Here is a 61,691-nt window from a genome sequence, read left to right on the forward strand (position 1 = left end):
ACAGTATTTTCTGCAGTATATGCATAGTATAAGTTGCTCTGAATAAGGGTGTCTGCTAAATGTAAAATAATTTACTCTGTAAATATAAATATGAGTACGTGTGGTGTCACGTATTTAACGTAATGGAGGTTAGGACGGATGCAAGTGCAGATAAGAGCATTTAATAAAGAGAGGCAGGCAGACAAATCCAAATTATCAGACAATAGTGTGGTCAAAAACAGGCAATGGGTCAGGCGATCAGCAAACAGGCATAAACGAGGCAAGGTGAGAATCGAGAATGAGAAACCTGAAACAAAACGAGGAACAGAGTTCAAACGTTTGGTACGGTGATAACACTCGATACTTCGTAAAGTCATTGTGTTCAAACAGTCTCTTTATACTGTGGATGTGAGTGCTGTGAATTTGATGCAGGTGTGCGTGATTAGAATAAATGTGAGTGTTTGTGGGACTTGCAGTCCATGGTGGCCATGTTTTCAGGCCGCAGTGCAGGATGGGAAATGTAGTCACTGGTTTGCTGTGATGACATGTGGTAGAAAGAACATAATAAAATGTATGAAAACTGTAACAGTTGGGAGATAATTAGTAAAACATCAGGAACAGGTCAGCACATAATGTAATAAAGTAGTGTTAAGATATCAGAAAATACATGTGTATGTGACAGAACAAAGTAAGGAAGGAACCAGATAATCCTGAATATCCAGTATGCAAGGACTGCAGCAGCAATTACAGTTTGCAATCAAAATGATTCAACCCCCCATTGCAAATCAGGTTTATTGTCAAAATTTACAGACTTTCAGCTGTTTGCAATGAACAAATCAAACAAAAGCAATTGAAATAGTGGTTTCCCCAAATTCAACTGAAAATGCAACTTATAATGATTTCTGCAGTTTCAAAATTAGTCAACCCCCTGAATAGAATCCCTCACAACAGCACGAATATGCAAAACAAGTGTTGTCTCAAGCACACCTGATACAATTAATCAAGGGCTTCATTAGTTGCATCAGGTGTGCTTGAGCTAGAACACATGAAATACCTGGGCAGGGCAGAAAAAGGAAGCTATAAACGGCGGCAACCAGATTTCTGCGACGGTAGGTTGTAAAAAAAAAAAAAACCCTCGAGTGACCTTTGGAGGTCATCTAATTAAAGACAAATTCCATCTTGTTATTATATCTCATTAATGACCAACGGAAAGATGCTATTGGCTCTGTTTTACAGCACAAAGTCCACCCTGTGAGTGTGTATGGATGTACAAATGAAAGCATTTTCTCTAGTTTCTCTATGTTCCTTTCCTCTGAGGCTGTGTGCAGATTGCTTCGTATTGTCTTAATAATAATAATTCCTTCCATTTATGTAGCACTTTGCTCGGCACTCAAAGCACTTTACTTTGTATTTATCTTTAAAATCGTTTAATTCTCTGTTGCTGAAAAAGCCCCTCTCTTGACATTCAAGTCTGCAGCCATTTTTAGCACATGGCATGTCCTAATCCCAAAAGCGCACTCTTACATGCTTTAACAATCTCACTTATCCTGCAGGGAAATGTAGAGATTGAGACATATTGGCTGAAGGGGAAGCGGGATAAAGACGGGAACGCGCAGGCCGCCTGCCCTCAGTTTGAGGCTCAAACCATCAGCAAGGCTGCCATCTCCGCCGCCGAGCCCCCAGTTGACGAAGAGGAACTGGTATAGCTATATACATATATGATATAATGTATTATACTAAATACATAGTATACTCTATATTTAATATTAACATATTTAATATGCATTAATATGTGAGCCAACATCTGAATTGCAGCATTATTTATTTATTTTTAATTTCGTCAAATTGATAAAATGGCCAAAAATCTAACAAAACATTTTAATACTACATTTTAACCAGCTGTACTGCTACTGTAGCACTATAGAATTTACTTCTATTAATGTTTTCATTTTAGCTTATCCTTAAATATTGGGGTTTTTTGAAATAAGTTTTTTTGTAAAGCACACTTTGTCCCATTTTAACCCTTTACAACCTCCAATCTACTGTCCTCCGTGCTGCCCTCTGAATAGACAGACGGTGGTATGAGAGTTTGTTCATGGTGATTCACTCTTTTCTATTCCACTTTATTTTTCCTTCTGGTCTGTCATGTGATGAGTATCGACTCTTTCTCCAGGTGTTCCCGTCAGTAACAGGTGAGGACGAAGAGGATGTGAAGTCGATCCGCTCTCACCGAATTAAAATGGAAACATCTGGCAACTCTCTGGAGGAGTCTATGGAAGAGGGCCGTGTAGAGGAGCTGTCTGTCAGCAAGGTTGGGCTTGGTTCTTGGTTTCACAACAATCCAAAATAATCCACTTTAAACCATTTGTTAAGAGCAAATAATGATGTGATGTGCTATTTCATGACTATTTCATGTATCCTCAAGACAAGAACATGAAATGTCAATGAACAACATTCATGAATTATGTGTAGCACAAAACTACCACTGTTCATTCATCCTTATCTTCCATATCACGACCCTCTGCCCTCTCACTCCTAGCTTTTTTACCCGATGGTAATTTAATATAGTTTTTTTTTTTCATCTTGCCCAACTGACTGTCTTTCTCCCCTTCAAACTCTTCTCTCTCTTTCTTGGCTTTTCTTTTGACTGTCAACAAAAATTAGAGTGCAATAAAGAAACTTGAGGCTTGAGAATCTACATAAATCTGCATGAATGACCACTAAAACACTTTATAAACATTACATATCTCTCCATGTAACTATTCACCAAGTTTCTATTTGTAATAAACATGTAGGCTAACATAACTTTGCATATAATACTTAGCAAGCTATGATAAATTAAGAAAGGAAAAAAAGATGAATAAGGGGCGTACAGAAATGCATTGAACTTGGATCATTTCAGGTACGTGCATGCAGATTTATCTATATCAAAGTTTCTACTATCGCATCTGTTAAAGTAACTGTTTCTGTTAAAATGTTGGCTCCGTTAAGATTCTGTTAACATACCTGAGGTGGTCTGATTGGTCCTGCGAGGATGCGCTCTCACAGAGAAGCGTTTCCATTGGCTGCAGTCAACATTGAGCAACCACACGCAGAATATCCTCACTATGTGCGGAACTTGCATTTATGTAGGGAACTCGCTTTCGTAGGCTTTCGAGTGGATAAAAGATGCTCATTATTTCCTGAAAAACTGTAGCCAGTTTGAACTGGAGCACCATCCTCCCTTGAAATTCACTCCCCGGAATCAGTCCCCCCCCCACAAACACATACACATGTCCCCGCCAAATTTCCAGCCCTGGTTATAACTAAGATAGCTACAAAAAAAATCATGCTGTTGAAAATGTGGGTGTGTCCTACAACAAGGTATCAACTAAATAATAAATAAATGAATAAATGAACGCATTAAGACTGTGTCTGGACACAACCCTGTCAGTATCTAACTATCAGACACACTACTTTTGAAGTTTCGAAATAATTGGTCAGCTATTCAAATATTCACTTGGGGAAAAAGCTTATGTGATGGAGCTATAAGGGCAGACATCAATTACTTATAGCCATGTAGATATTCATCTCTCTCTCTTTCTATCTGCCCGTCTATCTGTCTCAGTCTCATTATAAAGATGCCTTGCAGGATGGTGGTCTCCAGGACCCTCACATTGAGATGGACTCTCCAGACTTTGATGGCCGAGACTCCATCATGCAGTCTCCGGAAGGTTCCTGTGACTCTCGCTGCTCAGAGAAAAGCACCATGTGTTCCATATCCTGAAACAGACACTAACTCATTCTAACACTGATTTTGGCCTGCATTTATATCAATTTAGTTTAGTGTGTTACTTTCTCAGTAAAGGCACTTAGAATAGATTTATTGGAGTTGCTTTCCAGTGAAGCACTGTATTCTGGAGTTAATGATTTGTAATATACAGTAAATGTCGTAAGTAAATTAAACACATTAATGTAGCACAAATTTTTTCCCTTTGTTTTCCACACAACAACTTTGATTGTCTTAATGTTACACTTTTATGTATAAGAGCTGTAGGATTTTCTTTAGACTATCTGGGATTTTTTTTTTTTTTTTTTTTTTTTTTTTTTTTACTGTTAATAAATTGTTAATTCAAAATGAACTATAACTTAAATCAGAGTTACTCTTACTTATGTTGATGTGTATAAATTGAGCAAAAAGCAGTAGCATACAGTATATGATGAGCCATAACAGAAAATGTCAATGAGAAGTAAATGAAGATGGGACTTGATCGAGATGAAATGACTAAATTTAATTCTTAATGACAAAACATTTTTGACATGTCACACATCTTTGCATTATTGTTGTTTTTGTGCTTCCTTGTTGGTTTGTTAATGAAACATTTACCTGAACTTGATACCCTTAGCGGTCAGAGTCTTCAGCTTAACAAGTAGGCTACTCGGACAGTCTAGCTAGCTAATCCATTCATCAATCCATCCATCTTCTATACCGCTTATCCTACTGGGTCGTGGGGAACCTGGAGCCTATCCCAGGGAGCATGGGGTACACCCTGGACAGGGTGCCAATCCATCGCAGGGCACAATCACACACCCATTCATACACTACGGACCTAGCTGGCTAATGTAAATGTAAATTACAGTTTACATAAGAAAAGCAAAAAACTTGTAACAGACACCTGCGACTAAGAAATAAACCAGATTCATTGCGTGGTGGTGAATGGCAGTTTTCCTTTGCTATATTTGACATTATAGAAGTCCCTCCAGGATTTCACAATGTTGCGAACGCAGAAATTAACACAAAATGAAGCAAACTCTACAATATTCAGAGGAGCTTGCAATATTTCAAAACTACTGCATATTTTCTGCAGATTTGGGCCAAGACGCATCATGTGACATCATCATAACGCACATTCAGCCAAAGCCCTCTTCGATTCACGTGCAAAGAACATGAGTAGAGCTAAAAGGTCTCATTTACCAACAAACATCACTGCAAAAATGATTTTGTGCAACTGCAATTTCAACCAATGAAAGTAGTTTTTGCAAAAAAGCGCACACACCAAGAAAAAAAAAAAAAAAAACCCACAAGTTGCATCACAAATTTTTTTAAATTTAATTTTGAAAGAATTTTGGACAATTTCACAAATCCGTGTAGCTTTCTGCAAAAAAACAAACAAACAAAAAAAAAAGCACAAAAAAAAAAAGTGCCACAGCAATATCAAGCATTTGTGGCTGCAACAATCACAAAAAACAAAAACAAAAAACAAAACCTCCTGTACGGAGTGTTATATGATTATTACAGAGAAATGGACATTACAAGCTACATATTTAAAAGCTTATCTGCAATATAATAAATAACAGTGAGCCAGTGTCTGGTACAGAATGCCTGTGATCAGTGTTTAGAAGAAAATTCACATTATATTATTACAAATATGGCAGAATTCAGGGTTCCCACGGGTCATGGAATTTCTGGAATGTCATGGAAATTTAATTCTATTCCATTCATAGAATTTTATCATTTTGGGGTTGAAGTCAGGGAATATCAGGTAATTTTGTTTGTAAATTTTTCAAACGTATTAGTTAAATGTTTATATATATATATATATATATATATATATATATATATATATATATATATATATATATATATATAAAATACACATCAGTCTTTTCTTTTTTTTTTTTTTTTACAGCGTGCTCATTTGCTGAATGCGACACAGTGTTATGGGTTAAAAATGTGTTTAAAATGGCTTACGGTACCTTGTAGATGAATTGATTTTATTTCCATTAAAGAAATATATTTTGTTTTATTAGGACCATTTTGTTTATGAGGTGTAAAGGCTAGTCATGAGATAAGTACGTGTTCTTTTTAAGCAATGGAAACTAAGTTTTGCACTGAAAATGTCTGTTAACCATGAAATCGAGCTTACAGATTTAATGCGTTAAAATAGTTATTTTTTTTCTGCTCAGTACCCAGTCAATACATTGTACCATTCTTCATACAGTAGGTCATGGAAATTCAAGAATTTGGTCAGGGAAAGTCATGGAATTTTACATTTGACTTGGAGTGGGAACCCTGAGAATTTGTACAACATTGACTAAACACTTGAACAACATTAAGAATCTGTAGAGAAGTTACTGATTCAACAAAACGTATCAAATGTCACATGATAATTTGGCTTGAATAACTTGCCTTGAAGGGGAAAGATAAGTTCCAAGTCCATATAATTTGCTGATGGTTCAAGTTAGTTGCTATGCAGTCTAGAACTTAAATTGCATATTATATTACCTAAGATAGGTGGCATGCTGATTCATGGCCCAGAGGGAGGGAATATTGATCAGTGATAGGATGTGTAGCTCATTTCAGACGGCATTTCCAAGAGAGACGCTGGAGGAAGTGCGTCTGAAGGTGGCGTCCTCTCTGTCCACACTGCCGCTTGTGTTACGCCGGTCCTTAGGCGAGGGCCGCAGTGTACAGTGAAAACAGAAGGCATAGAAAAAGGTCACCAGCAGCAGGATGCACACCATGCAGAAGATGATGGTAATGATGATAATGTTAATGTTAATGTGATCATTGATGGAGGGAAGGCTGGCTGGTGTTATAGTGTTATTTTCCATTTTATCGTCTGAAATGCTGGATCCTGGATAAACTCCACTGAAACAGCTGAAGCAGACGTCTCAGTCAGCTGGCCTGAGGGTGGATGGGGTTGTAGAAAAGACAGCTGTTGATTTTTAGACACGTCTTTGATAGATGCATAAAAAATAATGTGTACAGCTTTAGCCCTATAATCGCCCAGGACGAATGACTATGTTGAGATTACATTCCTCACTACGTTCCTCAATATACCTTCCCTTTGCTTGTAGTGACTGAATAATGTACCATAAGATGAATAACTGAATAGTACTCTGAGAGTTGGGAGATTCATGAGTACCCCTCCAAATTAAAACATAGACATGTATCAGAAATCTGCATCCATATGAGGGTTTGTCTGTCTGTTTGTTTGTATATGTATGTGCGTGTGTGTATGTTTGTGCTGATGTCACAGTCACATTTTGAATAAAGTGTCAATTATGTATAATAGCAATTATGTATATAATCAACGGGCTACTGACGTCATGTTCCATTTTGATCAAAGTGTTGCTGATGTCAGTTACATTCTGATCAAATGTATGCTGATGTTACAGTTGCATCAGTGACCTTTTGATCAAAATGTATCTGTGACATCAGTGTCATTGATGTAACAGATATATTTTGATCAAAGGGTCGCTGATGTCTTAGATATATTTTGATCAAAGGGTCACTGATGTCACAGTTACATTTTGATCAAAGGGTCACTGATGTCACAGTTGCATTTTGATCAAAGGGTCATTGATGTCACAGTTACATTTTGATCAAAGGGTCGCTGATGTCACAGTTACATTTTGATCAAAGGGTCGCTGATGTCTCAGATATATTTTGATCAAAGGATCGCTGATGTCTCAGATATATTTTGATCTAAGGGTCACTGATGTCTCAGATATATCTTGATCTAAGGGTCGCTGATGTCACAGTTACATTTTGATCAAAGGGTCACTGATGTCACAGTTACATTTTGATCAAAGGGTCGCTGATGTCTCAGATAGATTTTGATCAAAGGATCGCTGATGTCTCAGATATATTTTGATCGAAGGGTCACTGATGTCTCAGATATATCTTGATCTAATGGTCGCTGATGTCACAGATACATCTTGATCAAAGGGTCGCTGATGTCACAGATACATCTTGATCAGAGGGTCGCTGATGTCACAGATACATCTTGATCAAAGGGTTGCTGATGTCACAGATACATCTTGAACTACGGATCATTGATGTCACAGTTACATTTTGTTTAATGTGTCACTGATTTCACAATCAGATTTTCATCAAAGGGTTGCTGATGCCATAGTTACATTTTGCTCAAAGGGTTGTTATCATATTTTAGTCAGAGGGTTTCTGAAATCTCAATAAAATTTTGGTCAAAGAGTTTCTGATGTCACAGTTATAATTTGATCAAAACATCGCTGATGTAAAAGCTACATGTTGATCAAAGTGTTGCTGATGTCTCAGTAACACTATGATCACACGGTTGCTGCTGTTTATCTGTCTATCTGACTAGAGGATAAAATAAACTGAATACAATTACTCAATAAACTCATGAACATAGTGGTCTCTGAGCATGCTGTCAGTTTAGTGAACCTCAGTGAATATAGTCATTTAAATAAAAAGACACGCCGTGTGATATTTTTTAGCTTGTTATTCTTAATACTATCTTTAAAAAAAAATGAAAAGAAAGTGATCAATTACCCAGTATTTACTGTATGTAAAAGACAGAGTTACTCACAAAGTGTTCTCCCTGTCACACACCGTGTGGACCTCAGCTCCTGTCCTTGTGTGTCACTGACGATGGCTGCTTGTGTGTGTGTAGAGGAGAGGACAGGAGATGAGAGCACGGTGTTATAGACAAGAAGCTGTCCTCTCTGGGAACGTTATGTTGCCATAGTAATACTCGAACAGAGGCTGACTGTTTGAGGGTTTTCGAAGGAATGATGTGTGTGTGTGTGTGTGTGTAAGAGAGAGAGAGAGAGACAGAGATAGAGCAATATCACCTGCTGGTAACCAGGAAATACAGTCTGGACAGACAGGTTCTCTGTATTTTCACATTAAAATCTACAATTTCATGCTACAAATCACAAACATTATTAAGATGCACTCATTTTTGAGGCCTTTCATAAATATAACAACGTTAAGGAGTTCTGCAACTGTCTGTGCCTTGTGGAATAACACAAATTGAAAGATAAACTAATTCTGCCCTTATACTGTGCTTTATCTGCAGTCTACCATGCAAAAGGACATATTTCATATCAAAGAGGCTACTCTTTCTCAGAATCCACTTATATATTGGTCTGTTATGAAATTTGCATGTGATTTTTGCCGCTGTCTATCAGACACACTGATTTTCTGTCTTATTCTGTGACAAAACTGTTATGTTATGTGGAAAATGGAAAGCGCAATAACCACCACTATTTTATTTCCTCTTTCCATCTTCCATGTTTTTTTTTTTTTTTCCAAGTAAATTCTCAATGTGAATGAGATATTGGACCTGTCTTAGACATCATGTCCGAATGTCCCTGAACGGTACGCATTAAAATGTCACCGAGTTGCATATTTATGTTCAAATATGGACCAGGTTTATTCTGAAGGAAAGGTTTTATTGCTACATATTTTTCCAGTCCAGTGTAGGAAACGCCACGCAGACAAACCCTGGAGGTGTGAGGCCAACATGCTAACCGCTAACCACTAACCACTAACCACCATGCCCTCAAAAGCAAACATATAGGAAACAAAATAAGCTTGAAAAGCTTCATGAGTCAGAAAATGTGGCGAACAAATTAAACAGCTGTCAATATATTAATAATCATTATTAATGGCTGACATTTTCAGGCAATATCACAAAAGCAAGAGTGCTCTTGTACTGAATATCAGCATGGCTATGAAGCGGCCGCAGGTGCCAAGCAACAGTGCTGTTATATTAAATATCAGCACCTCGTGTCCAATCAAATTAGTGGACCAAATCTTATTGTTGTATAAAAAAAGATCACACCTGAACAAACCTCAGCAAGCAGATTCACTTTTCCTGTTCACAATGTTGTTCCAGATCCAATAAATACCATTATGTGAATGCAGAGCACGCACAACCACTGTGACTGTCCAATAACTGCAATAAATCCTGCAAAATGTGGCATCTCTGAAGTTTTTATACAAATTACTACAATCATTCCTGTCACCATTATTACATGCATTCAGCTTAGAAAGAGAAAATCTGAGCCTATAGAAGTTTTAAAGTCTGATGTATACTTCATAGAACATATTTTGACTGCGTATGGGTTCCTGGCCTTGAATATGAGCACTGTTAGCTCTGTAGCACACTCCGGTGTTATAGGCTATTACTGCAGTAATGTACTGTACTTTGTATTTTTCCTATTACACTCGCACCTCCAAGGCCCACCGTATTTACACAGAATCTTTGAACAGATTTTCATTTGCATAGACCTAATTAATATAATAATTTATTTGATCATTTATTCATATTGTAGCCTATGTTCAACATGTTTCAACATTTTAAACCCCACCCAGTTTTTAATTTAGTGTCACTCTTCCAGGAGACCCTTTGAGATCTGAGCTCATTCTGGCTACCAGGAACAACCTCCACATGCAAAAAGCTCATTTACATATTGTTCGCTCACCTACTTTGCATATGACCAAATTCATTCAATTGTGCATTGAAAATCACCTGAACATTGGAGCAAAAAATGTTTTCCTCCTTAGGATAGAAATTAGCAGCTGTCATTTTAGAGCTCAGTAAATTAGAGCCTTACCAGCTGAGTTGGTAGTTAGATAAATCATTGGGCTCAGTCTTCAACTAATTCATACTCTGTGACCAAAGTTCCCAGTAGGCCTAGCAACATTTCTCACACTTTGAATCATTTGGCCAGCGAGAGCACTGTGTCTCCTTCTAATGTTAAAAACACAATATTCTCAGCAATTCTCAACACAAAAGTTTCATTTGAATGCAACCGTATAGATATTCGATCTATTAATATTCCTGATTTGTTTTTTTTTGTACTTCCTTTGTCACTGCACCTTTACACTATTCATAAAAGAAAAAAACAACCTAATTTTAAATGGATATCGGAAAATCATCTCCTAATCCGAGATCTAAAAATTTAGGTGTGAATTTCTGAGGGTTGCCCAAGCACTTAACTGAAACAGACAAAGCAAATGATCTCAACCTTCCACTACACTCTGGAGAAAAGTGAATAATAATGAAACAGTAAATAAAACTGTTATTCATAGCTTTATTGGGATGGAATAACAATACAGAACAAAATCAGAGATCCTCATATAGGTATTACACTGTAAAACCGGATAAGTTCATTTAACTCGAAAAATTTGAGGAAACTAATTACCTCAAAAATTTTAAGTCGATTAATCAATTTCTTTAAGCCAAATACACTTAAATATAACAAGTTTGAGTTAAATTTTTGTCATATTTAAGTGTATTTGGCTTAAAGAAATTGATTCATCGACTTAAAATTTTTGAGGTAATTAGTTTCCTCAAATTTTTCGAGTTAAATGAACTTATCCGGTTTTACAGTGTAGTATAAAATCAGTTATCAATAACAATATACTTAAATTGAGTCAAAGTTATAAAAAGGATAACAAAAAATGTATATGCTGAAAACAAACAAATTATAATTGCAAAAAAAATATTTCGGTTTACTGTGATTTTTCGTATATATGTTACCCAAGTATGCATTTACAGTTACCACATATACCGAACGACAATTTAAACGAGTCAAATATCTGTTAATAGTATTTATATAAATGTACATTTATATGTTAATTATAATAATAATTAATATTAATTAATTAATTAATTAATTAATTAATAATAGTTAATTATTAATAATAATTAATAATTAAGCAATTAATTAGTTAGTTGTTACATTTTTTTAAAATTTGTTTGTTAAATGAAAATGAAAATTAAATGAAAAAAAAATTAATTAAAAACAAATAAATCCATAACATCAGGATTTGTTGCATAGCCATTAAGTAAAGCAAAATTAGAAATTATTTTCAAAGAAAAACAGATCAACAGAAAAACAGTGTCCACAGAGGAAAAATGATTATATCTTGGCCTCACATGCTGTTCTGTAACAAATTAAATAATACCATTCGCACACTCTCTGTCTCTCTCACCAGTAGCTTGTGACGGTCGCAGTGCTGTCATTGCTCTGCATCACCTGTCTCTGTTGCCTCCTGGCCTGCCTTTGAGCTAATCAAAGTCAAACAGATACAGAGTCAAGATTTAAATGCTAGGCTTATTTAAATACTAATTTATTTTAACATGTAAAAGTATGGTCTTTTATGTAGTTGACTGAGGTGGAGCTCACCTTCTCCTCGCTTCAGCATAATCTTCATGGTGATGGCAAACATGAAGATGACGATAATAGCTCCTGCTCCACAGATCAGCAGAACGGTGGTGATGTTATCTTCAGGGCCTCGGAGAAAACGTCACAAATATCCAGATATAAACCAGTCAGCTGTACATGTGAAATGCTGTTGATTGGCTACATGATAGTAGAAAGTGAAGGCGAGTGGACTTGAACACATTGAGCACTACTCGCTCACCCGAAATTCTTCGTCAGTTTAAACTGGATTTCAGTCCAGCAGTCTTCACTTCCCACTACTACACATTCAAAATAACCTAGAGTCTACTTTTTTTTTTTTTTGGTCGAGGTAAGGCATGCTGCTGCATTATACTATTGAATACGTTCCTTTATGATTTGATTTCATGGGAGGATAACCAAATGACAGATAATACATCAAATGTATCCACAAATATATTTTCATGTATAAATCTTACAGCGATGTTTTATCCAACATTGAGAGACCGAGAGAGAGAAAAGCAGGCAACAAAGATACTAAGATCAGGCTTACACAAAGATCCAAAGTTATAATAGAGAAATGAGAAAACAAAACAAATATCCAATTGATAGTTTAATTTTTTTTTTTTTTTAGTATATCAGGGTGACTAGGAACAGGAAATTGTTCAACCATGACTTCCTGTTTCACAGGGGTATAAATATGAGGTAACACATAGGCCAAATTCCCTCAGTCATTCATAACAATGTCACCCAGTCACCCAGATGTACTACATTTTTTTTTTTTATGTCAATGGGAATATACTTCAAATATATTTTGCTCATATGAATTCATAGGGGTGCCAAAAATTGTAGCAAACCTATATTTAATAAAGATTTTTTTTTTTTTGATAAACCTGTGTTGTGTTTGCAATTGTTTGATATCCATGACAGCAGAGTATTTTCATGAATTCTTTGAACAAAAGATCAAAAGTTTAAACAATAAAGATAATTTTTCACAGCCTTCTTGGCTCATATTTACCAACGGTGCCAATATTAGTGGAGGGCACTACATATAGAGGAATGACAATAAAAACCTATTGATGTGACTTGATCAGTGTGGACAAGGTCTACAGCATTAAATGTAAATGTCATTGGTTAAAAGTATGAAGTGTGTCATTCTTTAATAAAGGCCAAATTGTAATCATTGAGAAATCGCAGTGGTTCTAGAGGAATAAAATACTTGGGGACATGCTGTTATTGGTAAATAATCAACTTCAGCGTGGTAACATCAGATATTCCTATAACAACATGCTAAGTGGTGTTTTATTCCATACTTGTCATGATATGATAGTGATTTTTTTAGTGTTATTATTTGTAGTGCTATGTATTACCTTTAAGACTTTCATTTATTTATGAATATGACATTATGAATATGAAATATCTTATATGATGTGTTTCTAGAGACAAACATATTTATACTTACAACTTGTTATGTTGTAAGATGAAGAGGTGACGTTTCCACATGAACTCAGAACAGTACAGGTGAGTGTCACATTTTTTTTGATCTTCTGAACTAAAATGTTCTGCTTGTTGCTGTCTATATTATTCTGGTCCTTCTGCCACTCAAAGCCATAGATCAGGTTCAGAGACAGGTTCGTTTCACAGGTGACATTTACATTAGTGAAACAGCTGGTTGCAGGGGAGAGGTTCGTCACCTGTGCAGTGATGTTACCTGGATCAACAAAATGACAAATGCCCAATATATACAGTTTACTCTCTCTCTCTCTCTCTCTCTCTCTCTCTCTCTCTCTCTCTCTATATATATATATATACACACACACTATATATAAACCAAGATAAATCATGTCTTCCACCCTCAATGTGAAATTACAACCATGATTCCAAAAAAGTTGGGACACTGTGTAAAATGTAAATAAAAACAGAGTGCAATGATTTGAAAATCTCATAAACCCAAATGTTATTCACAATAGAACACAGAAAATATATCAAATGTTTAAACTGTGGAAATGTACCGTTTTACGGAAAAATAAGGTAATTTTGAATTCGATGGCCGCAACACGTCTCAAAAAAGTTGGGACGGGGCAACATAAGGTTGGAAAAGTAAGTGTTCCTGAAAAGAAACAGCTGGAGGGTGTCACATCCCGAGACGTAAGGGAATTGAGTACGGAAGCAGGTGCAGGAAAAGACGTATTTATTAAAAGAGACAAAGGCAGATAAATCCAAATCGTAATCCAAAACGTAGTCAAGACAGGCAAAGGGTCAGGTGATCGGCAAAGAGGCACAAACGGGGCAAAGCAGGAATCAAAGTCGCGGTCACAGAAAACAGGGTGAAGACACAAAACAAGAAACATGAACTATGACTATGAACTGGGAGCGGACAAACCAGCGTGGACTAAATGGACTAATCTAAAGTTTAACCTAACTAAATATATCAAGGAACATAATATGGACCACGTATTTATCTAACTAACTATATCAACTATATCTAATTCTCCACGCCGTGTACTGGGAGGCGCGCGGTATATATATCAAACATTATCAACGTTAAGTGCTGGTGGCTGACACCAATCTACACACACGCTCAAACAACAGCCAATGACAGAATAGGGAGGCGACAGAACAGATCCATTACAAATGCACGTGTCCAAAGTATACAATGTCACAGTTGTCAAAATCCGAAGAGCATGCGCTCGCTGAGCACTCGTGCACGTAGTTCGTGCAAGTGCGCGCCCACTCATCTCTCCGAACGCGTTGCCAGACGGGGAGATCGTGATAGAGGGTAATTGGCAACAGGTCACCCTACACATTTTTAGTTGAATTCAGGTCTGGGCTCTGGCTAGGTCATGCAAAGACATCGATCATTCTTTTGTCGATTTGGATGTACGCTTTGGGTCATTGGCCTGCTGAAAATTCCTTTTTCATCCTTAGCTTACTAGTATTCTATCTATCTATCTATCTATCTATCTATCTATCTGTGTAATAAGTCCAATAAATAGTCCGTCTTTGTTCTTAGTAAAAATTTACTCACAGAACGCCCATATCATCTAGAGTTGAATCATAAACTTTTTAATCAGCATTGAACTAAAAGAAATTCAACTATTTTTGTACTTTTTCCTTGTTAAGAATTTTTGTACAGAGAAAACCACACATTCGTGTCTGTTCTTTAAGCAGCTAAACTGACTGAAAACCAACCATGTGTTTTGTTTTTTTAGAGGAAAAACCCACGCAACAGGTAGCATATTAATCTTTATATGAATTTCCTGAATGAATTATATATCTTTCATTAACATTTCAGCCTATTTTCACTTTATTTAGCACTTTCCTACATTACCCACAATGCCATTTGACTACCTAAACAGAGCAATGCAGCAGCGCTTAGTCCTTTAGTCTGTCCAGCTCTCTCACCTCCTTGTCTGTACACTCTGCTAATAAAGATCAGCTTCCAAAGCTTCAACTTTCATATCCATACCATCAACACCATCATGCTCATCATCTCATAGATCGCTAAATAGCTGAGTTGACTCTCTTCTGTAACCGTGTCGTATAGCTGCTTTGAATTCTGGGACTCCGAGTCCAAGGTTTGTTGTCTCCATTACTTTTACATTGGATCTCTAATTAATATGAATGCTGCTGGAATTGGCAAGTGAGAAAAAAAAACAACCTGTGATAGTAATAACAATGTCCCCATGTGACCTCAGTGTGGCACACAAACGCTAACTGATAACAGGAATAACTGAAATACAACACCAAGCTATAAGTTAGCACCAGAATTGCTAAGCACATCATATTTCAAAACGTATTTAACACGTTTGAGGGTGGAGTTTTCCTTTAACACTTTAACAGCGTTGATATCTAACGGAGAAGAGACTTTGGTGAGTCACATGGTAACAGTTTTGTAATTGCATTTTACATGAGGAAAAATTCTACATAACACATAAACTGTTATATATATATATATATATATATATATATATATATATACACAGTAAAAGAAACAAGTCGAATGAAAGGAGTTATGGATAATAAGTTAAGAAAGACAATCAGTCAATGACTTTACCTGCAGTGGGTGAATGACAAGCAGACATTACATAGTCTACAGAGAGAGAGAAGGATAAGTATAAAACAAAACACTTAGACATTATTAGACATACAGTAAATATGTGAAGTGTGTTATACTCACAAATCAATGAAGCGATGAGGAAACAAGTCAGGCCTGTTGCAACCATCTTTCTGCCAGGGTCATTACTGAAAAGTAAATCACACTGACATCATGTTATTTGGTGTATATGAAATGTTGCAAACAACAACAACAACAAATTTTATTGAACAAAAACTATTGTATTTCTTAGCAAAGGCTTCAGTATATCTAGCATCTTACAAGAACAACAACAAATACTACTACTACTACTACTACTACTACTAATAAAAAATAATAATTATAATAATAATAATAATAATAATAATAATTATTATTATTTGTTGTTGTTATAAGATGCTAGATATACTAAAGTCTTACTAAGAAATACTAAGAAACTAAAAATAATTTTTTACTTAGAAATTATTTTGTTTAATTTTTTTCTCACTCATTATTATTATTATTATTATTATTATTATTATTATTATTATTATTATTATTCTCTCCAAATGTGCTGTCAAGATACGACACCAAAGTTAGGTCAGTATGGAAAATGTTAATAAAAACAAAGAAGAGTGATTTGTAAATGTACTTTGACTCGTATTTAAACGAAAAAAGTATAAAGACAAGGTATTTGATGTTTTGTCTAATCAACTGCATAGTTTTTTGAAGATAAACGTTTATTTTGAGACTGATGCATGCAAAACGTTCCAAAAAAAGTTGGGACAGGGGCAATTTAGTACTAATAGCGATGTGACAAGTTGAAATAAGAAGGTGATGTGAAACAGGTGAGATAATCGTCTGATCATAGTATATAAGGAGCCTCCAAAAACGGCCTAGTCCTTCAAGAGCAAGGATGGGTCGAGGCTCGCCAATCTGCCAACAGATGCGTCAGCGAATAAGCCAACACTTTAAGAACAACATTCCCCAAAGACAAATCGATAGGATTTTGGGCATTTCACCTTCTACAGTGCACAATATAATTAACGTCAAATCACGGTGCGTAAAGAACAAGACTGAAAACCACTTCTGAATGCACGTGATCTCCGATCCCTCAGACGTCACTGTCTTAAAAACCGTCATGACTCTGTAATGGATATCCTGACATGGGCTCGGGAATACTTTGGCAAACCTTTGTCAGTCAACACCATTCGCCGCTGCATCCACAGATACAAGTTAAGGCTTTACTATGCAAAGCAGAAGACATCAACAATGTCCAGAAGCACCGCCGACTTCTCTGGACTCTATCTCATATGAGATGGACAGTAGCACAGTGGAATCCTGTTTTGTGATCCGATGAGTTCAACATTTCAAATAGTTTTTGGAGAAAACAGTTGGCGTGTTCTCCGGGCCAAAGAGGAAAAGGACTATCCAAGCTGTTATCAGCGTCAGGTCCAAAATCCAGTGTCTGTCATAGTATAGGGGCGTGTCAGTGCCCATGGTATGGGTAACTTGCACATCTCTGAGGGCATCATTAATGCAGAAAGATATGTACACATTTTGAAGCAACATATGCTGCCATCCAGATCAGGACAACACCAAACCACATTCTGCCTGGAATACAAGCGCATGATTGCGTAAGCAGAGAGTGCGGGTGCTAGCATGGTCTGCCTGCAGTCCTCTCCTATTGAGAATATGCGACGCATTGCTAAACTTAACCAACTAGTGTCTTCAGCGCCCAAACGCTTAATAAGCATTATTAAAAGGAAAGGTGATGTTACATCGTGATAAACAGTCGACTGTCCCAACTTTGTTGGAGTGTGTTGCAGTCATCCGATTTGAAATGAGTGTATATTTAAAAAAAAAAAAAAAATTAATTCGCAAAGTAATACATCAAATAATGTGTTAATAATGTGTTTTCAATATAGTACAGGGTGAATCGAATTTTCAAAAGACTCTTTTTGTTTGGTTTTATTGCAGTTTCCATACCGTCACAACTTTTACGGAATTGAGGTTATAAATAACGTTTCAAATTCTTTGGAAAGAGCGACGTAACACTGCTATTAATAAAATACATGTAGTCATACAGTCATATACCGTATTAGTCACTTCATCCTAACTCAGACAGCTTAGTTTGGAATTCTACATTTAATTCCTCCATAAACAGTCCATATAACTTCCTGCATTTACTATAAAAGTAAATTCTATGTTTCAGAGAAAAACAACAAAATCTAGCATAGCTATAGATTATCATATAATAATCCATACCTAAGACTCACAAAACCTTAATTTTTTCCCCCAAAAGGAATGGATGAAAATGTACATATATTCTTAACAAAAGCATAATCATCATAATTTGTAAGTAAACTGAGCTGTATTACTGAAATAATGAAATAATACCATATAATAAAAGGCTTGAACCTAAACCGACTTATAAGACGGTATAAGCAACCAAAAAGACAAACTTTAGGAAATGGATGGAAAGAAAAAAGAAGTCTAAATCATTCCATAATCCTACCTTCAGAGGTGGCATACGTTGTGCGTGTAAAACACTGATGTGGGAAGTGATGTAGGAACTGAAGGAGGTGAAACATGCTCTTTATAGCTGGAATGAGTTTGTTTTGGAAATCGATCCTCGGTTCCTGTTTTCAATGCAAATGACAGCAAAGGTATAATACTGTAGGTAAAGCCAGTCCTGCAACAGGAAACACATTTATTGCTTTGCATACCACGATAGTATTATATTCCTCAAGAGAAACACATTCAGGAAGCACAGGGAGTTGTGTAGATTTACTTTATGCATGTGCAGTCGAGATCCACTTCATTCATATAAGAATCATATAAGTGATGTGGCGAGAAGCATGTGGAACTGAATACATTAAATATGATTGATTAGGTAAAGGCCTGACAGTTTAAACTGAATAAAGTCATCCTATAATTTTAAGAACTATGTAAACTAAGTAAAAACGACGCAAATGTAAATGCATTTGTATTTGTGTTTATATTTATATGTTCTCCAGGTAGGCCTACACTTTGGCACTTTTAACCTTCTTGACCCTGTGAGTCTCATCAACATTTTATTCAGAAAACTCGACTTGTTTATGCTTCTTGAAACTGCAACAGGTCTGCCTTATCACGTGAAAAGAAGTGAGGTGATTGAGCTTTTCCTTTAATGTGAATCATTTGAATGACCTTAAAGGATATGAATGGTGAAGATTTTTTCTTATATATTTTTTCTTATTTAAATTATGCTTTTAAATTAATAGAAAATGTATTACTTTTGAGCTTTATTTTTCTTTAGGAAGACTTTTTTTTGGTCATTGTATTGCTTAGTCACTCTTATACTCTATCTATCGATCTATCTATCTATTTATCTGCTTGCTTGTTTTGAATTTTTCATTTTTTTAAACTTGTTTTAATATTTATTTGTAAAAGTTTGCTTCACACTTGGGTTACCATATGCATGTTCACTCTCTGTCCACATGGGGCTTCCTCCTCATTCTCTGGTTCCCTCCAACCTCCCAAAAACAAGTGGACTTACTAAGATTAATTGCCCACAGTGTGTAAAAGACTGTGAGAATGGATCCTCATGATGGACTGACGTCCCATTCATGGTGTATTCCTGCCTCATGCCTCGTGTTTCTGGGACAGATGCCGGATACACCATGACTCTGAGCAGGATGAAGCGATTACTGAAAGTGAGTGAGTGAAATTATGGTTTTATTGTTATGTTAATTTCCAATACTGATTGGGTTACAAATTTCTGTTGTAGAAATGAAACAAAACAGCAAAATGACTTTTTTCTTCCCCTGACATAATGGCATACCTGATATCAGGTACCCTTGTCAAAAAAAAAAATCCCTATAGGAATTTCAATTGACCCTGTAGGATCTTATTTGATTCTGAGAATCTTATTGGAACTCTACTTGTATTTTATTGGAAATAATGTCTTGTTATTGGAAAGTTACTGGAAATTACAGAGGGTGCTTTGGGAGTATTATTAATTTCTATATTTTGGCAATATACACTCCTAAAATATATACATCTTAATTATTAATACTTATAAACTTTTCTGTTAACATCTTAAGCTGTAATTGTTATTACACTTCCCATATAGACCTGAATAGGAACCCAAATGGATCCCATTAAACATCTTGTAGAAGTGGTCCTACAGGATATTTATCCTATAAGATAATTCCTATAGGAATCTTATCTTATCGTCCAAAATATGATGCAAATTCTAAATGTAATCCTGTACAATTTTCTTATTGGAATCCTTTAGGATTTTCTTTTTTTTTGACAAGGGTAAAGACACATGATGGATGTATTTCAGGAGGAAATGCATTTCATTTTTCGCCCTCGATGTGACTGTTCCTGTTGTTGTCCAGCAGAAGGCGCTGTATTTCACAAAAAAAAAAAAAAAAAAAAAACACAAAAGGCGTATACACTATTCAATTTCCTCTCGCTAATTAGACTTTATTAAAGTACCTGCTGCCAGCACAGGTGTGGAAAGTTTCTGACTTCAAGTTGAGGTTAAACACATCAGTAAACATATTCATCATCTAGTTAAACAAATTAAATGAAAGTGTGCACTGTTATTTTGGTCTGGCTCCTCTAACGAGACAACATGGTGGCAATCAGGGGTTTAACACGGGCCGTTGTTTCCAGGTGGACCACGTCGGCATGGATTAAGAAAAAAATCCGAGTGAATTTAACTAAAATGCTTCATAAAGAGCGCAAGGTGAGTTCTCTGGATATAATTTCATGACATCCTTGTTACTTTTAATAAGTAGTGTGAGGGGGGAAAACCCAGCACGACACTGCTGCAGTAGCACAGTTCATTTGAGTTGAAATACCTTCTTCTTCAAGTATTTTCTCTTACATTTATTTCACCATTTTTACCTTAAAGTGACACAGTAAATACGAGATAATCTCTGCAGAGGATGTGTAATGCGAAATCACTGTATTTCCTTGGACAAAGAGTACACACTTCTAGCTGGAAAATCATCATCACTGAGCTGCTTGTGTTTACTCAGACCGCGCATGCGCAGTCATCAGCTCACGTTAAAAACTTCAACAAACAAGTGCCTCCTAAACATTACATTTTACCTTGACTTTGATATAATACAATTAAAACCAGTTTTATGAATTTCCAATTAGAGTAATAGTGATTAGTGTATGTTTAAAATCTTTTCATAAAGCAAAGCAAAACAAAACAAAATGTTAAACCTGCTGAATAAACCCTCCCATTATAAACCATCACAGAAATTCTAATGGTTTTGACTACACATACCGTTACAAACTCAGCAAACCATTACACTTATTGGTCCTTAATGACACAACACATGCCACCAATAGAAGGCAACAAATTACCAGTAGAAACCCACAGGGAGCATTACAGTTTCTGTTAAAACCGATACAATTCCCATTACGACCATTTCCATTTTTTTTTTCTTCAGCAGAGAAAACTAACAAAACAAATTTGTTAAATATCTTTAATTTTAATTAAAAAAATAATAATTAATTAAGCCATCTTCAGTAAGAGATTTATCCTGAACACAAGGTCACAGTGGAACCCGAGTCTATCCCAGGAATGCTGGGTGTGAGGTGGTAATACACTACACGCATTCACAAGTTTATAAGGGCAATTTGGCGTCACAAATCCACCTTGCAGAATGTTTTTCGGTAGGAGGAAACCAAAGAACTCTGAGAAAACCCACACGGACACGTGGGAGAACATGTACTGAAACTACACCCAGACCCCAACTTGAGCCCAAGCTCAAACTGGGAGTTGGTCCGGATAAAAATTTGTTAATGGGGAAACTCCATTACACAATATCGGCACTTCCCTCCACTAACATGATTCACAGGATGTTGCATCATCTGTCTATCAGGGAGATGATAATTCAGTGATGGGCAAATTGATTTAACTTCCATTTGACTATTTTTGATTTTTGAGTGTTCAGTGAATACGCTCTGGGTCCAGTATGACCCTGACCAGGGTGAAGAATAATTTTAATAATTAATTATTAAACCAATATCATGTATTTTTGCTGTATTATTTTTTTGATATAAGCAACTGTAAGTGCTAAAATTAGCAGTGAGAACAACAGTGAAATAATCAGGTATTTCACTAAATTTCAGATAAATAACCTGCTGGAAAAAACAAAAACAAACAACAACCCAAAACCATAGAAACCCTCATAGAATTTTTATTGTATGGTTTTAATGATTATAGTGGGAATTGTATTGGTTTTAATGGAAACTGTAATGGTCCCTGTGGGTCTCTACTGGTAATTTGTTGCCTTCTGTTGGTGGCATGTTATGTCTAGTGGATGCCATTAAGGACTGGTAATGGTTTTAATGATTAGCTGATGGTTTATGATGGTACTTGCAGTGGAAACCATTCGAACTTATGTGATGGTTCATATTTTTTATAATTTTTTAAAAAAAAATTTTCCCCAGCAGGGATTACAGTTTATACCACAATGCTGTTGCATTAAGGAAGCTCCGCATTAAGTGATTTTTATTTTTTTTTAAATAAGTGTGTAATTTTTGATGTGGTGAAGTTTTCCGTGAGGAGACATTTAAAAACAAATAAATAAATATTTGTAAAAGCCAGAAGTAAGGCTGTAACCTTCGGTCACACGACATGGTAACATGATAAGGGAAAAACGCAGCTTATCACGAGAGAGTGGAATAATAACGAGGCTGGGGAGAGAACGACCATTTATAGATGCGACAACAGGAAATGACTTGTTTTGCAGGCGTTAAATGTACAGTGGTGCTTGAAAGTTTGTGAACCCCTTAGAATTTTCTATATATTCCCATATAAATATGGCCTAAAACATCAGATTTTCACACAAGTCTTACAAGTAGATAAAGAGAACCCAATTAAATAAATGAGACAAAAATATTATACTTGGCCACTTATTTATTGAGGAAAATGATCCAATATTATATATCTGTGAGTGGCAAAAGTATGCGAACCTCTAGGGTTGGCAGCTAATTTGAAGGTGAAATTAGAGTCAGGTGTTTTCAATCAATGGGATGACAATCAGGTGTGACTGAGTGCCCTGTTTTATTTAAATAACATGGATCCATCAGAGTCTGATCTTCACAACACATGTTTGTGGAAGTGCATCATGGCACGAACAAAGGAGATTTCTGAGGACCTCAGAAAAAGAGTTGTTGAAGCTGATCAGGCTGGAAAAGGTTACAAAACCATCTCTAAAGAGATTGGACTTCAATAATCCACAGTCAGACAGATTGTGTACTAATGGAGGAAATTCAAGACCATTGTTACCCTCCACAGGAGTGCTCGACCAGCAACAATCATTCCGAGAGCAAGACCTGTATTAGTCCACAAGGTCACAGAGGAACCCAGGGTAACTTCTAAGCAACTAAAGGCCGCTCTCACATTGGCTAATGTTCATGAGTCCACCTTCAGGAGAACACTAATGGTGTGTGTGGCAGGGTTGCAAGGAGAAAACCACTACTCTCCGAAAAGAACATTGCTGCCCAATTGCAGTTTGCTAACAATCACATGGACAAGCCAGAAGGCTACTGGAAAATGTTTTGTGAATGGAGGAGACCAAAATAGAATTTAGTGAAAGTGTTATGTTTGGGGAAAGGAACACACTGCATTCCAGCATAAGAACTTTATCCCATCTGTGAAACATGCTGGTGGTAGTATCATGGTTTGGGCCTGTTTTGCTGCATCTGGGCCAGGATGACTCGCTATCATTGATGGAACAAAGAAATCTGAATTATCCCAGTGAATTCTAAAGGAAAACGTCAGGATTTCTGTCTGTGAACTGAATTTCAAAAGAAAGTGGGTCATGCAGCAAGACAACAAGCCTAAGCACACGAGTCATTCTACTAAAGAATTGTTAAAGAAGAGGGAAGTTAATGTTTTAGAATGGCCAAGTCAAAGTCCTGATCTTAAACCAATAGAAATGTTGTGGAAGGACCTGAAGCAAGCAGTTCATGTGAGGAAACTCCTCCAGAATTGAAGCTGTTCTGTTCTGAGGAATGTTTAGTTGCGGTTATTGCTGCACAAGTGGCTCACACCAGATATTGAAATCAAAAGTTCACATACTTTTGCCACTCGCAGATATGAAATATTGGATCATTTTCCTCAATAAATAAATAAATGACCAAGTGCAATATTTTTGTCCCATTTGTTTAATTGGGTTCTCTTTATCTACTTTTAGGACTTGAAATTAAAAATGGATAAAAACATGATGTGCTGCTGTTATTTTTATTTATTAAATTGTTAGCATTGGCATGTTGCTGAAGTGTAATAGGAATACAACAACAGGATGTGCTGTTATTGGAGATTAATCAACTTTGGGGTGGGAAAAGTAACTCTACTTCACGTCGACCCATATCACAACACCCCATCATTGATTATTTTCCTATAAACGTACGTACTGTGCATGTTTTATTTCTTACAGTCACAGCAGTGTTGAGTAGCTCTACAATAAAGCCCTTTGATACACTATAACCTGCCAGTGCTTGAAAAAATTTGGATCTTGCAGTCCTCCCTTTCCCAAAATATATTACACATCTATTGGACATCCCTGCTGATGAATCATGAAGTTGTAGTGCGTGTGTGTGTGTGTGTGTTGAGTGCTTTGTGCGTGTGGTGATGTCGATGTGCCTGGAGGGCCTGACTTTGGCTTGTGGTTACATGTTTAGGTTCCTTTATATTGCAGCTCATATCACGGAGTTGCTCAACAAGGTCAAGAACAAGTTTTGTTTTAGTCAGAGCAGACACTTCCCCTTGCGGTGTGTTGCTATGGTAAGACTTCCCTTCGGAACAGGAAGTGACAAGCCGTGCGAAGTACCGGGGCGTGAAGTAACAGCGTCGGGTGTGCTCGCTTTCTGGTGAGGTGTCCTCGCTCTCAGCTGGATCGAGCCATGGCCAACAAACTGAAAACTCTGGCAGTGCCAGCCAGTAATCTGGTGAGTGGTAACCTGGGTTAGATTTTCTCCTGCATTTTATGGAGACATCTCTTTTTTTTTTTTTTTTTTTTTTTTTTTTTTCTTTTTTTTTTGGTAGATGAATCACAGGGAGTGTTGAAGAATTGGATTGGAAGCCGTTTTGATTTTGCAGCGTCTCTACTTCTTCAGCACGGCGATAGTGACTGATTTAAAGATGTTTACTGTGACAGTATCGTCAACCTCCAGGCAATGGTCGATAGACTCATTTCTGCTTACTCTCAATTAAAACTCCAACATGGGACAAAACTAAATGGTTAGAGCAGGAACTCAACCGATTTGGTTCATTTGGTTACGTTTTAAGGATGTGAAAAAGAACACAATGTCGGGACTCAACAACAAAAAAGAAGACAATGGTACAATTGTAATGTTTAACATTGATCAGGACATGGTGCTTGTTGGTGCATAGACATGAAGTGATCTGAAATTCATCATCTGATCATACTAGGCTGTTGAGTACAAAAGTTTGTGCACCATTTATACCAACAAGACTTTGGTTTCCCAGATATTTATTTATCATCACAAGGAATAAAAATGGTCAAATAGTGTATGTTAAATTTTGTGTTTACGTGTGTGTGTGTGAGGGGGAAGTTAATGTCAGTTTACAAATTTGTGCGTTCCTTTCTGAATGAGAACTATTCTCTAGGATGTTGTATGCCCACTCTTTGCCTTCAGAATTCTCACATTCTCTGAACAGCTGGAGCTACAGTTGTAATGCTCACCTTTCAAGTCTCCTAACATATCTGGTTTGATTGGTCCTTTTTTTTTTTTTTTTTTTTTTTTTTTTTTTTTTTTTTTTTTTTTTTTTTTTTTGGGTGTGTGTCATATCCATTGTACATGGTCTCCTTCAGGTCTGCAGGGATTGTAGACAGGGGGGCACTTACTTCTAGAGCTGTGGATTTTACTTCGTTTTAAATAGTGTGTAATTCTGTAGATAAAACCTAAAACAGAGGGTCAGTTTCCTTCCCCTGGACGGTGGTGGTTGGTTGGTGGGTGGAGGGGGGACAGATGGCAGGTCGAGGTTTGCAAACTTTTGCACTTGACCATAGATAACGTAGCATATCTGCTGCAAAATCATGATTTTAAATCATGGCTAGGCTACTTTTTAAAGACGCAACAATGCAATTCTCTAATTTTCTACATAGTTGTGACTGGTTAAATCCAGTTAAAAAAAAAAAAAAAAGAACTAGAAAAGAAATACTGTAGCACTTTTCCTCATCAAATCATGCATAGTACATGCACGATGCTGCTGCTTGCATATAGGACAGATCTTTTACTGTCTTGACAGCTCTAGTTAGTGTTGTGGTTGGCGCGATGATCATATAAGAGATATCTTTTGCTGCACTGACACATTTTAAAGTTAAAAAAAAAAAAATCAGTGGTTTCATAACGGTAAGATTGCTGATGCAATTGTTCATGCTTAAGTCTGACATGATGAGACACGAATCAGAGCAAACGAACAGTGAGTAATAGTTTTGCGTTGTTTTTTTTATATGATTGCGAGCAGATATGATGCACGGTTTCTGCATGCGTAAACGTGTGATGCGGTCAAGCCGACAAATATCTTTTTGCTGCAAAGGCATTTTTTTTTTTTTTTTTTTTAAGCTGGCACATACAGTAGATACAGAGGAATGACTTAAGTACCGAATAAAACATGATAGGGAATGCTGTGGTGGAGAAACTAAACAACTGAGCGGTGTGATGTGACTTGACACAAAGCAGAGTTTCTGTTACTGCACGAAGCCGATCAATTTCAAAGAACAGCATGTCCCGAGGGTTATTTTTTCTTTTTATTGCACAGCAGATAGCCAGCACTAACAAATTCTCATGTAGTAAAGAATGCCGCATCACTTAGCAGCTATAAAGTCATTCCTTCACCAGCTTCTCTCAGCGTGTCATCTTAACGAGAAACCGCAAAGCTTAAAGTCCTGGAAAATGTTCACACGGAGGAAAACTCAGCTTTACCGCCTGACCGTTACAAAGCGCGAACACTGGAGACTCCTTCAAAAAAAAAAAAAAAAAAAGAAAGCTAAATAAACATGACCTTACAGAAAATGAGACCTTAGCAACAAATACACGCCTCTTTAAAATAAATAAATAATTAAATAATAATATGTTTATGTGGCACATCCATCATGCGAAACCCTATAAATGATCTGTTCCTGCAGAATTAATTGTATTAATAAACTTGTGATTTGCTTTGCAGCTGGAACTACGGGCAAAGCTGCTGTTCTAGGAAATGAAGTAACACCACCTGACCAATCAGAGTTAAGAATTCAACCGTGCTATAATTCAACAGCAGTATAATAATAATAATTATATATAGGTTGCAAGACAGCAAACGATTTAAATACACTTTAAGTAAGTATTAAAAGCTAAACATGGCGAGGTGGGGGAGGGGGGAGGTACTCGAAATATAACCATAACTGCAGCTGTGTGCAAAAGTTTGTATAACTGCAGTCAAGTGCAAAAATTTGCAACCGTTTGCACTCGAGTGTACTTCTCAATGAAGAGAAATTTACATGGATTAGTATCAGCAAAGAAGCGAGGATGCCATTGAGAATCCTGCTTCTGGCACTCGTGAGAATGGGGTCAGATCATGAAAAGCAACATGATGAAACTCCGTTTCCTGTGTAACAGCTGCCACTCTACTGAACACCTCTAGTGCAAAAGCAAACCGTTCAGCTGTTCGGGAGACGACTTCCTGCTGCCATCTCGCAGCTTTACCCCAATTCATGCACATTCTTTAGTTGAAGTTTATCCCCCTGTTTGACTTTTTTTGTCTTGTGTGTTTTGCTTCTTGCAGACGCAGGCGGTTTCTGATGGAGGTAAGTGCAAATCGAGTACTGACATTGCACCGTTGCTTTTCTGTCTTTTTTTTTTTTTTAATCTTCATGTCCCGTAGATCTGGGAGAATTACTGGATTTGTCTTGATTTCAGCTTCAGGAAGATGAGAAGTTTGTTTACAGCAAGCTATTTTTGTATTAATTATTATTTTTTTTTGTAAAGCATGAGAAAATGAGGGATTTGTGAGTTTAACATGCATATTAATTGTAAAGTTGTAAGAATTTAGTGAAGAGGAACGGCAGAAACTCTTACTGCAGCAGACAGATGGTAGTGTGGAAGCATTCGGTCGAACCTGGAGTGCAGGAGGAAGAAATATGACATGATGATTAATAGACTGCATGCACACTTAAGCCTGGGCCACATGCCTAACCGATGTCGATATCATGAATATTATGACAGATTTCACGGATTGTTTTTGTTGTGGATCATCCTTCAGTCGTCAAACTCCGCCCACACGACAAGAATAAAAACACCACACACTTTTAGATTAGAAACCGGAGTCCTGACTAATTGTCTTAAATCTTAAAACCTTGGAGAATTTCTTAAGAACAAATATCTCAAACGGTCACGTTCCGCTCATTGGGTTATTTGTGTTTCGTGCAAGCTTGCAGTGCGAATTTAAAAACGTTAAAATGATTTTGTGTACTTTTTAACCCTGACACGCCCACTGCACACGAAGCCCCGCCCCCCTCAGAATCAGTGGTTTCCAGTAGAGTTCATACACATAGCCGTCTACCGTCTTTAAGTTATAAATTAGCAGCTGTACTGACTCTGTCACGTTGTCGTTGATCCAAACAGGTTACTATTTCGTCACTTAATGATCGAATTACCATTATCTGACGAGGAGAAATGTAGTCTCCGTCTAACATCATCGCCTTTACTGTTAGTAAGTGCGTCCATCTTAGAAAATCTGGTGACGTTGGTGTACAACACAGAATTTTACCATGTTGGCTTTTTAAAAGCAGTAAACATGGGGGTGTGTCTGTAACATGACTGACAGGAGAGATATAAGCACAACCCAGGAGTTGTTTGTTCAGTAATGTTCAACAGTTGTTTCATGTTCCATAGATATTTCCATTATTCTTCATAGTAAGAGCAATAAAAAATCACGAACGTACCTTTAAGCCTGTCGATTAATTCTGTACTTCTTGTATAGAAATGAATCCACTCGTATTTGACACGTTTCCTTCTCGTCTCTCCGAAGAGTTGAACATGTCGAGGTTGTCAAGCACAGGCAGCAGCCCGAGTCTGAGCAGCGGCTCTGCTGGAGGAGAGGCTCCTAGCGGAGTAGACGGTCCGGCAAGCAGGGTCGTCGGCTGGGCCGTATGCTTCGAGCGCCTGATGGAGGATGCAGTTGGAGTGCGCTACTTTACTGTAAGAGCTCAAACCTCAATTCTCAACTCAGATTTTTTTTTTTTTTTTGGTTGCATGTTTAACACTATGAACTACTTCGATCCTTTATCTGCACAAGAATTCCTATGTTAAAATGGAAAAACAATAGACATAGTGGACAAAAAAATCCCACTGAAAGACCATAATATAGTTAAGAGAGAGGTATGAGAGAAAAGAAATGTTTCTGAACTGGAATTAATGGATCTAGCTGGAATAGGCAGATCTGGATCACTCTAAATGGGTACAAAATCACATTTGTTTTAGGTGTTTGATGTTTAAATAAATATAAAGCGTACACGCCGCCCAGCCTCACCGTACATGCCGCCCAACAGGTCCAGTAGGTTTCGACCTAATTATATTCTCGGATTGATGGATGACTAATTGAATTCCTCATCTGTCAATATGTCTGAAAGCAAAAAAGAAAAACTCATGTAGTCTCATACAAATGCATTTGACTCATGTAGTCTCATACAAATGCATTTGACTCATGTAGTCTCACTTCTAGAAGTCCTGAGATTCAGTGCACGGTGTAAACATTCGGTGACGTTTGTACTCAGATGGAGGATTGCTGGGTGACGATGCTCTGCTCAGATGTCAGATTTGCTGGAAATAAATACTGTTCCATCCAAACTGCTCCGAATAGCCAGTTTGTATTTGCTTTTTGTAAGATAAACTAACGAGTAGTGTTCAGAAAAAAATATTAAATATAAAGTGTTTTTTAAAAAAATATATTTTTATTTTATTTTAGGTTTTTCATAGGTCAGCATATTTGAATGACTCAGAAGAGGATAGTGGTTAATGACTCATTTTAGCCAGCTCACTGCTGCCCTTGTGAAACAGTTCTCTGGAAACGTTCTCACTAATGTCTCATTACAGATGTGAATCATCATTGTAAGTATGATTGTAATATGATTATCTGGACCTGTTTCCCAATAATCTGGTTGTTTAGCGATACATAGACGGATACAACTTTACCGTCATTGCGCAGTACAGCTACTCGGCAGCGAAATGCAAACAGAAGCATTGTAGCAAATTAACGAACTGCCGGTTGAACACGTAATCAGGCAGTCTCACTTCTAGAGGCCATGAGATTCAATGTGCAGTGTAAACACGTGGTGACGTTTTTAATACGTACCATTACTTTTTATTTTTCTACATTTACACTAATACACCAACAAAATGGTGGGGGGAAAAAAAGAAGTAATATTCTCCCGAATAAATATTAAAAAATGAGACAAGAGAACTTATTCCTTACAAAATTAAAGAATTTCAAAGTTTCTTCATTTTGTGATTTTAGATGAGTGTGTAACGTGTGCGCTCGTCCTGCAGTGTTAAATAATGTCTCTCTCGATGAACTTGAATGAAGTTAGCAGAGGACATAAAGCATGTCAGCAGATATATTCGGTAGCTTTTAAATAGGTATTAAATTAAGACCTGCGCACTCGCATGAAAATTATGACCAGCTTCCTGTTTAGTGTGACTTGGCCAGAAAAGAAAAATAACAGGTTGTGGGTGCAGCAAAATTCAAACAGACTTTCCTTTATGCTTATGAGAAAGTTCTGCAAGGAGGAAAAAAAAACCCCAGCTCATGTCCACACCTACAGAGCCATTCTAAAAACGCTGCGACTCAATACTGCAAACTATAAACTGCGAGTTAGCATGCTGTTTGCTAAATGCAGTGATCTCCACTAATATTGGCACCCTTGGTAAATATGAGCAAAGAAGGCTGTGGAAAAATTGTCTTTATGGTTTAATTTTGAGCTACTGTTTTTAATACAAACAAACCAAAAAAAAAGCAAAGTACACACAAGTTGATGCTGGGAAAATATTTTACCTTCACTTTAGGACAGCTGTACGAGTCCTGCTTCTGTAAATGAACATGGTTTGAAATTGTTTTCTGACATTTATGTTCTCAGGATTTTCTGAAATCGGAGGTGAGTGATGAGAACATCCTCTTCTGGCAGGCCTGTGAGAAGTTCCAGAAAATTCCACCTACTAATCTGGATGAGGTAGGAATGATTTCATATAAATGAGTCAGTCGTTACTGACCTAAATTCCTACATTGTGTTTTTCATGGTCTATCTGCACCCCCCCACACTTTCCAAACACATTGATCACACCGGGTATAGCAGCAAATATTTTATAGGTGTTCTGTCATGAATTGAAGCAGGTAATAGGTTAGAAATCTATCGGTGTTTTTTTATTTCAGGCTGTGGAAACTTTTACTGCCAGTGAAGGTTTTTCTGTCAGGTATGTGTTTGACTCGGGGTCGAGCGCATTTTGATTGAGTGACGGGTGTTATTTGGTTCCGAGACGGGTGTGTCTGAACCTGGGTCAGGTGTGTTTTAAGCAGGAGTTGGTGGGGTGTGTGTGTGCTTGATTTGGAGTCGGGTAGTAAGATAGCATTTGATTTTCTATCATTTTCATCCTCATCAAACCACTGAGTGAGTATTCCTGAATGACAAGACTACCCTACCATCAGGAGAGAATTGTTTCATCAAAGGATAAGTGTGAAGAACCCCTCAAAGGGGACAAGTGGATGCAAATGCCAGCAAAATCAACAAACCGCCATCCACTTTTACTTTACTTCTGCGTGTCCTGCAATACAGAGGAGAAAATGAAGAAATCGTTGTGGTATTGTGGTCCGTGACTTCTTGTTTTTCACATTCAACTGGTTTGGAGGTTTTCTTTGAGAAACATTTTTAGCTAAATGCAGATAAGCTTTAGCATTGCACTGGGCACATGGTAGAGCCAAACTGAATTTAAAATGCATCAGTGTTGGTAGAATCTCAAACTACATTTACATTTGAGTATTTGGCTGATTAAACTTTATTTATTTATTTATTTATTTATTTATTTATTTATTTACTTTCCCACTTACACTCCCATGTTGGGTGTTACGAATCATAAAATAGTCAGTTAACCTATGAATGACAATTTCCTGCTATATATAAGTTACAATAATACAGTGATGAGTAACCAGCGGAACAAAGGTTTACCTCAAATGGTAACCACACCAGTGTAAAAAAAAAAAAAAATGAGTACCTCTAGTTATGTGTATACACACACGCATGCATGCATACACACACACACACTGAGGAAGAGCTGGGGATTTTTCAGTATTAATAGTGACATGCTGTCTACGGTCATATCTGAAGAGTGTGAACGAATTGTGTAAAAGGTCTTTTAGGTCCTGTTAAAGATTTTTATTTATTGTGGTTAAATTTTGTAAGCAAAGCTGATTTTAAAATCTGTTTTGGTCAAATAATAATTAGTTTATAAGTGCATGTAGACCTTGAAGACATAAAATAATTAATATTTATTTATAGAACTTTTCTAAACTAGTTTAAAAGTACTTTTTTTTTCTTCTTCAGTAAAGAGCTGAAAAGTGCGTTGCAATACAATTTAAAACCTTTTAAGGGGCACGAAATTCCCTAGTGACACAAGCTAAATATAATCGTTACTAATAACTGTAAAGAAAGAAAAAAAAAGAGGAACCTCTGTATCAATATGAGAATAACAACTGAATCGTCGACCTGACGTGTATGTACGCTCGTTCTGTGTAATCACAGCGGCGTAACTGCTGACTACGGCTAGTTTCGATAAAATACAGTGTAGAGAACAAAATTGTAATGAGACACGGATCAGCGGACAGAAAATTCACATAGCAATGGCAATATAGCTAAGTTTGAAATGTTAAAATGCACAAATACACCAAACACAACTAGTTATCACTAACTACCTTTGCAGCTTTGTAACTGAGTAATGATACAAATCCCAAAAATTAGAATAAATCAGCTGATGGTCATTCAGATCAACTTCCCATCAAATTGGAGAACAAATACATGCCTTACCTGCTCAGCAAGAGGAAAAAAAAAAAAAAGACTCATGTACTGGCTTGCATACTTTCTTTCAGGGGGAAAGCAACAGCTAGCTAGCATTATTTGGGGTTGGGACTGAATCTGGGTGTGTGTGTGTGTGTGTGTGTATATGTATGTATGTATGTATGTATGTGTGTGTATATATATATATATATATATATATATATATATATATATATATATATATATATATATATATATATATATATATATATATATATATATATATATATATATAATGCATTCCTGTTTTAGCGTTCAAAATGTATAAAACTAAAAAGCAGAACTGTTATGACGTTCATGCAGTGCAAGCATCTCTCACTTACTCCAGTGACTCAGTGCACGTTTTGTATTTTTCTGCATGGCGGCATCATCAACTCTTTACTACCTGCATTTATTGAAAAACGTGTAACCGCAGTTTCAGATGTATGACTATAGTATTAAAATGCTGAATATTAAACACTATAATATTACACTACGTATAAAATGTATTTATTTATTTTAACACCATAGTACATTGTATATAGTAGACTGTACTACTATCTCATATATTCAAGATTCAAAAACTTCCTTGTATTGTAAGACTCACTTGCTTACTTTCTTTCCGCTAGTCACGGTGTGTGTAGATTGACGTCTTTTGTGTGTAAAGTTGGGGCATGGTGATGTGTGACCTAGCTGAGCTACCATATGATGTACGAGTAGCAAGTCACGTGAACATGTGATGAAATCAATGAAAAGTGATTTTAATATCAGTATCATTACAGGATCCTTTTATAACCATGCCTTTATTACTCATAGTAGCCGATTAGATATTCATATTCCTTTTTTTCCCCCCCCCATTATATATTGTTTTACTTTATTAACACACTATTTTAATCAATATCTTTTAAAACGGCTTATTATGTATTATAATGTGTTGCCATGTGGCCCAGTCCGGTGTTAAATCCGATCACACTAATTTAATGCTGACGCGAACATCTGCTTGCTCTGTCTCTTCCTCTTTCTCTCGGCATTCAGCTGAAGAAGCAAGCCCGCTCCATCTACGATCTATATCTATCTGAGAATTCCTTTAACGCCGTGAACATAGACGACACGGCACGCACTAACGAGAGCGACCTGGAGAACCCTACACCAGAGATGTTTAGCAAAGCCCAGCAACAGGTACACAACACACCCACATGCACATGACTGTTTTATACAGTATTCGGTGTAATCCTGAAATCACTGAATGCCTTTATGTGGTGTGTGTGTTTGTTTGTTTGTTTGTTTTCCTTTCCTGGACAGATCTATAAGCTGATGAAGATGGATAGTTATGCACGGTTCGTGCGCTCTTCACTCTATCAGAACTGCATGCTGGCCGGTGTGGAGGGACGACCCCTGCCGGACCTCGTGTCTCAAAATAAGTGCGTCACGCCAACTAGTGGCAGGAAGGTAACATTTGATTTTTTTTCATTCATTCATGCACTAGTACTGTTACCCTGTACTCCCACAAGCAAGCAGCAAAGCAACTGGTACATTTTATTTAAACTAATGTGACCTGGAACCACAATATATAAACTACAAATGATATGGTTTATGGTGTTGGACAATTAACATGGATTGCCAGGATCATAGCTAATGTAGCTAGCTACCATTATTGGGGGGGTAGGTCACTGAATTTGGGTGGAAGCTTTTCTTTTAAAAATAATAAGAAAAACAGAAATCTCTTATGGGAGTAGCTGTGGCTGGTCTGAACTGCAGTGCAAGCATCTGTCAGTTACTCAGATGGTCTTACACATTCTGCCTGGATTTTATTAGATTTTTTCTGAATGGGAGCATCTTCAGACGTGCACGTGCACCCAGCTGGTTACAACCTGCATTTATTGAAAAACATGTAATCACATTTTCAGATATAATACTATAAAATTAAAATACCTAAAACGTGGTCGACAAACATGTCCTTGTATAAAGAAATTTTTTTGTTTGCATGTTCTCACAGATACTGCAGTAAAAAAACAAAACACTTTAGAACGTTGCCATGGACATATTTGACATAATCCTGTACAGAGACTGTATAGACTGTGCTGTGTGAGGTGTTTTACGCAAAGGCGCAAACTAACAATATGATCTCATATTAGGAAATGTACAAATATCAGAACTTTTTAAAATGTCTGAAGGGTCACACCCACAACAGAAAGCAGTAGCTATTGCTATACTTGCTACACTCACAAGAGACAAATCTTTAGCAATATTAACTGGAAAATAGTATTAGCAAGAAATTTGTGAAATTTTATTACTTTATAACCTTGCGTGTTTTATTTAAATCTCAATAGGAAATATTCGATAAATTAGTCTATGTTTGAAGATGTGTTCACTTGTTAAGAGATCTTGTTTCCAGTCCCCAGCGAAGTAGTGCTACGTTTCAGGCCAAGTCTAAGAAACTGTTGTACTCAGTCAGTACGTTTACATGGACAACGATAATCCGATATTAACCAGATTAAGACAACACTCTGATTAAGAAACTATCATGTAAACAGTGATTTATTGATGACCTTAATCTGTCTAAAGTCATACTCGAAGTAAACACAAATGGAATTAAGGCGTGTGGAGTATTCCTGTTTTAGTCGCATTATGGAAGTGCATTACAGACATGTACACACCTTAATCACACTCTTAACATCGCGTGAGAGTTTTCATCGCATTTTGCGACAGGACACGATCACACACGGCAGCGGTCAGCCGTTTGACGGTAAATAAGAAAGCACGGCTGCGTCCCAAACCGCATACTTACCTACTATATAGTAGGTGAAATACACTTATATCAGCTACGATATAGTAGGCAAGTACGCGGTTTGGGACGCAACCCACGGCTTCAAACAGTCGTCTATTTGCACATACAGCATGACAAATAATTAACTGCACTTGAAGCTTTCGTAAAATAAAAAATGAAACACCCAAAACTGTATACGGTACCATAACGAAGACCAACTGTATGTCGATGCATGAAATTCTGGAGGGAATGTCGGACGGCGTGGCGTGGGGACGTAATGACGCGTGCCGTTAATCGATCTATGTTCTAGAACATGTAAAACAGGAACATGAAAGGAATATTCTAAAAGCGACTCATGTAAACACCTTAATCACAATATTGTCTTATTCAGAATAAGGTCAATAACTAGATTACTGCTGTCCATGGAAGCATAGTCAGTGTTGCACAACATGTCCTGATGCTATAAAATAATGTAAATAAATAAAATGAATTGGTCTAAGGGGATGCAAACTTTTGCACTCAACTGTATGCACATTTAATGAGACCTGATGTGCTTCTTACTGTGCGTGTGTGTTCGTGCGTGCGTGTGCAGATGTGTGAGCAGAGCACAAACGTGAAAACACCATCGTCTGACAGCAAAGCCAACAAAAAGAAGAAGCTTGAGAAGAGAGGATCATGGGGAGGTACTGCAGGACTGGTGTAACTCTGTGTTCTCACATCTTATGGACTCTGCATCTAACTACTGGACTAAATATAACGTGTGTGTGTGTTAGCAGACGTGTCTTACCGGCAGGTCACAGTGTCGAGGCAGGAGTCTCAGATCTCTGTGAAATCCAGCAGCAGTGTGGAGTTAGGTTCACTTTCCAACAGATCAGAGGTGCCTGTAGGTAACACTACAAATCCTAAATGACTGGTCAAGATTTAATAGAGGGTTGTATTATTTATGCAGCATTTGCACTGTAGCTTTGGCACTAATATAATACACAAAGCTAGTTTTGGATTACATACATTTTGTGTACATTTTAATTTCAGTCTGAACAACATTGCAAAAAATTATAATCAGATATAAGCCAGTGACAACATCCTGAATAATGAACATTTATCTGATGTTTCTCATTTTTAGATTATTATTATTATTATTATTATTATTACATAAATTATCAGCTTAATAATGTCAGGCTTACAATTAATATAATTCTATTGGCAGATGATTTCTCTGTGATGACAAATTCTTAAAATAGCAAATATCTGGAAATAGAAAAGGGACAATTTCAATGTTTATAAATGTTTAATATTTGAGAAATATTAGATATTCAAGATACTATCAGTCAACCGATAGTTATCAGTATTGGTAAGATCCGTTAAGTTGGGCGGTACCTGCCGATAACCAGTTAATTAGCCGATGTTTTTTTTTAATTGATACCGAATGAAAACACAACACTCAAAGTACAACGTTGCTGAACTTTATTACAAAAATAAACGGTACACTGACTGTACTATGAAAATTTCCTGTAGGATATATGGATATATATATATATAAATTTATTTTAATGAAATGAATATGTATGAACTATTAATAAATATTAAGGTAAATTAAAAGATGTACATCCACGCTGAACCAAAAAGTTAGACTGTAAATAACAAAAATAAAAATCAAGACATCCAAAATGAATTAAAAAAACACTTCAAATGACGCAACAAAATTATCAGTGATAGTTTTTATTTCACCTCTATAGGCCGCTCTCGTTACTGTATAATGACAGTGGATCCTTCTCAGCCGCTCCTGCAAGGGACGCAAGGATTTTTGCCGAGAAACGATGTATTGGTGCCGATCGATCGGTTTTGCTGACCTCTACAAGATGTATTGAATATACCATAGTACTTTAATTATATATTATATAGTATTTACATTATATATTTCTGTTTTATTTCGTTTATTTACTAAATATTATAATGTACTATTAAGGCCAGTCTCTTACTTCAAGACCTCTCGGTTAAAACACTTTTATGGATGGTGTAATTTATACAGAGTTTCTAAAATATTTCAGATTTAGAATATGTAAAATCAGTGCACCAAAGAAACTACTATCCTCACAATTAATTATCTTGAACGTTTTTAAACAAATGGCAAATCATGTTTCTTTTAGAGTTTAAGCTTGAAATAAATAGTAAATATGTTGAGAAATAAGCTTAATGCCCTTATATTTAGTACAGAATATAATAATCTCATAATGAGATGTTGGATAACGTTTCCTTTATTCAGGATGTTATTTGCCATTATATAATTTTTTTGCAGAATGAATAATTCTGTTATTCATTGTTTTGTCTGTCATTCTGTCTCCCTCTTTTTTTTTTATTTTATTTTTTATCCTGCATTTTCTTACGGTCTCGCTCTCAGGATGGCTGCCCGAGTCCTGTTGGTTCGGAGCCGAACTCGTCTGTTCGAGCGGATAAGTACTGCTGTGTGTTTATGCCCGATGGCACGGCCAGCCTGGCGCCGGCTCGCCCCGGTCTGACTCTGCGTGACATGCTGAGCAGTCTGTGTGAGAAAAGAGGCTTCCCCATGAAAGACGTCGTGATCTACCTCCAGGGCAAGGATAAGGTCACACATGCACTGTCCTGATTTCAATACATAACAAATCTGGTGTTCATTCAAAATAAATGCACTTGCGTGGCCTTGACGTGCTTTTTATCTAGTAAATGACCTCATGTGGGATAAAGTAGTAACTCTACTGATGACTACATTACCACAGTTTGGTATTCTTGGTGTAGACTGATGTCTGATATAATCTCAGCCTTTGCAGCAGCTGAATAATATTCTCCTGTCATGTTGTGTTGTGCAGAATGTGTGTCAGAAGCAACAGCCTCTGTCCTTGGACCAGGACAGTTCTGTCCTGCAGGATCAGCAGGTCACCCTGGAAGTCAGAATAACATTTATGTGAGTCCATCTGTCACACGCAGATTATTGAAACCTTACAGGAAAGAGAAATGTATTTTTCATGATGTATTCCCAAGATGCATTACATGAAAAATTGTCAAATTTCAATCACTGAGATTGAGTGAGATTTGTGAGTATTTATATAAAAAAAAAAAAAAAAAAAAAAAAAAATTAGGGTAATAAACTTTTTTTTTTTTTTTTTTTTTTTTTTTTTTTTTTTTTTTTTTAAAAAAAAGGCATCTCAAGCTTGTAACAGCCCACAGAGTTATTTTGTGATTGTTGCGGCCATGAATGCTTGATTTTGCTGTGACTTTTTTCCAAATTTGCGATGCAGTGGGGGGGGGTGTGTGTGGGGGGGTTTAAATGTTGTTAAAGAAAACTACTTGAATTGGCGAAATTGCAATTGCACAAAATTCTTTTGCACGGTCTTTTGCAGCGATGTTTGTTGGTAAATGAGACCTTTTAGCTGTACCTTTTTAGAGGGCTTTGGTTCAATGCACGTTGTGATGACGTCACACGACGTGTCTTGGCCCGAATCTGCAGAAAATCTGTGGTAATTTTTGAAAAATTGCAAGCTCCTTTTGTGAACTCCTCTGGAATTTTCTTGATTTTTGCATTTATTTGTGTGGTGATAAAACCCTGGAGGGACTTATTTTTATTTATTTATTTATTTATTTATTTATAATTTAATTATAATTTATATTGTTGTTTTATTGGCAGATCATTTATTTTTCTAAAAGTAAATGCTTGAAAGAAGCTAAAAGGTAGAACAAGACGAGGTCACATTTGAAATGTTACACCCCAAATTTGATTTCTTTTAACTGCATGTACTGAAGTGTTTTATTCCTCTTGTACAACAGCAATTTAACAATATTTTTATTCGGTAAAGAACATTATGTTGCGTGGTTGTGTCCCCCCCCCCCCTTTAATTATAGTTCTATTTAATGCCATGGAACATTTGAACAAGTTAGTTCCTGTTATCACTTACGTAAGAGCAACTTACATAATAGCACCAGCCTCTCTCTCTCCTTTTTTTCCTTTCTTCTTCTTCCCCCCTCCCCCTTGAATACAAAAATGCAGCTTGTCCTGTTACTAAGAAACCCCAAAGAGTTCCACCTGATGGAAAGCTTTAAAGATACAGCTTTACCTTCACAGCTGACCCCTACACACTCCTATAATACTATAAATGCTAAATATTTCCTTACAGAAAACTTCACCAGATCAATAATTATACACATTTTTAAAAAAAAAAACCCAAAAAACAATCTGTTTATGTAGCGCATTTTCCATAGAGTCCCTGTATAAGTTATAGAAATGCTGATGAATTAGAAACCCATTAATATAAACATTGCAGTCAGAACTACGGGCAGAACTGCTGTTTACAGAAAATGAGTCAACACCTTTTGACCAATCAGATTTAAGAATTCCACAGTACTGTTGTATATTGAGAAATAGACAGATTTGTTCAAGATATTTTTACATGCTAGTCTTTTTGTTGTGATGTCATGTGGTGTGTGTGTGTGTGTGTGTGTGTGTGTGTGTGTAGGTTGGAGATAGTGTTCACAGGGAAGACGATAGGCATCGTGGCCAAATCGAGTAAGACTCTGGGGGACGCCATCTCTTCTGTTTTACAGAAACACCAACTCCGACTGCAGGACGCCATCATCACTGTGGTGTGTGTTATGAAAGTTTTCTAAATTCTACCTTATGTAAAGATTACCTCCTTACAGTGTTACACTCATGCTGTAGCTGTTAGAAGGTCTAAATTGCATAATAATTTCCTGTGATGCCTAATAACCCAGTTCTGTCTTTCCATCAGAGTGGCTCGAAAGAACCCTTAAACATGGACACCACCGTGTTGCGCCTGGCCAACAAGACTCTCTGTCTGGACCAAGTCAAAAGTGAGTCAGCAATCAAAAAACCCCTGACGTTTTGACCTGTTTGAACATCTTTACTCTTCGCCACCTCTCCTGTCTTCATGTGTTTTTAGTTTGTTGTATAAACGTGATAATGTTTTGGCTCACAGACTCCTCGGTGGCCAAAAATCACTTCACATCCCATGAGCTTTTTCATCTCACGGAGTCTCTCAGACCTTAAGACAATTACCGAGTGTTAGCACAAGAAACATACTTCGGCTGGTTTCCTTTTTTGTCCTAGTGAAAGAGCTCACTGGATTCTGAGTGCACTGGATTCTACTCTTTGAACTTGCCATGAATACTGTTACAGTCCCTCCAGGATTGCAGAAATGAACGCAAAATCGAGCAAACCTTCTATATTTGGAGGAGCTTTCAATTTTTCCAAATTGGCGCAAATATTCTGCAGATTTTCATATGAAACCATAATGAACTTTTTTACACCATCTGGTGTAACCCAGATGAGGACGGGTTCCCTTCTGAGTCGGGTTCCTTTCAAAGTTTCTTCCTCTTCACATCTTAGGGAGTTTTGCCGTGCCACCGTCGTCACCGGCTCGCTCAATTGGGATAAATTTGCACATTTTAAAATCTGTAGCCCATGTTTGTTTCTGTAAAGCTGCTTTGAGACAATGTCTCTTGTAAAAAGTGCTATACAAATGAAATTGAATTGAATAGATTTTGGCAAAGACGCGCCTTCATCACAACACACATTCTACCAAAGCCCTCTTCGATTCATGTTCGTTGAACATGAGTACAGCTAAAAAGTCTCATTTACCATCAAACATCACTGTGAAAGACCGCGCAAAACATTTTCGTGCAATCGCAATTTCGCCAATTCAAGTAGTTTTCTGCAGAAACGCACAAAAAAAACCTCCACAAGTTGCATCACAAATTTTTAAAAACTATTTTTAGCTGTAAAAATTACAAAAAAAAACCTCAGTGGAGTCCTGTATGGACTGGTAAAAAGTGTGGTTGGTTTGCTTGCTAGATCGAACACAGGGTTAGGACAAAAATGTTCCATCTAGCTTCCTAAGAGGTTAAGTTAGTTCCTCTGATGAACTCTTAATGGTTCTATGTTGAACCCTACAACAGAAGAGCATTTAGCAAATAGTGGAAATGGAACAGCTTTAGCAGACTAGAATCAGTAACCTTCCGACAAGTGCGCTGCAAAGCAAAGGCTTCTTGGTCATACTTTCTGAGTAAGCAACAAACCTTTCCTTCAGGAAAGTTACTTTAAAACTCCCGTAAAGTCACACGGAGCATTGAATTGTTTTCTTAATTGTATATTGTGCTGCACTTGGTTCAGATGGAGGTGACGTGAAGGGAAATCCAGCTGTAGAACGAGGCCGAGCGAGCACCAGGCCCAAAAATGAGGTGGAGGGTATGTACAATCAACATTTCGCCTATCATTATGCACCAATTAAACAGTAAAGACGTCATTGTGCTGTTAGAATATCCTGCCATAGACTTTACATTGTGTCTGCTGATGCTGTTAAGACTGTTGGCATTTGGTTCTTTATAGTTAGGATTGAGAAGAGTTGCTGGAGACATACCACGCTGTGCTGTAAGTACACCATAGTCCTAGCCGGAGTTTATTTCATAGTAGTAGTTATCAGTTTGGCAGTTTATTAGGTACACCTACCTTTCGTGATGTTACGCTTAGGGATGGGAGGATCGATCTGAGATAGATCAGCCCATTTGTGGCCAGATATGTGACCGGCAATCGAACGATACTTCCTTTATCTGCCCGATACAGTTAACCGATCAAGAACACACACACAAAAAAAAACGTACATCAGATCTTGCTATAAGTGCTGAGGGGGAAAAGGAAAAAAGCGAAACGTCATCAGCTCGGCTGTTTTTCATCGTCTCGGACCGGGTCAGTGCTGTTTGCACACTTTAAGGGAAGCAAAGCAAAGGATGATTGCACCAAAAACCAAGTGGCAGCTGGTGGTTTTTAAACATAGGGGAAGCACGGTCTGTCTCTAGACGAGGTCTCCAGTACATGAGCTTGGTCCCAGTCAGCCAAACAACAGCTGTTTTTGCTCAATGTCCCCTGAATTAGAAATTGATCTTGGCTATGGCTCTGCCGTAGTCAATCACCACAGACCATGAAAACTTATTATTATTTTTTTTTAATTTAAGATCAACAGCATTAACAGTGACTGCCATGTCTCGATAAAAAGCAGCTAAGCTACTGAAACGATCACAAATGATCAAACAAAACTGTATACTTAGAATGTATTTACAGTGTTTAACACTGTTACGGATTCGTCTACTGGCTGACCAGTCCGAGTCTGTAACTCTGAGCACACTGTGACTCTGCAGTTGACTTACTGGTGCTGATATGTTTACGTTTATTACTACGTTACTGTTTCAACGATTGGCATCGGTTATGAAAACCCACCCCTGAAGCACTCATTGATTCCTGGTGAAGCATGAGCATCGATGAGCATTGATCTTTTGCTCAGTGTCGAAAGCAATACATTTGAATGTGCCATAGGAGCCTAGTGAAACCGTGTGACAGTAGAGTTCTCTTAATGGTGCGTCCATGGAAGAACACGCAGGCTGCGCTGTCCACCGAAAACAGTTTACATCAAATGAATGGAGAGCATGATCTTGCATTGAGAGATTTCATATTTAGATTTGCTAAAATATTGAATTTTATGAAGGCTGGTGAATAATATAGACACATTGCTTTAAGATCAAATGCTTACGAATCACTTGAGATTACATCATACAACCGAGTACAGTGAGAATGAAAAGCTAGCAGAACTAGCCTAGATGGATAAAATGACACCGACAATGAGGCACCAAACTGTGCAGATTACATTTGACCAAAATATACCAGAATTATAAGAGCCGTCCTAAAGCAGAGGAATCGCGGAACGTATTGTGCGAGATTCATAGCCGTTCTCGTTTGTTGAGGATGTGGGGTTCTGTCAAATACTTCAGATCACCTACACTACAAGCTGTCTAGTCTGTTGTCACGACTTTTCTGTTGAACACCTAATAACTTCATAATTCGCAACTATTACGAGTTCTCACAAATGGATCTTCCCTGCGCCCTGACGCTGAATCTGTCCCGCCTCTCAGGTCTGGTGGAGATTCTGAACCGTGTGCAGTGCAGCCGAGCCGACGACCAGCGTGGCTTGTTAACCAAAGAACAACTGGAGCTGCCCTCGTTCTTACAGGTCCCTGCACAGCAGTGTGAGGGAAAGCGTGATGAACAGAACCCTGAGAAGGTACAGGAGAGCTGCTCGAACAAGCGCACGAAGCACGCTGAGAAAGCGGTGGATGAGGAGAAGCCCTGTGTTAATGGGAATCATAAAAACTCTAATGTAGAGAAGAAAAAGAACAGAACGGAGTGACTGTACAGGCTCTGCCAAGGGGACGTCACATTGAAAGAGAGAGAGTGAGTGAACATTGTGTGTGTGTGTGTGTGTGTGTGGACGAGGCTTCATATTTAGCATATTCCCACACACATTATTTAGTAAGAAGTGTAAACAGTGATGACGTGTTCAAGACAAAATGGAAGCAAAGAGAACTAGGTGCAGAGACTTGTGAGATTTCTGTATTGTGTGTGTATATATTTTGTCCTTTTGTGTTTTTTTGCATTATGCTCAGGCATGCTTATACTATATTTATTTCGTATCATTTGATGCACTTTCACATGCTTTATATGAAATTTTTATTCACTTATGAGTTTTTCACTTGAATGAATTTGTCCTATAAAAAAAAAAAAAAAAAAAAAAAGGAATTCATTTTTATTTTTTTTTTGTTTTGTTATTGTTAAAGATTTGTGCTTAATGTCTGTTTAGTTCTCTGCACTGTTGCCTTTGCGCTTCAGATCTAATACAGTCTGATACTGGATGATGAGATCATGTGAATGATCTCTGTCTAATTTATAACTTAGTCACTTACTGATATCCAGAGGGGTCCAAATTCTTGCTTAAAAGTGGAAGTACCGGGTAAAAATGGTACTTAAAGGTACTGAAGGTAATAGTGTCAGCTTTTAAATACTCAAGTAAACCGTTTGAACTGTACTAGACATCAAGGATTTTCCCTCATATGTGGTTTCACACTTCATTTCAGTGAATAGTTTATTTTGTGATTGTTGTGGACAAAAATGCGTCATTTTTTTTTAAATTTGTGATTCAATTTGTGGAGGTTTTTTTTTTTTTTGTGTATGCCTTTTTTTTTTTTTGCAGAAATGAGTTTCATTGGTTGAAATTGCAGTTGCACAAAATAGTTTTTGCAGTGATGTTTGTTGATAAGTGAGACTTTTTAAAAAAAAAAAAAAAAAAAAGCTGTATTCATTTTCGATGCACGTGAATCAAAGAGGGCTTTGGTTGAATGCACGTTGTGATGACATCCAATGACGAGTCTTGGCCCAAATCTGCAGCAAAAAAAAAAATTAAAAATCTGTGATAATTTAGAAAAAATTGCAAGCTCATCCGTATATTGCGGCGTTTGCTTGATTTTCCGTTTATTTCTGTGATCGCAGAATCCTCGAGGGACTGATGGGGTTCGGGGCAGATTAGGGTTAGAACAGCGTTTATGTTTATATAAAATCAAACAGAATCTGACTGCATTTATTTTTTCATTAATCTACTTGTGGATTGTGAAAATAATAGGCAGTGCTTGCATAAGGATGATTTGGTTGTGCTATGAGTACAATTCGATACAGCTTTGAATGAGCATTTTTATGTAAGGAATAAAAGAAGATGGACCATGATTTTATAGGAAAATAATCAACAGTGATGTGATGTGATGCAGCCTGATGCGAAGCAGACTTACTGTTGCCACTTAAAGTTTTTTTTTTTTTTTTATCCTTTTTCTCCCCCCTCAGTAACTGTGTGTACCCAATTGTTTTATTCCACTTATACTACAGCAATTTGCAAGTGCTAGCAATTTATTTACAAAAACACATGTACGTTTTATACATTTATAGATACGTTTGATGTGGTGGAATGCCCAAGTAATAAATCAGTTCCTGTTATCCCTTAAAACCGATACAAACTTTCGTTCTCTTGCCACACCTCTCTTTTAATTTTTATTTTTTTTATTTCCCTTGCTTGAAGTTAATAAGACAAATGCAACTTATGTTACCAAGAAATTGCAAAGCCCTCCATATTGGAAAACATAAAATTACAGCTTTGCCTCTGATTGTTGCAAAGTGCTGACACTGGAGACTCCTTCCATAAATGCTAAATATGCGTTCCTTCACAGAATCAACAATTACACACATTTTTCATTAGAATATGTGACACAATGATGGCGTATTTACTTAAATTACACCTGGAAATAGTGTCCGAGCTGCTGTTCTCTCTGGTCAATCAGAATGGAGACTTCAACAGTGCTATAGTATACAGTTGAGGTCATAAGTTTCCATATGCCTTGCAGAATCGACAAAATTTACACCGATCATCCTGTTAAAAAGTTTACACCCCCTGGCTCTTAATGCATCATGTTGCCTTCTTGAGCATCAGTGAATGTTTCTACCTTTTGTAATAGTCGTGTATGAGTCCCTCAGTTTGAAAAGATGGATCTGAACATCATATAGCCGCTGCTGGAAAGGGCTCAAATATGCAGAAGATGCTGGAAAAGCAAGAATGTGCAGGACCTGGAGGATTTTTCTGAAGAACTGTGGGCAGTTTAACTGCTCAGGACAAACAAGGGACTTGTGAACAACTCTCACAAAACATAAACACAGTCGTCGATCATCCAGGTAACGACACACAGGATTAATAATCAAGCGTGTGTAAACTTTTGAACTGATTCTTTTGTGTAAATTCAGTTATTATTGTGTTTTGTGGACTTTATGTAAACATCTGTTATGTGAAATAGCTTATTCAGGGTAGTATTACATTTAAAAAATGCTATTTTTATAATCCTTTTTAAAAAATAAATATTTTGCAGATTCTGCAAGGTGTATGTAAACTTATTACCTCAACTGGAAATCTAATGAATAAATAAAGTGACTTTGTAACTGGTAAACAGGAGAAAAATAATGAGACTTGTAGTGAGAACTTCAGAACTCTGAAAAGGCAAAGGGTGAAAAAATAATTGTGTATGAGTACTTATTAAATTTTAATTATGCTTTGATTAATTACAACCTTTATTTTTTATTTATTTATTTATTTATTTTACCTCTGCTGCTATCTCACTATTTATTAGAATTAATATTGCATGAATTCTAGCACGGACTAATGACATCATCAGGGACTTGGTGCTTCCCATTTCAGAAGGAGTGAGGAACAGGTCATTTCTCTGATAGAATTGGCTGTGTTTTAATATTGCTGTGTTAATCATTCTTTTTTTCTCTCTCTCTCGTGCGTGCAGGAGTTCTGTAGTTAGGAACAAAAGGCGATAATGGGAACTTATGAAAGTGTTTTTCATAACTTCCTCTGAAGTGAGTGTTGAGAGATGAATTGTAGTTTTGTATTCTGTATACTGATGGCCATACTCTTAATTGGAACACCGGTACCCCTGTTTATTAATGCGATTATCCAATCAGCCAATCGTGTAGCAGCAGTACAATGTATAAAATGATGCAGATAGGGGTCAAACATCAGAAAAGAAAAAAGTCATCTCTGTGACTTTGACGACAGCATGGTTTTTGGCATTGCAGAAACTGCTGATCTTGTGGGATTTTCTCACACGACAGTCAAGGTGGTGCGCTAAACAAAACAAAGTGAACAAAATCCGGTGAGCAGCAGTTCTGCAGATGGGAATGGCTTGTTAATGAGAGAGGTCAGAGGAGAATGGCCAGACTGGTTTGAGCTGACAGGCAGATTACAGTAACTCAGATAAAGTCTTGATAAAGAGCAGAAAAGCATCTCAAAATGCACAACATTAACTCTTGTGCTGGATGAGCTACAACAGCTGAAGACCACATTGGGTTCCACTCCAGTCAGCCAAGACCAAGAGGCTATAATGGGCTCAGGCTCACAGAAACTGGACAGTTCATCATATCTCTGGTGAGCCTGTTTGATGTGAACATTAGCCAAACCTCTTGACATGCACACAGGTGTATGTGTCCCTATTAAACTGTCCAGTAAATGTATGTGCTCTATATAAAAATACTTTGGAATGATGAGAATCTCTCCCTTCATTTTGTATGTGGGGTGGGGGGTAAAATGAATTATTATTATTATTATTATTATTATTTTCAAGCCTACTTACACGCATATGCACACATCCACACTAACAACCGCCATCAACGTCACTGTGTGTCTCGACTGGTGGGTGTGTGCACTTGTCATGCATGTCTGTGAAATTATGAATGGACAGAGAGAGCGTGGTGTGGTGTGGTGTGAGAGAGACGCAGAGGAAGGGAGGGATGGAGAGAGGAAAGGCATATCACTAGAGACATAGAATTATCATCATTTGGCAGCACAGCCTCTCTGTCAAAGGTGGGGAAGGAGACGGTAAGAATCATCCTTTTTCCTCTTTATTATATTCTTTAATTCTTGGAATAATTTACTGGGGGTGTTTGTACAACGCAGAATGCTTGAGTGCTTTAAAATACAGACTGTCATTTTTCCCAGTGTATAATAGTAGCTCTGCCTTATTAATGTCTGGATGCATGATAAACTGTGTGTGTGTGTGTGTGTGTGTGTGTGTGTGTGTGTGTGTGTGTGTATGTGTAAAAGAGAGAGAGCAAGAGAGTCAATCATATGTGTTGATCTGAGTATTTGTATGCATCACTGGTTTCAAAACCAGTGAAGGGCAAGCAGAATGTGGGGGGGAATGAGACACAGACATACAGGTGGCGATTCACGCTTTGCTATGACTCTGTGTGCTCGAGTGTTGCTGATGTCCTTCAGATTTCATTGTTACCCAGTACAGAATCAGATTGGGTTGATTCAGCAGGCAGGTAGCATCTCAGCAGAATTCACAGTAGAATTTCTATTACATTTAAGAGACGATTTCCAAGGTTCTTCACAGAGGAAAAATAATCAGTCATCTCAGAGCCTGAGGGGCTGGGATTTTAATTTGATTTCCAGTCTGATGGATAGACTGTAGGCATAGGTACTATATACAGTCTTAAAAACACCTTGGGATTATAAGGATATACAGTTACTTAATGACTTAAATGCATTATTTACATGCTGCTTAGAAGATAATAAAATTATCGGGATTGCATTAAAATTTTATTTGAAAATAGAAAAAATAGAAACAATCCATGCTTTGACTTTATTGAGGGTTACAATTGCTTTATGGTTCGCTATTCTAAAACCACAGAATTGTCGTGTGTGTGTATATATATGTATATATGTGTGCGCACATATATATATATATATATATATATATATATATATATATATATATATATATATATATATATATATATATATATATAAAAATATGTGTGTGTGTATGTATGTATGTGTGTGTGAGTGATCTGGACTGATCTGAACACACTTCCATACCATTCATCTACATGATTAAAAGCAAGCATGACATTTAAAACTTGAGGATGAGTGCATGCATGATGTGTGAGTGTGAGTCAGTGTTGCCAAAGTTAGTGCTGAGTGTGTATGCCATCCAGTACTTGGAAAACTAACAATAAGTATTTCAAGGCCTGGCGTTGAGTGCATCGTTACAGTATAAGCTTGGGTTTTTGTGCATGCATACTGTATATACGGCAATCGTATTTTATATTTTTAATATAGTTTATATACTGTAAAATACTGTATGATGTCTTCTCCTTTTTTGCTGTATGTATGCACAAAAACCAAACCAAAATCTTAATAAATAATTTGGGGGAAAAAACAAACAGACAGACACTGCATGCAACACCGAATACGTTACGGATATGACTGACTGGCCTGAGGGTGGAGAACACTGGTAGGGGTGTGGATGGAGTGGTGGCGAGTAAAACTAGGTCACCAAATAGGTCAGGGCTGTGGCCACGTTCAGTCACTAGGGCTTTCTGTTCTTTATCAAAGCACCATGCTTCTGAGATCACTACTTGAGTTTTCTGAAGGAATAAAATAAAAACTCATTAAGCCTACCAGGTCGATCAACGTTATTATACTAGGAGTGTAATTATAGTAGAAATGTTTCCACTTCCTGTGTTCATTCAGATTATAGAGAACCCATTAGCGTAAACGTAGAATGATAAAAATGAGTCATTCAGATGGCATGATTGTATAACGATGTGAGGTTCATCATTTTCGAGCACTGACTACAAGGGTGAACGTGTTGGTGAATTTAAATGATAACTTGCCCTCTAGTGAACATTACATTTACATTTATTCATTTAGCAGACGCTTTTATCCAAAGCGACTCACAAACGAGTAAATACAAGCAAAATAGGACTTGTGAATTTCTAATTACCCTTTTTGTGACTGTGTGTGTGTGAGAGAGAGAATTTAATATTCAGAGTCACTCTCTTGTGTTTCCATGGCGACCTGGCCTCTGTTATTACCAGTTGTCCCCTCTGGCCTTGGCAGATCAATGCTCATACTCATAATCATGTATACATTGACACCTATGCTGCTTTTTTATATATTGTTGGGCTTTACCTTTTACAGCTTATTACTATGTAGCAGGTTTTTATTCATGCTTGTGAACATATTTTCTATCACTAATCTACACCCATCCTACATTAGCTAAATATCTTAATGCTATTCATTCATAAGAATGAATCAAAAGAACAGGTGACCTCTAGTGGTGATGGATTGCATGTCCATACACTGTGACATTTGTGTGTTCTTGTCGCATTGAATGCTTCTTAATGTGCTTTTGCTGTCTCACACTGACAGGCCCTGAGCGAGCGATAAAGATAAAGAGTGTGTCTTCTCCCTCCAGCATCCTCCGGCACCCTGCTGCACTTTTCCAACATGGAGCAGAAGGTAAACACAGATTTGGACCCAACAACAACAATAATAATAAACAAACAAACAAACAAATAGCAAAAAAGTGGATTAAAAAAAGGCTGGCTGATTGAATGCAACCAAATGAGTCCACAGCATGTATCCAGTCTTTTATTCGTGGACAAAGACAATTCTTTCTTTACATCTCGTCATTATACCCACGTTATGATATTAAGACACTGGGAAAGTAATTTTTTCCATATACACCCTTTTCAAAGAGATGTACAGTACATTATTCAACATACAAGGTAACATATGAATATATGAATATATATATATATATAATATATACACACACACACACACACAGTACATTATACAACATAAAAGGCAACATATGAACATACACACACACACACACACACACACACACACGTGTGTGTGTGTGTGCGCAAATAGTACAGCTTAAAATAAATAATAAGTAAATAGCTTTCCAGAGAAGCTTCAGGAAAAACGACATGTATGTAACTTTCAGAAACATACCCCCCCCTCACCCCTCCCCCATATGAGCATAAGTAGCATAAGCATAAGTAGCTGTGTCTCAAATTACACACATCATACTTTTCTTGTTGATTCTTGAGATTAAATACCACAAATATCTATAGATAATATACTGTGATAAGTTAGACATTTCAGGGTGCCTCATGGGTACTGGTGTTGTATCTTTAGTTCGAGAACCCAGAACAGTGGTTCTCAAATCTTTTGCAGCCAGGAAGCGATCAGAACAATGTTTCTGAGTTACTGAGGTATGAATTCAATTAAAATTTGCTAATAAACATAAGACTAAATATAATAACTTTGATAACAGTGGAATGTTTTCTTCCCTTCACTGATTTAAAAATAAAAACTGTGATCTCCCTGGCTATGCTTCATGGATCCTTGGTGACTCCATTTTGGGCACCATGGACATAGAGGATTTAGTGAATCTTTAAAACTCATTTGGGATTCATAATTGGACATTAAGGACTACAGTTGTACCATTACGGGTACATTAATATTTTACCTTATGAAAACTGTACAGTACTTTTTTCCCATTTTGCGTGTGTAGTGTGTTCAGAGCAGGGCTCATCAGCGTGTCGGTACACGTTGGGACTGAAACTGGGACAGCAGTTCTCACAGTCTAATATTACTCAAGGCATCTTGAAGCCTACCTTTCTGAAAAATGTGTTTAATATTTCGTGGAAAGACTTTGGAGCATGGATTAATGAATTATTCTGACAATAAAACTGTCTACACTCTGTGTTTTCATCATAAATTCACAAGGTAAGATTCACACTGTTTGAAATGGTCTATGATAAAACTGTCACTAGAGCACACCCTTGTGACTTTGTCATACGCCAAGGCCGCCTATGTTTATTGATGACTTTGAGTTCTGAAACTTTACAATTAAAAGAAGTTTGTGGAAAAAAAAAAAAAAAAACCCTGGATGACCCCTGGTTCACACTCATGTAGTACAAAAAAATGTGGTACAAAAAAAAACCCCTAGGTGCTGGGATATATTTTAAACATGCAACAAGCAATGGACGCTTATCATTTAACATGACCCATGGAGCAAAAGGGAAGAAGCTTGTAGCAGATAACCGACAGAACCAGCACGACTACCAATGGGGCCAGCAGAGAGCTCTGAGGTGTCGCCTTTGTGTCTTAAAACTGTAACAGACTCCTTAGAAAATTACCAGCATGGTAATGAAATCCACTGGATTATTTTTATTTATTTATTATCTACTGGATTATTATATTATTTGCAGGAGTAGGTGGAGGAGGTGTAAAATTAGCAAATTCACCTTGTGGGCAACAGGGGGCTCTAAAATAATACTTGCTTTTTTTTTCGATACCGGACTGCTAATATTTTAACACAGACATTTTTTTTACTACATGATATTGTTAAGCACACACTTGTACATAGTAAATATTTCTATGTATTGGGTCATAATGTGCAATTTTTTGTATGCAATAGTGGAGATGAGTTCGTTTCTTGTAGTTTATCTCCTACAGAAAACTCAAGACACATGTTTTTCAAAACTCGTCTGAAATGGGGGGGGGGGATCATTATAAATAATTTAATCATTAAAAACCTTTTATTCCCTCCACAAACTCCACACACCAAGTTTTTAAATAGTCTTCTATTTCTTCAGACAACGTCACCTCAGAAGCATATGGTGAAGAGCAGGTCCAAGTCTACAGAGGAAATCCAGCAAGCCAAGAAGGTGAGTGATTCTGTTATAGCACTCAGTCAGTGCTTTCTGATGTTCTTTTTTTTTTTTGACTGAAACATGATTAATTGGCCACTCGCTGGAAAGTTAAAGGTACCAGCAGATAACATACCATTTAAACATTGACATTGATGTATGCATTTGAGCTTTGTGCATGCACATTCTTGTCGCTCAGCTTGACATGTCGTTATATCTCATAACCAGTTCTGTAACTTGTGCTTTCTATACAGTTTATTCATTCAGTTTATGTATTCTTGCCTTGTGCAAGTTCAGTTGTGGTGAGCTGGATTTGAAAAGCAAACCAAAAAGACGTGCAGTATTTGAGAAAAGTGTGAAGAGGAAAAGTGAACGTGCATACGGTTATAAAAAGTATACAAATCCCTGTTAAAGTGGCACGTTTTTATGATGTAAAAAAATGAAACCAAGATAAATCATGTCAGAATCTTTTCTAGCTTTATTGTGAATTTTTAACCTATAAATTAAAGTGAAAAACCAGTAGGAATCATTTTAGGGGAAGAAAAAAAAAAATGCAACAACTTGGTTGCATAAGTGTGCACACCCTTTTATATTCAACCGATTACCAAATAAAGTATAGCTGTTATAAGATTGTCCTGATATCATGTTGGTAACGTCCAACTGGAAAAGCCATGGGCTTTTACAAAGAGTTTTACAAAACAGGTAGGGGATCTCACTGTTGAAAAATATCAATCAGGAGAATGTTTCAAGATTTTTTTTCCAAGGCGTTGGAAATACCATGGAACACTGTAAAGACAATAATCAAAAAATGGAGAAAATATGACAAGACAGTGACACTACTAAGAATCGGACGTCCCTCTGAAATTGATATGAAGATCAGGAGAAAATTGGTCAGAGAGGCTGCCAAGAGGCCTACAGCAATGGGTTGTTCCCTACGTGTAACAACAATCTCCCGAATTCTTCATATCGCTGGGCTATGGGGTCGGGTGGCAAGACGGAAGCCTTTTTTAACCAAAAAAAAAAAAAAAAAAATCAATTTAAAAAAATCTCCCAAACCCATGCGACATAATGTTTAATGATCTGATGAGTTGAACTTTTTGGTCATATACCAAAAGATATGTTTGGCACAAAAAACAGCACATCATCACTTTTCTTCAGTAGAACTGACCTTTAATCAGGGTGGACGGAATAATAAATAGCTCCAAATAACAGTCAATTTTGGCACAAAACATCAAGGCTTCTCCTAAAACACTTAAAACAAAGAGGAATTTCGCCTTTCGGCATGACAACAACCCGAAGCAAACCTCCAAATCAACAAAGGAATGGTTTCACCAAAACAAGTCAAAGGTTTTGGAATCCAGTCAGAAATCTGTGTGGTGTCCTGAAGAGGGCTGTGCACAGTAGATGCCCAGCTAATCTGGCAGGAAAAATGGCAAAATCTTGCTAAGTCTAGATGATGCCAAACTGATTAACTCTTACCCTAAAAGATTGAACCCTGTGATAAAATCTAAAGGTGCGTCAACTAAGTATTAGTTTAGGGGTGTGCACACTTATGCAACCAGGTTATTGTACTTTTTATTATTTATTTATTTTTGAGAATTTTTTCCCTTTAATTGATTCTTATTGTTTTTCAGTTTAATAGGTTAAAATGTCACAATAAAGGTAGTGTAAACATCCTAAACAGCTATAAGAACTTATTATTTACAGGAACTTGTCCATATACTGTAATCTAAGACGGATTAAAAATCTGTTGTATAATCAAAATTTGGTATAATAAAGCTTTCTGTGAGACGATGGTTATTTTTGCATTTATGGAAGCCGTCTCCAGTGTCAGCTCTATGAGTTTTACTCTTCAGGATTGAGGGCTTTTGTGTTTTCTGGCTTCTCAGTAACATGACAAGCAACATGTTTTTGCTCTTATTAACTTCAAGAGTTAGAAGGAAAGAGTGGATTTTGAGGGAATGACTGTTTATAGCTGTTATAAAGCAAGTGATAACAAGAACTTCTTATAATTAATAATAAACAATGACTAATAACAGGAGTGTTTTTTGGTTGTTCCGCAATATTAACTGTAACTATATGTGAATAACAATGATGGTGTCATTCTTTAACTAAAAAAACAAACAACAAAAAACTGGTTGGCAGATTGCTGTGGTAACATAACTCCACCTCATCATACCACCCCTCTGGTTATTTTTCCACAGCTGCATGTTGTGTCATGTTTTATTCATTACTTGGAGTGGCAACAAGTTGAACCTGTAGACAGTCACTGTTATAGGTAAAACAATAAGTAAATAAAAATTTAACAGGTCACAGCGGGGTAAGAGCTACATGGGTAATGTCAAGTCCAGATGATAAGCATAGCTTTATTTTATGCAAATTAAAATGCAATATTTATTGATCTCATATTTTGAATTTTAATTTCTCAGGCCTTCCACATACCGCAGAAGTCCCTTCCTGGTGGATCAGATTTTGACAAAGTGAAGGTGAGGTGAACTTTAGTTTAAACTAAGGACAAGTCAGCAAGAGTCAAAAACAACAACAACAAACCCAAATACTCTTCCACATTTTTATTTATTATTCTTTACAGACTAGCCAATATGTCAATAATTACTTCCACTGTACAGTGAGGACATTGTCTCTTTATAAAAGTTAACCATGGTTTTTGAAGTCAAGAGAAAACAATGTTCACTGTGGTACAAATGTCACACCACTAATATTATCACTCTTGTCACTCTAGTAAACACAATTAAACTTCTTACACTATGAAGAAGGAAAAAAATACCAGTGGAGTTGCAGAAATGTATTACGTTATGTATATTAAAGTTTCTCTAAAAACTAGTTTATTCAGCTTATATTGCCAGTGGGAAGCAAGAGCTGTAACATAAATCAAACATGCCAGACACAATATTTATCAGTTTCATTCGAATGTAATGTAAATTATTGAAAACGAGCTCCCTGGCAGAGAATAGCATCATGATAAATAATGCTAAAATTATAAAAAATTATAAACAACACAAGATCATTCGCTGAAATTTAGCAAAAGTACCTTCCCTATTCCAAACAAAAACAAAAGAAAACTATATCACCTCCCTTTCTCATTATCTAAATAAATCATTAGAGAAAGATAGGCTCCAAAAAGAAAACACACCCCTACAATCGCCAGGCAGCTATAAAGCCAGTGTTATTTTCTGAAATGTGACATTTATATCTATGTATATGTACAAAGAAGCTGATCATTTTCATTACAAATTATATTATTGACAACAACTGGGGGGGTGGGAGTAGAATCTTTGAAATATTCACATGAATTTCAGTTTTGCTTGAACATTTCTAGCCAGCAGAATGGAAATCGACTTATCAGACTTTTTCAACCAGTATAAACAAATGTGTTATTTTATTGCCCTAAGTCTGTTATAAGATTAGTCAGGACACTGTTGGGTTTCTGTGTGTAGAGTATCGTGACTCTGTGTTTAGCTGCTGGTGAGCAGGGTGATGGGAAGAGGAGGGGTGTGAACTCCTTACTGGGCAAACTATTCACATCTCTCCACAATACAACTGGTACAGCGACAAAACAAACTGCACAACTTGAGCTTTGTTGATCGTAAAACATCGTGTACAACTGCCACAATAAAAATTATAACATATATAACTCGTAGGCTAGGCAAAAAAAAAAAAAAGGAAATATTATGGATCACTGCAAATTCTTAAAGCCCTGATTGTCTACTTTCATATGAGTCTGTAACCACTACTGTGGAGTGTGACATCATAAATACATTTAATACTGAACACGCGCACCCCCGTTCATGGGGGCGTTAATGACAGTGTGCACTCGAGCTGGCATGGACTCCACAAGTTTGTGCAAATCCTTATGATCTGTTTTAGATCAGATCCATCAGAGTGTTGTCTCACGCTCCAATAGAAGTAGACATGAAGAAACATCTTTTTTACAAAGAAGTTAACATGGTCAATATGACACGTTTATGTACATTTAAATAGGGACAGAATATTGAATTGTAGTACAAAAGCTATTTATAACATTGTATTAGAGCTAAGAATTGAGTTCTAACCAGCAGAGTCCCGATTAACTACTGTATTGTAGGGTTTCTTTTTGCAGGCCAGGAACATTAACACTAATGTCTATGTTAGAGTGGTTAGTCGATGTTCTTGTAGTTTTTCCCCCAAATGCATTTGAAATAAGTTACCATAAAAAAAAATCGTAATCGTATCATTGTTTAGAGTTTAATAATCGTACTATCGTACTATATTGTAGTTGCAATAATGCACCACTACGTCACTGCATCATGGCAGTGACCGTGCATTTGTTATTAGGGTAATGTAACACTAAAACACATTAACTTAAGGTGTTTTGAGCTTCTGTGAATCCAATATGGAGGTCATGTGTGGGAAACATATGGTATTATGAAACTTTGTGTGTGTTCCTCTCATTTTAGGAGGGTCAGGAAGAATCTGAAACCCCCACATCAGCCTCAGAAGAATTGAAGTAATATACAGGAGCCTGGAACAATGCATACACACACACACACACACACACACACACACACACACACACACACACACACACACACACACAGAGCTTCACATATCAACTGAATGTGTTTCAGTAATGTACATGTAAGTCATATGGTGCTTATATACAGTCGACTCCAAAATTATTGGTGCCCTTCATGACAGTGAGCCAAGTATGCTCACGCATCCTCACACATCTAGCTTGTTTTAGAAAAGTGAAACTTTTTTTTCCGCTGTGTCACTGATTGTGCTTAATAGTATATTTAACTGCAGCTCATCAACCAATCTGTGTATATAGAATTATAAATGAGTATAAAGGCAACATGTGCATGTGTGCAACATGGAAACATGAAATGGCCAAAGACAACAGTTTTTCTTCGTTTTGTTATTTATACCACAATTCAGATTTTATTTTATTTATTTTTTCATTTGAAGAAAAGCCATGGCAGATGCTTGGATACTTACTTATTTATTTATTTATTTATTTATTTATTTATATATTTATTTTTTTTGAAAGATACTATTTTTAAAAAATCGGAATTGATAAGCGTGATTTATTGCTTAAAAAAAGCCAAGTTCTTTTGTTTAGGTGGACAATCGGGATCACTGTGGAATGTGATTTTTGCTCGGGGCAGCATGTAACATTGCCGTTTCACTGCTCTAGAGTTCCCAGTTCAATAAAGAGCTGGGGTTATTTTCTGTGTGGAATTTCTTTGCATCCATATGGGTTCTCTAGGCTCCAGGTTCTTCAGTTTCATCCCACTTCCCAAAAAACATGCCAGTAGGTGGATTGGATATGCTAGTGCTATTGGACTTGCCCTGGGTGTGAATGTGTGTGTATGTGTATATTTTGCACTGTGATGGACTGGCATCTCATCGTGAGTGTATTCCCATATTTTGTACAGTGTTCCCGGGATAGGCTCCGGATTCATCGCAATTCTGACCAGGATAAAACGCGTCCTGATGATGAATAAATGAATTAATGCATTTTTGCTCATTTTATTAAAGAGTGCCAATAATTCTGGAGTTGAATGACATTAAATGCTTTGCCGTCAAAACCCACGTCTAGGCATGGTCACTGTAGTTGTTGAATTGTTGAACTGTTGCGATGTCAAGTGTAATATTGTATTCATGGGTTTGAGGAGGTGGTGTTACTTCTCAAAGATGCTCTGTAGGCTAGTGTTCAAAATAAATCTGTTCAATGCAAGGTGTTTACAGTGTATTTAAAGCATTCAGTACACACACACTTTTATTTATATTTATATTTATATATATATATATATATATATATATATATATATATATATATATTAGTGTGTGTGTGTGTGTATATATGCATGTATATATTATTATTTATATGTGTGTGTGCACACAGTGCCCTACACTAATATTGGCACCCTCACACAGAAACTTGAATCTTTTTCACCTGATGCACCCAAATTTATTCTTGGAGATTTTAATAACTGTAAAAAATGCCTGCATACATACAACCAGTATGTTAACTGTCCTACTAGAAAAAATAAGTCCTTAGACGTGCTATGGAACTGTCAAAGACGCCTACACTGCATCCCAGATCCCACCACTAGTGGTGTCTGACCACAGTGTGGTCTATCTCCTCCCTGTCTATCAGAGGCTACTAGAGAGAGAGAAGCCTAAAAAAAAACACTGTGAAGGTGTGGAACAATGACAGCATAACGACTCTGCAGGGATGTTTTGACTGCACATTATGGAGGTCTTCAGTAGCACTGATATCAATGATCAGGTTGTAGCAGTGTCTGATTACATACTGATTTCTATGTAGACTCTGTGATTCCTTCTACGACCTTTAGAGTTTATCCAAATGATAAGCCTTGGGTGTCTAACAAATAAAAATATCTTATAATTCAGAAGAGAAAAGCTTACAGAAATCAGGATGAAATAGTGAGAAGGGATATACAGAGACAGATTAAAAGACCAATACAGCTGGACAAGCACAGCTGCAAGCAAAAGATAGAGGCCACACTGGTATCTGGCAATCCCACAGAATGGCAGTGAATTAAAAACAGGACCAATGTTCCACACAAGGTCAGGGGAAATCCTACACTTTTAATGCATGATAGTGAGTGACTGGGATCTTCTTTTGTCACTTCTTTTGGCTCCACTGGGATGCCTCCACCACCCCCCATTCATATAACTTTTCCATCAAGGAATCAGAAGTCCTTCAGAGTCAGTAATCCATGAAAAAGCCCAGGCCCGGACAATATTTGTGGACGTGTCCTAAAGCACTGTGCTGAACAGCTAGCACCAATGTTCACTGACATTTTTAGGTCTTCTGTGAATATTTTCAAGGTACCTTAGGAAAAATATGTACAATTGAACCTGTGCCAAAAATTCCCAGACCCATAGAACCCAACGACTTCCGACTAATAACAATGACATCGCTGGTCGTGAAGGGCGTCTACTGAAGAGGTACGTTGTATCTCAAACATAACACCTCACGGACCTCATGCAACTTGCCTGCCAAGCCTCTGGGGGGAGTGGAAGATGCAATTCTGACACTGTTGCACTTATTGAACAGTCTTTACAACCTTTAGAAACCAAAGATTCATGCCAAAATTTTATTTGTGTTTTTTTTTTTTCATCCGCTTTTAACTCTATTCAACCCAGTATTTTATCTCACAGAATTTTCTCTTGAAGCTGGCTTGATTTTATGGATTGTTGATTTTCTAAGTTGTAGAACCCAGCAAGTCAGAGTAGTGACTTCACTCTCCGACAAAATGACGACTCGCACTGGCTCCCCCCAGGGATGTGTTTTATCACCTTTACTGTTTATTTTATATACCAACTCTTGCACTAGCACCTTCCGTAACAGGCACTTTATTAAGTATGCAGACGATGCTGCCTTGGTGAGCCTCCTATATGTTGGGGGGAGGAGTATGGGCCAGTTCTTGACCGTTTCTTAAACTGGTGTGAGAAGTCAAGCCTCCTCGTAAACAAGACCAAAACAAAAAAAATGTCCATCGATTTCAGAAACCTACAGTCCTTCAACCCTACCTTCATCAATGGGGAGCCAATACAATCTGTTACAAACTACAAATACCTTGGCACGGTGCTTGATAGTAAGCTTAAATGGGACCTGTGGACTGATCTTGTAAGCACTTAGACACAACAAAGAATGTACTTTTTAAATAAATTATTATGCTTTAATGTTCTCCAGAAAATGCATGAAATGTTTTACTATGCTTATATTGAAAAAGTTCTAGCCTTCTGCATAATTTGTCGGTTTGGCAATGCTACTGAGGCACAGAAAAGACTGTTAGAAAACCGATAAATGTGGCCAGTAAACTGTTAGGGACTATGCTACCAAGTGTGGAATGCATCTACAGAGATAGAGTAATGAATAAGGCAAACAACATTGTGGGTGACAAGAGGCACCCCCTTGCCTCTTCATTTGTATTACTGCCAAGTGAGCGACGATATTGCCTCCTTCTATTCACTAAAAATAAATCAAAATTTTCATTTGCTCCACAAGCTTAAACCGGTAATACACATAACAATAAGCAGGATGTTCAGCTGGTCTGGCCAGTCTATATGTAGCAAGGTGTAGGGTATGTGCATGAGTATGTTTGTTGGTGATATTTGTGATAAAAATGCCTTGCGATTGTGCTGCTAACCAAGTAATCTAATCTGATAAATTGAAAAATTTAAAATATAAGTGGGACTATACTTCATATATGTTTTTTTTCTCATATGAATTCATAGGGGTGCCAATAATTGTTGCACACCTATATTTAACAGATATTTTTTTTTTATAAACCTGTGTTTTGTTTGCAATTGTTTGATATCCACGAGAGCTGAGTATTTTTGTGATTTAAAAGAAAAAAGGTTAAACAATATAGACAATTTTTCACAGTCTTCTTTGCTCATATTTACCAAGAGTAAATATATACACCTTTGGCAGAATACTGCTAAAAGTTTGGATGTTGAATATCTTTTACAGAAGCTGAAACAGAATGTTTCATTCATACCAAAATAACATTCAAAACAAGAAGTACTTCAAGTCATTGACACCTGACTTTAAACTGCTTCAGTCACACTCGAATGTGAAGTGATGATTCCCCAATAAAACATCCAGGATATTTGACCACACAGACAGAATGAAAGGAGGACAAAGGTGACTTTAGCTAAAATTTCTCTAACAAATTCCAAATGGTGACGTGTCCTGACCTTTTCTGTTATTAAACTCTCAGTCAGGAAGATTGTATTTAGAAGTTGTATTTAGAGGCAGCAACTCAATTTAGCATCTTTTTAAATGGAATTTACATAACTAAGGTCAATAAAAGCTCCTAAAAGCTCTCCTGAAACACACTGAATAAAATACAG

General features: G+C 37.0%; 2 protein-coding genes and 1 long non-coding RNA gene across 10 annotated transcripts; 2 read left to right on the forward strand and 1 right to left on the reverse strand.

Moving 5' to 3' along the window:
- Positions 1 to 11,488: 11,488 nt before the first annotated feature.
- On the reverse strand, positions 11,489 to 18,710 carry LOC128618704 (uncharacterized). Of its 2 annotated transcripts, none has more exons than XM_053642484.1 (6): positions 18,516 to 18,710; positions 16,103 to 16,184; positions 15,980 to 16,015; positions 13,385 to 13,633; positions 11,929 to 12,036; positions 11,489 to 11,810 (listed from the first exon to the last, which is right to left on the reverse strand). In XM_053642484.1, exons 1-6 carry the CDS (start codon positions 18,528 to 18,530, stop codon positions 11,731 to 11,733), a joined length of 570 nt encoding a protein of 189 aa, XP_053498459.1. In that variant the 5' UTR covers positions 18,531 to 18,710; the 3' UTR covers positions 11,489 to 11,730. The 2 variants fall into 2 exon arrangements, with proteins under 2 accessions (XP_053498459.1, XP_053498460.1); XM_053642485.1 differs by having other exon boundaries at positions 16,103 to 16,167; positions 18,516 to 18,709.
- Positions 18,711 to 24,284: 5,574 nt separating this feature from the next.
- Positions 24,285 to 45,735, forward strand: rgs14a (regulator of G protein signaling 14a). 7 transcript variants are annotated; one of them, XM_053642468.1, is made up of 14 exons: positions 24,285 to 24,967; positions 27,810 to 27,831; positions 29,055 to 29,224; positions 31,159 to 31,251; positions 34,141 to 34,284; positions 34,408 to 34,554; positions 36,465 to 36,555; positions 36,646 to 36,755; positions 38,271 to 38,474; positions 38,716 to 38,810; positions 40,357 to 40,483; positions 40,630 to 40,711; positions 42,030 to 42,104; positions 43,820 to 45,735. In XM_053642468.1, exons 1-14 carry the CDS (start codon positions 24,923 to 24,925, stop codon positions 44,092 to 44,094), a joined length of 1,680 nt encoding a protein of 559 aa, XP_053498443.1. In that variant the 5' UTR covers positions 24,285 to 24,922; the 3' UTR covers positions 44,095 to 45,735. The 7 variants fall into 7 exon arrangements, with proteins under 7 accessions (XP_053498443.1, XP_053498445.1, XP_053498444.1 ...); XM_053642470.1 differs by having other exon boundaries at positions 36,646 to 36,749; XM_053642469.1 differs by having other exon boundaries at positions 36,649 to 36,755.
- Positions 45,736 to 49,241: 3,506 nt separating this feature from the next.
- Positions 49,242 to 58,530, forward strand: LOC128618706 (uncharacterized). Its single transcript, XR_008387775.1, has 4 exons — positions 49,242 to 50,589; positions 52,746 to 52,817; positions 55,229 to 55,285; positions 57,254 to 58,530. It is a non-coding gene; the product is annotated as an uncharacterized LOC128618706 (long non-coding RNA).
- The last annotated feature ends 3,161 nt before the right edge of the window (positions 58,531 to 61,691 follow it).

Source organism: Ictalurus furcatus, chromosome 14 (genome assembly GCF_023375685.1).
Source record: "Ictalurus furcatus strain D&B chromosome 14, Billie_1.0, whole genome shotgun sequence".
Classification (NCBI taxonomy): domain Eukaryota; kingdom Metazoa; phylum Chordata; class Actinopteri; order Siluriformes; family Ictaluridae; genus Ictalurus; species Ictalurus furcatus.

Excerpts from the sequence above, each read along its gene's own strand:
- rgs14a (XM_053642468.1), top strand. The coding sequence starts at position 24,923 with ATGGCCAACAAACTGAAAACTCTGGCAGTGCCAGCCAGTAATCTG. Across the intron at positions 31,252-34,140 it reads CACCTACTAATCTGGATGAG|CTGAAGAAGCAAGCCCGCTC; the intron begins GTAGGAATGATT and ends CTCGGCATTCAG. Across the intron at positions 34,555-36,464 it reads CGCCAACTAGTGGCAGGAAG|ATGTGTGAGCAGAGCACAAA; the intron begins GTAACATTTGAT and ends GTGCGTGTGCAG.
- LOC128618704 (XM_053642484.1), bottom strand. Across the intron at positions 16,016-16,102 it reads CCTCATCGCTTCATTGATTT|ACTATGTAATGTCTGCTTGT; the intron begins GTGAGTATAACA and ends CTCTCTCTGTAG. Across the intron at positions 12,037-13,384 it reads ATCTTACAACATAACAAGTT|GCCCTGAAGATAACATCACC; the intron begins GTAAGTATAAAT and ends GTTTTCTCCGAG.